The sequence below is a fragment of the Alnus glutinosa genome, chromosome 13, assembly GCF_958979055.1.
Source record: "Alnus glutinosa chromosome 13, dhAlnGlut1.1, whole genome shotgun sequence".
Classification (NCBI taxonomy): Eukaryota; Viridiplantae; Streptophyta; class Magnoliopsida; order Fagales; family Betulaceae; genus Alnus; species Alnus glutinosa.
Window position 1 is genome coordinate 3,255,221 of NC_084898.1, and position 60,948 is coordinate 3,316,168.

Genomic DNA, 60,948 nt, shown 5'->3' on the forward strand with positions numbered 1-60,948 from the left:
GTGTTGGCACCGGTAGATTATCGAATCTGAAGGTAGAGAAAGCATTGGACTCGATTATCTGCTCAATGATGCTGATGCCTTGGACACATCTCTGCAAGTCTTGGGGGTCTTGGAAGTAGTTGAAGGTCACAGATGGGTTGTCGTTGGGATTCCGGGTTCGGAGCTCCAAATGGCCTGTGGATGATGGACCCATTATTTTTTCAAGAATGAATCCACCTCTGAAGGCTGCTTGGTCAAGACTATCCATAAGTTCCACAGCTTTGGCTAGGGCTTCTGGGGTCCTTTCTTTTGGTGGCACAGTGGAAAGCTGCCCAATCTACACATGATAAACACTTTAAAAAAGTATGACAGTTTTCTTCCAATCCGGTCTGAAAAAAATTTATGTCATTTCCGTATAGTATTAAGACAGTTTTTCTTCAAACTGAGTCAAATGAAATTCTTTTAAGTTAGTCTATCAAATTGACATATGCATCATATGATTCTCATATGCATTTCGAAAAAGAGTAATGCTAGAAACTACATTTTTGTTCCACCACTATCCCGCTATGTTGATGTGTCAGTATCGATTAGTTATTGTACAAAAAAAAAAAAAAAAAAAAATCAATGGCTGATTGGCATGGTCATGTTAACAAGGTGAGATAAAAATATGGTTTCTATACTCTTTTGAAAATGCATGACTTGAGCTATTAATCCTATTAAAAATGAGTAATGATATCTACCACATTTTCATCTCATAATTATCACACAAAGTTGACGTGACAATTTTAACCAACCTTTGACTTCTTTTTATTTTTTTAACAATAACTGATTTAAGAGTTAGTTGAGACTATCACGTTAGCATTATAGAATAATTGTGAAATAAAAATGTAATTTCTAAAATTATTTACTAAAAATACATAGAATATTAATCACATGCTCTAACTTATATGTTAGTTTAATAGATTGAGTTGAAAGAAAACCTTGTCCGAAAAGCCAGTGGGAGAATATGAGCCCAGTTAGCATATGATAGTCATAGAACCAAGATTATCAAGTTCTTTCTCAGCCCAAATAGCTTTCTTGGGCCAAGTTGAAATGAGCCCACCTAATGCCTAGCCCAAAATTAATCAAATGGCAGCAACAAAGCTATACCTTAGGAGACAACATCCCATAGTCTCTTGGAGAAGTACTGCCACCGGCAAAGTTGGCGCCGCTGGCGGCTTCGATGTAGCTTCCGAAGTGGGTGATGCCGACGACTTGAATGAGGGAGACCTCAACCGGAACCGGAGATGGAATGAAAATGGCATTCATAGGATTATCTGACATGCCTCGGCCGACCCAAGGTTGGTCCAACACTAGTGTTATGTTGTGGGCCTTAAGCTGGTCTGCAGGGCCCACTCCACTTAACATTAGTAGCTGTGGGCTCCCCAGAGCACCAGATGATACAATGATCTCGCTCTTGGTCCCGTTCTTGAGATATGCTTTGTGTTTAGCCCCCGATGAGTCTCTAAATACCACTCCATGGGCCCTTGGTCTTGATACTCCTGCTTGGTTACACAATTCAATTGAGGTTAACAAGAAAAATCAAATAATCAACCCCATGAAATTCTAAAATTTTCATAAAATATATAGTCAAACCGATGGCTGATTTCCACTTCCACGCCATTCCGGTCGTAACAGTTTAATTCTCACGTGCATTTTTAATAGAGCATACAAAGTTTTTTTCTAATTTTTTCAACCCAGTCTATTAAATTGACATGTATCCAAAATACACGTGATTTTTCATAAAAAAAAAAAAAAAAAAAAAAAAAAAAAAAAAAAGGAAATAAATTAACAAAGGTACCTTTGGTTCTAAACAAAATTTTATGCACAGGGGCATGCAAAAGAACGGTAAGGGCAGAAGGGTTAGCATACTCCAGCAAGTCAGCAGCAGTATGTCTATGGCCATCCTCATCAAATATGGTCCCGCCGACCTTAGTCCCGTACATATGATCATAAGTGAATCCGTTGTTCGGCAACACCCCTACTTCCACCAGCCCGTCCCGCACAGCCGATTGCCACTGCCGCATCGGTGGCTCGAACGCCACCACCCTTTCCACCCATTGATACGACTCATTCACTAGCCGCCCATCCCACCCCACTTGCCTAACGTGCACATGAAAATTCTCATGCAAAATACCAATTAATACATTTTTATATATGTATACTTACAATACATAAATTCTATGTATAAAAGGATCATATTTTAGGGAACCGTACGTCATTAATTAATAAAGGTTTCTTTTTTTTCTTCTTTTTTTTTTTTTTTTTTTTTTCTATAAAACCACGCTTTAAAAAAATTGTTAACCAACAAATTTTGTGGGCTGAGGCCAGGTAGTGACCTGTCACCTCCCCCACTCCCTAGGTCCATCCCATATAATTGGGTTGGATGGCCACGATCATCTTATTTATATTTTGGTTGAGTTGGCATGCTTAGTCTAATATTGGTTTTTTTAAAAAAAAAATAATAAAAAAATAAAAATTAACGGTTGAAGAAACATGCCAACTAGGGAGAGATGATACGAGATAGATGTCAGAATGTAAATAAGCATTTCTCATATAGGTATGTATGTGTGTGTGTATATATATATATATATATATATATATATATATATATATATATATATATATATATATATATGAGAAATGCTTTGACAAAAACAGTTAAACTAATAAAAAGTGAAGAATATAATTAATTAATATACTTTTTCTATTTTTGGTAGAAATTATTAATTAGATATTGATGAATGAATTAAGGTATATATGATAAGTGTGAATTTATTGGATATGAGAAATGCTATACCTAACGTAGTAAGGCGCAGCACGTGAGTAAAAACCGGCATTTAAACAGCTTGCGCCTCCTAATACACGGGCTCGAGCATTGATGACACCATCTTCAGAGATGAAGCGCTGGGAGGGGGAGGTTGGGGAGAGGTCCGACAGCGCAGCGCCGAAGGCAGCTAGGTTGCTGATGTTAGGGTTGCCGTAAGGTGAGCCACCGCGTTCAAGGAGCAAAACGCTATAGTTTTGTGAGAGAGTGGCAGCCAAAGGGCAGCCGGCGGTGCCTCCACCAACAATGATGTAGTCGTAATAGGATATGGATGGAGCTGAGGTTGCATTGTGCATGAATGTGTAGTTTAGTGCTGTTAAAAAAAAATGAGAGAGATTAAAAAGAATAAATATCAATTTAATAGAAAATAAACGTGAGAATCACCACCTACAACAATTTAGGTGCAAAATAAACGGGACCCACTTATCTGAGTAGGGTGGCCAGTTGGATAGTCTAAAATTTATTTGAATATATGGGTCTCATATGGTCTTTATTATAATGTGCTGTCTAAATTACTGGAGATCCAATTTTGAGAATCACTTACATACTTTAAAGATCGAGGTCAATTTAATAAATTTGATAGTTTTGAGAAAAACTTTATATGTATTTGAACATTTGAAAAAAAAAATTGACTAAGAATATTGTTCTTTAAAGCTAGACAAATTAAGTAATTAACAAGAGGAAAGTTCAAAATGTTCAGCAAGTTCATAATCATGAAAAGCAATAATTTTCTAGCTGAATGGGGAAGAACAAGCAGGATAAATTCATGTGGGTGCAAATACATGGGGGAAGAACAAGCAGGATAAAAATATATTTGTGGTTGCTCACAGTAAATATTCATGATAATACACCTTTTTTTTTAAAAAAAAAAAAAAAAAGAAAAAAAAAAAAAAAAAAAGAAAAGAAAAGAAAAGAAAAGAAGAAGAAGAAGAAGAAAAAAGGAGGAAATATAGAGATTCAATTATTGTTTCATAATTTTAACCAAAAAATACAGCAATAAGTGAGGCAGGTGCCTATGTTTCAAGTGGACCTTGAACTTAGTTGGGATCATTTAAATATGAAAGGAACCCTTACCAGTGACCACCTCAATTTCTTACCAGTTAATAAGAAAGAGTAATGTCAATAGGGTAGACTGTCACGAGAATTGGTAAGAAAATTATAGTGCCCAAACATTTTTCTAACACGAAACTTAATTCAGTAATATTCCTAATTAATTAACCATATGCCTAGAATAATCTAGGCCGGCGAGCCTATATATAACATTCATGACTTTCATCATCAGTTTATGTGGTAATTGAATTTAAAGGAAATAGTGGAATTAAGTAATAAACACAATTATTCGGCTAGAATATATATATAGCCTACTAGGAATTTCTCACCACATCACGAAAGTGGGAAATGCCCTTATGAAATGTGTTAAATCACATAAATTCTTTAGAAAACTTTTGGAAATATGCCCGGAAGAGTGGCACTTACCACGTCAAATCACAAATTATTTAGCAGTCCATGTGTAAGTAGCCCAATGTAGATTTATAAATTGACGAGGTAATCCACGTACGTAGTACTTATCACATTAATCACATATTATTTAATAGATAATGTACGTGTAAGTAGTGTCTGTAGATTTGTAAACTGATGGGTAGTTCACGTAGTATTTATCACGTTAATTGCAATCGAATTTAATTGTTTAGGTAACCAAATTTTTTTTTACTATTTTTTGGGTGTAATTTTGTTCCCAACTCAAATCTTTTCAACCCAACTCAACTTCATTCAACCAAACTCCCAAAAAAAAAAAAAAAAAAAAAAAAAAGAGAGGGAGCAATAAATAACCTAGTGGCAATTTTTTTTTTTACAATTTTAGATTTCTTTTTTCAAATATATTCAATTTAATTCATCTTTCCAAACAACTATTTTCCAAAAAAAATTTATATTCTCTAAACTATTCAAACAAAATTTCAAAAGAAAAATTCCGATATTCACAAATTTGAATTCAATAAGGAATAATAGAAAACAATAGAAAAAAAAAAAAATCGCACACCCAAACGTACCCTTAGTGATTGACGTGATATTTAGTGTCACATCAACAGTCTCACTAGCACTCAAAACTCTTATCAAGTTATCGAGATATGATCTTTTGTCACTCCAACACACAAATTCTTGACCACGTAGATAAAGATAGTCAAAAATTATGTTTTGGTGCGGCAATGTATCACTGCTCGAAGTTATCAGACACCCCAAAAAGAAGGTCATTGGTAGCTGGCTAGCTAATAAACGTCCTGTTAACTCTTGCATGGTAAAATTGAACTAGAAATCAGGTTAATTTCTAGAACATGATTTCTGAAAATTGTAAATGTCTTACCTTAGTTATTATATCTACAGTTTACCAAAAAAAAAAAAAGTAAAAAAGTAATAATAATAATAACAAAGGAAAATAAATAAATAAACTAAGCGATAAAACAAGTGCATATATGGTGCAGCAGTTTGCAATTCTTAAAGCTCATGCTTCCATTGCAGTTGATTTTGAAACAAATGAAAAGAAGAAAGAATTGGTACCTTTTTCAGAGGCACAGAAGCCATGAAAGAAGAGAATTCCAGCAAAAGCAGCACCAAACAATCGCCACCACCCCATTGAATAAAGCTTCTTAATTATTTAGGAAATGCCTTGAATATATAAATATATATAATATATACAAAACTAAAAGCTTCTTCCTTATATATATATACTTTGAAAGAAAGACCAACGAGCTAAACGCGCGGCGTGAAGATATAGAGGTACAAAGATGTCCTTGGTCGGCCCCGTCGGCGAAACAAAGCCCACGAAGCTAAATAGTCTTGTTTTCCCAAAGATTCAAGAAAATGCAGAAGCTGTGACACCCAGAAACGCGCGCTGTGAAAGAAAGCGAGCTCGGAGATCCATGAATTTTAGCTGCTCATGCTTATTGCCTGATTCTGTTTATATACTTCTGCATCATCTGTTTCCTCAATAATTCTTGCCTGGTTTGCTCATCAATGTGTGTGTGTGTCGGTGTGTGTCCGCGTGTGAGAGAGAGAGAGAGAGAGAGAGAGACAGAGAGACATGCAGTTGGGTGTTGTTTATTGTACCTAATAACTGGAGACAGGCCTTGATTTTTGGTCTTGGGGGTCGGTAAACATCGTTGTTGAGTTTTCGTACATTTTTCATGGCTCATGTTTTCTTTTTCTTTTTCTATTTTCATTATGATTTTTTCAAATTATTTGTTCGAATTTCATAGATTTTCGACAAGGGATCGTAAGAAACCACTTATGAGACTTACTTAACCGAATAAATGATTTGACAGTCCAATTTTTATTTGGTCATATAGACTTCATAAGTGGTGTCTCACAATAAATTATTCTTTTATATCTCTCACATATCTTTTTTTTTTTAAAAATTAATTATTGGATCTGTAGGATCCATAAGGACACCCAATGATTTATTTAAAAAAGAGATGTACAAAAGTATATATATATGTAACATCTACCAGTCTCTCACAATTATCTGTTCGAATTCTTTTAAATTCAGACAAATAATTTAAGAAGATCATAATCATTTTGTTTTCATGAGAATATCGGCGTCTTCTCGTCATTTTAATTCACTGGTACAAATTTAATTTCAATTTTTTCATGAGAATAAGGGAGAAAGAAAGATTAAATTTAAAAAATCTACAAGAAATTAAATGTACGTTTTGTAGTTTTGTTTACATGCACCACATAAGCCAAAAGCAGAACAAACACAAGAAATCATACATTGGATTGGAAGCGTAAAAATATAAGGGGTCCATATATATATTGTCAACCTGCATAAATAAAAGAAAATGTTTGGATTATTACAAATTTTATTATAATTTTTTTATAAATTGATGTGACGGTCTATAATTGGTGAAATAATTAAGAGTGTACGTATAGTTGACAAATTAGCTACTAATTAACTAATTACATTGATAAATTATATTTTTTTTGTTAATTATTTTATTAATTATAGATTGTCTCGTCAGTTTGTAAATGACTTATATCGAAGGAGTTACAGCACAATCCTAACAGCACTGTAAACAAAACTGATCAATATAATGGTTGGTGGATTAGTATCAAGAGTGATGTAGGTGATCATTCTGAATTGGAAATTCAAGCAATCTTTTATTTAATGCATCAATGTATATTTAATTTCTTAAATATATGCTTCCAATTATGAGATTTATATTAACAAAAAAAAAATTGTCTCATATTATCAGTACATAAATGAACTGCAAATCTTGGCCGCTCTTTTGACTGCTCGTTTGGATGCCTCTTCAAGAGAGTGATGCTATGCTTCCCATTAACAATCCTTCCCTTTTGCTTTGCTAATTGTACTTATGATATTAACCTAGTTTTATCTTCCCTATAAGGTTAGAATGCTTTGAAAATGTCTTAATGTGTCAATTTTTGTGCACATACTTTAGGTCAATGGATCCTTTCTCATCATGTTTTTGAAAGAGTTCCTATAAAATCTTCCATTCATTTAGAAGAAAATTAAAAAATTTAAAAAAAAAAAAAAAAAAAAAAAAAAAAAAAAACCCCGAGTCGTGAATCGTATAAATCAAAGAGTAGAGTGTTTATATGAGTAGGAACTTTTTGAAATCTCCCTAGAAAAGAAGGCACAAGGCTAGGGAAAAACAATAATTAAAAAAAAAATTATTTTTGAAATTATTGTGCATTGTATATTAATTTGCATATTTGTTTTAACAAAGAAGCTTGCGACATTAAGCATGATCATAATAGGAGATTTTATTTTTATTTTTTTGAAACAAATAATATGTGCTATTATAAAATCTGCAAAGTACATCATGAGTAAAAGGACAAGACCCGTTAAACTCTAAGCCAGAAGGATCTGACTTAAAAAACAGCTGCATGCGCAGAAACATCAAACCTTACCAAAATTACATTTGAACCTCTCTTACATTAACGCTTACTCTCAAATAAAAGAGGGGCGATCTAGCATCAAGCCAACTAAAATTTCAATAAAATCTGAGTAATACACAAGCATACTGTACAGGAAGAAACAAGAGAATACACAACACAAACAGACAGAAGCCACAAAAATCAAGCTGCCCGCAGTAGAGACGGGGGCTGAAATCGCCGAAGACGGCGGCGCGTGTCCTACACGCGCCGTCACCGATGCTACCCAGCCGCAAATCAGCCATCGTAGCCCCCAGCCCCACCGTGCCCGGCCAGAAAAAAGCGGAGCGTGGCCGTCACGCGCGCCAAAGAGCAAAGAGCTCTCTGGCGCGTGCAGACCACGCGTCGGACTCTGACCACCAGCGTGACCAGTGCTTCCGGCAGAAGGAGGGGACGACGTCAGGAAACGCGGTTGAAGGGCGCGTGTCTTTAAGAAAGCAACGGGATTAAGTAGATCTGGCACCAAAAAAGTCGAAGAAAAATAGTTGAAGAAAAGGCCATAACCGCCGTTGAAAAACACGAACAGCCATCACATTTCAAGCGGGACACCTTGATTTAGCTTTCCTGCCTGAGACGAAAAGAAAAAAGAAAAGCAAAAACAAAAACACAAGAAACAAGCCACCATAGCCTCGAAAGGCTAGGGGAAAGACAGCCTCCACCGGCTCTACCGAGGGGAACAAAACCTCCACAGCCCAAATGGCTGGGAGAAGTCAAGCCTCCACTGAGAAAACTCAGGGAGGAGGGCAAAAGACCTTAGTCCACATGGACTAAGAGACACAAACGAGCCGGGGGGAGGGAGGTGGCCTCCCTCCCCCGACAACAACATATTCTTTTTGGGGGGCTCTGGGCAAAACGAGAGAGTCCTAATGAGAGAGTCCTTATAACATAGAGAATCGAGACACCACTCAATTCAAAAATTTAAGCTCATAAACTTGAGTCTTATTTTATATTAATCATTCACACTTGTACTTAAAAAAGAATAAAAGATAATTAATTAATTAATTAATTATAAACACTTATAACATCTTTAATTCCAATGTAAAATCAATATTTTTATGCTCATACGTGTTCAATCAACGGATCCATCAATGGAAGCTGTGACTATATTATATTTTATACTTTGTTTGTTTCGTCATAAAATATTTTTTGATAAGTCATTTTTCTGTGTTTGACGCGTATGAAAAATTACAAATATTTTTTATATTTTTATTCAATCATGTTAAATTATAAAATCAATTTTTATTCACAAAAAAAAAATATTAATGTAAAATAATATTAAAAAAACAACTAAAAAATTATGTTTAATTAAGATATACACATTGACTAACAATAATTATATTTTTTAAAATTATGATTATTTTAAAAAATTATTTTTAAAGTGGTCAGCCATTTGTGCCGGATTCTGGTCATTTGGCCGGAAGTTGGCTGGATCCCGACTGTTTTGGCCGGATCCTGGCCAGTTTGGTCGGAATCTGGCATAGTATTACCAGAATCCAGCGACGGTAGCCAGATGTCACCGGATTCCGGCAGAAATGTCCAAATTTCGACACTGGCAAGATTCCGACCAGTTCCGGAATCTGGCTTGTTGGAATTCAGCGATGGTTGTCGGTTTCCTGCGACGGTCGACTGCTGGAGCCTGAAGGTCGACTTCATCGTTTAAAAAAGAGTCGGCTGCGTTTGCTGTCTGAGAAAATGATTTACGCTTTTAACTATTATTTTCGCCCCTACCCATAACCGAAAAATATCGAAATCATTTTTCAGAAACTATTATAATTTATACGCCGAAAGAAACGGAAAATGAGTGGAAGATTAAATTTAATGAAATTAAATTCAACTACTTGTGAAGAAGATGTAGTTCAACTGTAATCGATGGCCGCATATAATGGAACGTCCTTATCAATTTCATTATCTGTCAGATGGATTCCGATCAAACTTCTCCGGCATCTTATTGGCCGCTGGATTTTTCCTTTTCTTTCTTTCTTTCTTTTTCTTTAATAAATAAAAGAGGTGGCAATTTTCCTTCTAGGTGAGGGGAATTAACCGTTGATGCATTATCTTTTGTTTGGGTCGGTGTTCCAAAGCTGCTTTTTCTTCCTTTTAGTTTATTTCCAAAATGGGAAAGTAATTAAAAGATGACTGTGTCACAGATATAATGCCAAAGGTTAAAACGACTGGCCATGATAATTTGCCACGTCACCGTTTCAAACTTTTGATTTGAATAGCAATAAAAAATTTGCCACGTAACTTCTACTCAAACTTTAAGAAGTTATAGTTAATTCTTCAAGCTTTTAACACATAGGGTATGTTTGGCAAGTGATTGAACATAATAGAGTAGTGAATTGTTAATTTTAAATGAGTAAAATGTGATAAATGTGATACAAAATAAAATAAAAAATTGTATAGAAAAGTGAAAAAATTTTGTATTGTAATTGATTTTTTAATTTGAATAACAATAAAAAATTATTGATGTGATATAAAAAATAGAAGAAGTTTAAATGTTTTGACATTGATTGTTATTGAAAAAAAAAAAAAAAAATACAACCACTATTATGGTCTTTTCATGGTGTTGCCAACCATAACCTTAACCCTATTATCAAAATTTTTTGTTAACTTGAACGGTAAGTGCGTGAAATGTACATTAGATCTCCGGTGAGAGATGACAACCTACGGTTACGTCTAGGTCTCCTGGCCAACGACATCATATTTTAGAAAAAAAAAAAAAAAAAAAATTAATACAAGAGTATTATTGTTATTTTGGGTCACGTGCATTTTTCATATGATTTAACAAAAAACTCTAACAATGGGGCAGTAGGTAAAAGGGTCCGATAATTTGAGAGGTCAATTGTAACTTTCTAAAATTTAAGGAGAACAATGCCTGTTAAAAGTTTGAGAGGGATAAGTGTAATTTTTCCTCAATATTCAGAAGGATTTTCAACCTTGAAGATTAAGATCCCCTGCAACGCAATAGGGTCTTGCAAGGTCGGACCATCTCTTAATTAAGATGATTGGTCACTTCCTTAAGGTTCAGCTTAGCATTGTTTTATCCTTTGGTTGGATGATCCGACTACTCCCAATAACTCTTTTTGGGTGACAAATTACCCTCTCAAAAAATAAAACGGTAATCAACCACTCATCAAAGGGGTTGCAGACCACCTGTAAAGGTAGTCCAACCACCCATTAAATTTTTAATTTAATTTTGTCTTGTTTTTTCTTTCTTTTTTTTTCTTTTTTTTTTTAAATGTTTACATGGTTTAATCCGGACTGCTCATTTTGAATGGACGACCTAAATCTATAAAATTGCTGGCTCCCACAATTCTTTGAAATTGAAAGAGACCTCAATCGGTGCTGGAATTGAAGGGGACTGTAATTATCAATTATGAGAGGCCCCCACCGGAGCCCCTGTCATCTCAATCCAACAAGGAAGACCCGAAACTGGATATGTTCTCATTTCTCAACTACCCGGCCCACCCCATAAATAGCATGAAATTACGGTTTCGCCGTCTTTTCTCAACAAAGTACAGCTTGCAGCTTATTGATAAAGCTTATTATTATTTAAACCATCTTTTCGGTGATTTTTTCTTCTAATTATTTTTTTCGGTGATTAAATAGTCTTGGAGCTCATTATAGGGTCATCGGGTCATGGAAACAATAACCAAAACTAAGTGTAATAACTAGAAAGGTAGGGTATTTTTTTAATGTATTTTAGGGAGTTTTTTTTTTTTTTTTTTTTTTTGAAAAAGTGTTTTAATATGATATAAAATGTGAAAACTATTTTTATGAGTATAGTATGTTTTGAATTGTTTGTCAATATATTTATCTTAAAAACAAAAAATAAAAACTTTAACAAACATGACCTCTTCGGACTATAGAGGAGATGAGAGATGAAGATGCAATTCAAGTGATTATCTAAGAGAAGTAGACAACGCTACTATTGTAGGGGTTAAGTTGGTATGTTCGGAGTCTACTTCATTCATCGCATGGGCTGATGGGATTAGAGCTCCATTTGAAATTCCCGTTTCCCCCCCCCCCCCCCCCCCCCCCCCCCCATTTCTCCCTGGCTTCCGTACTGTGTCTGTCTTGCGGACAGGCTTTTGGCAGGACGTTGGAAAAAAAATCAAGGTTGAGCGTGTTTTACAAGATAGCAAGGAAATTTTAACTTTCTCATTTTACCCCTAATAGGAAAAAAAATCAATGGTGCGTGTTTGGCTTGTGCACAAGGGTAAAATGATAGAGTTGAAATTCTCTTGCTATCTTGTAAAACAAGCTCAACCTTGATTTTTTTTTTCCAGCGTCCTGCCAAAAAGCCTATCGCAGGACAAGCACATTATGAAAGTCAAGGGGAAATTTTATTTTTTGGGGGGGAGAGGGGGGTTTTAAATTGGGCCCAGTACTTGTTTTCGGTCTTAAAATGAAGATGACTTATTTTATTATTCAAATTAAATTTTATAAATTTAATGGTGCATATTTTGTTACATGGTGAATATGTTGTCCAGCCCTATTCATTCGTCTTGAGCCATTGATTACTCTTTGGATGACACTTCATGGACCACAGGCCTTGATTTTAATGCTTAGTAGACGAATTAATTGTGGTAGCTAGAGGGAGGGAGGAAGGTGGGGGAGATGGGAGGTGGGCTTCGATATTATTGGAGGTGTCCCAATGAATTAAGTTGTGCATATCCAAGTTCCAACTTCTGTAAACTATTCTTTATACCTTTAGTAGTGTACTATAACCCACATGCCCACATATGCCCATTGAACTCGAGTAATGCTACACATCATCCCCTTGTTCTCCTTTTATCCTTCCAAAATTGATGTGGCTCTTAAAATCACCATTGGATCAAAATTCAATAGAGATATATTAAAAATTCAATGGTGATTTTAAAAGCCACATCAATTTTGGGGGGACAAAAGAAGGACAAGGGGATGATATGTAACATTACTCAAAATTCTTATATGTTTAAATGGACGACTTAATTTGATCCAACTCCATGGCCATCACATAATTAAAATTTCTTAAAACCTTAAAGAACACTAAACTCTAAAAACTTTCAAAAGCTCTAACAACTCAAAACCCAGCTCTAAAAGACTTCTAGAAAAATTGTAGTACCCCGAACAACACTATAAAATTTTATAATAGTCAGAGTTTGGAAGGCGTACGATATGGACAGGCAAGTTTTTACATTTTATTTGGAATTAATTTATGGCACTGGGTCTATTTAGACTTGGAAAATTGGCATTGGGCTATCCACTTCTAAATTGGCATTGGATTTTCCAATTCTCAATTCAAGATCCAATGAAATGCTAAATCAATGTTTCAAAGAAAAACTATCATATCTTTTATACCGCATGAATACAAGATGAAACTTTTCCTGTTTATATTTTCTTTTTCTTTTTGTTCTTTCTTTATGTTGTGTTGGGATGGTATGATGACTATGATCCAATGTGGTCAGTCTTCAAGCTCAATGACTTCAATTTGCTCACTTGTCAGGGATATCACTGCATCTGTTTTTTCAAGCCAAAAGATATATATATATATATATATATATATATATATTATCTTTTTCTTGATTTTGTTTTCTAGCTAAGACCTGGACAAGTTTTATTTTAAGTGATATCAATCAAACTTTCAAGTTTCAACCCAAAGAAACAAGATGTAACAGCATATTGGCAAAGCAACCATTGGTATAAATGTGAACCTTAATTTCCTTTGAAATAAAAAAAATAAAAAAAAAAAATTTAAAAAAAAAAAAATTACCTATACTGTTAGAATATTAATTAAATGATTAAATCAATCAGTTCACATAATATTAAGCTTTTTTAATAACCGATGATTTAACACGATATCAAAATTGAGGTTTCTAGTGCGCACTTGGGTAACTTTAGGGACCTCCATAAAGGAGGACTAATGATTTATTAAAAGAAAATCAATGAGCTTGTTTTCTTACAATATACAACAATGATACATGGGAGACAAAATAATGAAGAAATTGAGGATATTAATGGGGGGGACTGGGACTGCGTTGCATGGATATACCTGATTAATAGAAGTTACGAATCAATAGAGAGAGTTGTAGGTGTAGCAGGTGGCAAGAATGGAGGATATGCATATGAGGAGTGAGGGAAGAAGGGTGGCATTCAAGAGTCGACTGTTCCCCAAGTATCCAGCCAAGGTTATTGTGCCATCTGCAATCACTCGTGCAATTGTCCCAGCCTCTGTTGATAGTAGTCCACCATTATAGGTTCCACGTGAAAGCCGAGACGACATGACCCGAGAGAGGAGTGCCAAGTTAACACCTGGATCGACAATAGAGGAAAGTCATAATATATTATTGTCAGGACTGGAGCAAATTCAAATATTCACAGAGAGGAATTATACTCCAGTTCGCCCTAATTCATAAATTATAACAAGATTTTGAAGTAGTCTACAACTTCAAACAATGCAATTCACGTCAAAAGTTAATTCAAGGAAGGTAGTGGAATATCATATGGTTTTTTTTTTTACAAGCAATTTCAAATTCATCAATAAAGCGCAGAAGGGCGCAACGTTAATACACGGGAAGTATATAAAAGCGCCCCTAAAAGGGAGGAACAGGTAATAAATTTAGAAAGTCTACAAAAGTAAAAACACCTAGGTGGCAAAGATTGGACGCTAACCAAAGAAATAGCGTGTTAAGCACACGCTTCCTTAACACTACCATTACAGTCTCTACATCTTCAAAAAGCCTCGCATTCCGCTCCCACCAAATGCTCCACAAAACACAGTGAGGAACTAACCGCCAAGCTTTTTTAGCTAGGCCATGCCCAAAAGACGCACCCCAAGTAGTCAACAAATCCAGCACCGTTTGTGGCATGACCCACTCAACTCCAAATAAAGAAAACATAAAGCTCCAAAGCTCATGGGCGGTGTCGCAGTGAAGTAACAGATGATCAATAGCCTCCTCCTTCTTTTTACACATACAACACCACTCAATAACCACAATATTCCTCTTTCGCAGATTGTCATGGGTCAGTATTTTTCCTAAAGCTGCAGACCATACAAAGAACGCCACCCTTGTCGGAGCCTTAGCACACCATATATTCTTCCACGAAAATGAAGGGCCTTCTTTCCTACTAAGCACTTCATAATAGGACCTTACTTCAAATAAGCCCCTTGTAAAGGGATTCCAAACTAACCTGTCACCCTCTCCTTGTCGAATCGAAGTGGAGTACAACCACTCAAAGAAGGAAAGCACCATCTCCATCTCCCAGTCCTGGAGTTGCCGCATAAAGAGAACATTCCAATGAATATTTCCATTATGAACTGCCAAGTTATCCACCACCATTGCAGCTTTGTTCCTCACAATACTATACAGAACTAGATAACAGTGCTTCAAAGATCTCTCCACACCACCAATCATGCCAGAAACTGATGTAGCCCATCCCCTACCGCAAACCGAACAGAATTGCAAAACTTCTCCCATCCTTTCCTGATATATTTCCAAACCCCCACTCCATAGGAACCCGAGACCTCAATAGAACACCACCCACCCTTTAGGCTCCCAAATTTGGCGTCAATCACCAAACGCCATAAAGCCTCTCTCTCCCTACCATATCTCCACAACCATTTACCCAGAAGTGCTTGATTAAACTGGATGAGATTGTGAACTCCCAACCCACCTGAATGCAACGGAGTACAAATCCTGTTCCATTTCACTAAATGAAATTTGGCCTCATCCCCTATGCCACCCCATAAGAAATCCCTTTGGATTTTTTCAAGACGATTAGCCACCTTTAATGGAATAGGGAACATCGACAGAAGATCCGTGGGGAGATTGGACAACGTGCTCTTAATAAGGGTCAACCGCCCGCCCTTCGACAAATACATACGCTTCCATCCAGCCAACCTCCTTTTTGTTTTCTCAACAACCCATTTCCAAGTAGATACGGACTTGTAAGAGGCACCCAAAGGCAGACCCAAGTAAGTCATAGGCAAAAAACCAACTCAACAACCCAAAAGCTGAGCCAACCCTTCAACATCCTCCACCTCACCAATAGGAACAATTTCTGATTTTCCTAGATTGATCCTTAAGCCCGATGCTGCCTCAAAGCACAAAAAGATACACCTCAGATGTCGAATTTGTTCTTCTTGCGCCCCATAAAAAATCAACATATCATCAGCAAAAAGTAAATGATTCACTACTATTGCCTCTGACTCTCTAAGTCCCATTGCAAAACCTGTCATCGAACCCTGCTCCAACGCAACAACCAGCATCCGGCTCGAAGCCTCCATAACCACCACAAATAATAAAGGTGACAGAGGATCACCTTGTCGCAACCCGCGAGAGCTGGTAAAGAAACCCGACGGAGTCCCATTGACGAGGACGGAGAATCTCACCGTAGAGATACAAAAACGAATCCAAGCCCTCCATTTCTCCCCAAAGCCACATCGTTGCAGTAAGTAAAGCAAGAAATCTCAATTCACATGATCGTAAATGGATACTATTTTTTTTTTTTTTTTGATGAATAATAATAATAATTTTATAAAAGAAGTAAGTTTCTCGTACATGAAAAGTATACAAGAGAACTAAGAGCACCAAAACTCCAACGGCCAATATCCTGATTCGTTTAGATGGTCTTTTGTTTATTTCTTCTTTGTGGTTTAAGTTATCTGCACTTATAGTTGGCTGATATTACATACAACATGCCAATTCCAAATAGATAAGAAACAAAATGAATCTCCCTAAAAGGTATGACAATGGTGATAAACATAGAGACAAAAGCTACAAAGAAGGCCATGGTAATTATAAAGGCACCAAACTTCAAGAAGATAAGAGTTAACAAGACAGACATTCACAAAAATGGAAGTAGATATATTCTGATAATCTGTCTGAGTTAATTTGTTTCCTCATGCATAATATTCTCGCAGAATTTATAGCGGATAATTAACAAAAAAAAAAAAAATCTTGAGAAGACCACTAAATTTAATTTTAATTGGAATTTGGTGGTTTATCATGTGCAGGTTTCCTCTTCTCATACATGCTCATCGTTAGAAATGTATTATTGTAATAAAAGGGAAAAAGGAGTTTTTCTTTTTTGTAATTTTTCCCTTATATATACGAAATAGTTGAACGGGTTACAGAATATTTGAAGCTTCTCTTTTTGTGCAAACCCTAATCTTGACATGGTATCGAAGTCTTAGGGTTTAATGAAATTTGTTCTCGTTTTTCCACGCCTCTTCTCTCTCTTAAAAACAGTTTTTTTCCTCTTTTCATGCAAATCCTAATCTTGACACTTACCATAAATAACGAAGTAATTGAACTGAAAAATATCTCACCTTCAAGTACTTCGGCAGAAACAAACAATATGAGTCCTGAACAGACATACTGTGGCACAGAGTATGGAATAAATAGATTGAAGCTGAGGATTATGCCTATACACACCATAATTTCAGATGCCATTAAGATTTGCCTGCAATCAGATTGATGAAAATTAATGCATCAGCAGTTTATGAGAAACATATCCAGAACTTTAGATCAGATACTTCTTTTGTGTGTGTGTGTGGAGGCAAGGGGAATATTAACGATACTGAATGTATTACAGAAACTAGAGATCAAAAGCATGTTACTGTTAAATAATTACCTGTCTTCAAACATATTGCTAATGTAGTTTCCAACAACAATGTTTATTGGAAGAACAGTGAGGCCAAGGCAAGCAAGAAAAATCGCCACTGTGCTCGTAGACCACTGAAAGTAGTATGTGGTAATGACACTAGATTCTGAAAGTAAAATCTCCATTGCATATTTGAGCATGAAATATATCAATAACTGAACCTGATGAACCATAGAGATTCAATTATACATTGTGCAGAAGTTTGTAGAGTTTCCGCTCCAACCAAAAATAAATGGCAGAAAATATGCAATTAGAAGAAGATATAGAGACAAAAAAATTCTCAATGATTTTAGCTCAGTCCACCGGCTTGGAGTAACAAAATACATGACAGTGACCAGAAGATAATTGGGAGGATCTTGGTTGTTTAATCAACAGCAGCTCAATAGAAAATCTCTTTTATCTTGAATAAGTAAAATGCAAAGAGCAAATTCATTGATGCGGTTCTACTTCACCAAGCTTAATTAAAAACAAAAGTTTCTGATGCATGATGTGAAATCTGATCGCATAATTCATCTAAACTATTTGTTTGAGTAAAGCATATTAGCAGACCAAATTCTAATATAGAAGCAGAAGTACTTATCCAACTTCTAATTCTATTTCACGCACAACGGGAATTCTAGCTGCATTCTAAAGAATAAGTGAAGTTGCAATATTGATACTCATCTGATTAACAAGTTTATAAATCCATAGACAAATATTTTTCGGCAATGTAGTAAAATAAGAGTACACATATTGGCAGGTTATCTTTAAAATGTATTTCAATTTTTTTTAAAAGAAAAAAGGAGGAAATAAAAGAACAATATTTATCTTTTTCTCTGAAAGGCAACAAAACTCATATAAAGTTCAGAACCATTTACATACCTTTACAGAGGGTGTAAGTAGCCTATATGCTGCTCGAATTGAAGTAGCTGCTTGGTGAGAATCCTCAGAAGCTTCTTCACTTTCATCACATTCTTGCTCACCATCTTCATCTTGTTGCTTGTCTTCTGAACTAATAAGCAATGGTTGTTCAAGTCCTTTCTCAAGTGCATCATTCTCTACTGCTTCTGTCATCCAAAGTACACCATCAGAATAAACATTTCTAAGAGAGAACATTATGGTTAAAAGTGACAGTTTTTGTTACACTTCAAAAAATTATCAACAGGTAAATCACCAAACGATTTACAGATTGACTGTCTTTTGCAATTTTACTCATTTTTAAAGTTTCTACAATGTCAAAATAATTTCTAAAAGAAATTATTAGAATAGCTATGGTCACATTAAAGTGTTAACGCTTCAATCTACAGCTTATGAATGATCTAACATTGACAGAATCGGATTGTGAAAGATCTCAACCAAAAAGTAGCACCATATAAATGAACATACCAGCATTAGATTCCTGTGGTATACTATTCTCCTCAATCTCATGAGAAGGTTCTTTAAATGAGATACACAACCAAACTAAGTATATAAGCCAAGCAACAGCCATAACCCAGCCGGGCAAAGTGTCTTCATTGAATGTAAGCTTGTAGATCTTGAAATTAGTTTGAAGAAAACCACCTAGAGCAGGACCACAAGCCATTCCGAGAGCACTGGCACTTACAAAACCTGCTGATGCCTGCATGCGAAATTTCTGTGGCACGCAGTCACTAATATACCTCCGGTTAACAGCTCGGGCAGAACCCAGTCTGCAATTTGTAAAGTATGACTTTGTTAATACATATAACGAGTTTTATATAATAGAATCTCTAAATCTTACCACCTTACACTATTTCTAGCTTGAAGTTAATTTGAGTCTTATAATAATAATTTAAGATCTAGTACTGCACTCCAGTATGATAAAAATGAACTTCGAGGCTTTTCTATAACCAATAACAGAGCAGAACAAATCTTGTTGCTTGTATATTCATAGCAATATAAATCTATAACCATAGCAAAACAGGTTGGTGAAATGAAAGTTTTTCTACTTGCTATCCGATCAATTTCATGTTGCTCCCTTAATTCAGAAAAGCTATGACCTGCCATGCTTTGTTTTAATAATCCATCTCTTTATGTTGTAAAGCCGAAAATTTGGGTATACAAGTTCTGTACAGGCTCGAAGTCCTAACACCAGTTAAAATCCTCATCAAAACACATCCTCTGTGTGTATGTGTGTCTGCATATATGACCAATTTGATTTGATAATAACTGATAGAAATATATGCACGTCTCTTTGTGTGTGGGTGTGTGTGTATGATATACAAGTTAGCACAAAACACAAATTTCAAGACATTTTTTTTTAAGCATAGCTGCAAAAAAAATAAAAATATAAAACTTCTAAAATCAAAAATAGTTATAACATTAAAGTTGATTTCCCAATTCCAAAAAAAATTATGGCGATAAAAGTAAATAAGAAATGCTTAGATTTCCTAATCAGGATGTTTACATGCCTCAGATTCATAGTCTCAATAGAATGCACAAAAGCACATGCTTCAAGTTATTCCTATCAAGCAGTGACACGAAGAAGAATAAGACTGCTTACCCACAGAAAAGACGACCAATTAGGAGAACCGCTATTGAATTGACATCATAAGCCAATGCGTACAGGATGTTTCCCAAGAAAAGAACTATACTGCTAAATACAAGAGGTTTGAAGTATGATTTATTTGACCACGCACTAAAATACACTGAAGAAAAGACCTGTGCAACAGCCATTGCCCCAATCACTATACCACAAACTGTTGCTGCAGCTCCAAGGCTCATGGAGTAGTTATCTGCTGTAGGGACAACAATATATGTATTGACCATATAAAGAAATGTGTTCGCTAAGTTCAAGAGAAGAGACATAAAATGGTATTTCTTATCAACAACTTGTTCCTCAAAAGGAGTAGGTAGCTCGTCTTGCATAATGAGCGCATGTTGCGCCAAAAAGTTGAGGAAATTTGTTGAGTGGGTTAACCTGTCCACTGCTGCTCTTATTGAATCGATGACAGGATCCTGCACATTAAATAACCGTGTAAATACCATGGTAACTCACCAGCTTTATGACTGCCTCCCAGCCAAATACATGTGTGTGTGTGCGCGCAACAGGGAGTGAGAAAAAACCATGAAAATTTGTACAGGTTGCTTCGAGTATATGCAACAGAAACCTGAAGGGGAAGAACAGGCTGATCATATATTGATAAGTAGCTTCCTTGACGGTCCTGAAGTTCATGAAGATTGCGTGATATGGCTCCCACGACAGCCCCTATGCCCTGCAGGTTCCATTATCTGTCAGTAAACTTCCATAAAACCAGGGACAATAGCTTTTAGAAGTTTCAAATGGTTAAATAGAAAAGGAATGCATCCAACATCAACACAATACCACATGCTTGAACACTTGCTGCAGTTGGGAGTAAGGATGATTTGCGCGTGTTTTGACATAATAATTAGTGAATCCATAACCAAAGCGTTTATCAAACTTCTTCAGTATCTTACGCAAACCAACAGCATTTATCTCAACAAAAAAGAGAAGCTTTAAAAGATCTTGTCCCACTGCTCTATAAGCTTCTCGTAATTCATATATTTGGGATATATTGGGCTGCAGCTGAAGGGCATCATGCTGTTCATCAAGCTTAGCTAGCCTGCTTGCAAGTAGCCCTTGTTGTTCCAACAGAAAAAGGACAATCTTCTCAATCTGAAATAATTAAAGAAAGTAAGTTGAACACATTTCATAATCTTCTCACTTATCTTAAAGATTTGACAGATCTTCCATGGTTACTTTAGAAAAGGTAACATGGTTCCATCTTAAGAAGTTAATTCCATTAGAAAACCTAGAACTTGACAATAACAAATATTTGATGGATTTTTTAAATGAGCATAATTACAAAAGAAATTTAACACGCACGAGCAAAGCACAAATACACACATACATTATTTCTTGTTTAGATCTTCTTGTATATTTCCGAAAGATAAACATGCATATAACCCACCTGATTATCCAACATTCTTGAGAAATCCTTGAGTACTTGCCGGCGATCTTGTGTCCCAACTTCAATTTGTTGAGCATATTGTCTTACTTTTTTCTTCATTAACTTATAGTTAATGTAATATCTGCAAGAAATCAAATTATCAGCATCTAAGACAGGAACCTAATCACAACTAAAAAGGCAAGCAGCACCACTTGCTGCTCACTTTGAGCACCAACTTGCAGAAATTATTTGGCCCACAGCATGCCTCCCTCATGCCAAGGCCTTGCGGCTGCATGGGTGTAAGGTGCCACCCAAGCCACCACAGAGGCTTACAAGGTTTAACCCAACGTTGTGCAATGCAATATTCAGTAACAGTTTTCAAAAACTCCAAAATTTATATTAGCATGTGTCTCAAATTTGTATTAGCATGTGTTTCTATGTCTGCCAACGATAAGTTGGGGAAAACGTAAATATCATGTCACTGCAAAGTCTGTGATTCGGTTGCCCTTTAAACAAGAGGTTTAATAATAATCTTTAGAGAAGTCAAGTAGAAGCTACCAAAAATTAACAAAACAAGGTTTATTTTTTAAAATATTATAAGAAGTTTGAGAGGGATGGGAATCCAACAAACTTTTAGTTTTGAAGTGTAATCATTTCAGTAGGTTTCATGTGTTTTGTGGACAGCTACTTAAATTTGGATATATCACTTTTGTGCACTAAATTACAAATGGAGTAAGACAATGGGGGCTAGACAAAGCTGTGTTCTGCAGGTTCAGATCAGGGGCTGGTTAAATATTAAGGATAGATTGCTGCCACCAGCCACTTTCAGAGGGAATGCATGGATCAGGACATTGTTTCAGCTGCTGTATATATCAACTTTGGAGGGAACAGAATGGTAGAAAGATTAGCGATGAATAAAGACATATGCGCTCTTTTGGAAAAAGTATTTAAGTAGTTGCCAAGCATAAGTCAGTGGAGATGGGCCATGGGCATGCTGTGGACATGCAGGTCTATTATGTGTGACCTTGGCTTTGCATCTTGGTTGAAACTGTTCTATTCATGCTTTTCTTCTCTTTTTGGTATCAGTAGGTATGCCAACCACAACAATCTATGAGATTTAATATGCTCGATTGACAACAAATCAAATCTTTTGAGTAACAAGTTCCACTAGACGAGATGACCTATCTACTATATTACCACCACGACTTATACATAATTAGATACCATAATGATGTATCAAAACTCACTTGACACCATTCCATAGCTTCACTAAGAAACCATGGTAATACAAACATACAACGCTTGTTACCAACCAATAATCAGCAAATATTTAAGCTTTTCTCTTTTCTCATTTTTCCAAGTAAACTTTGAGGAAGCAATCAAAATGATTAAATTCTTAGCAATGCAAAATAGAATGTATAATCATATGTCAAACATACCCTTGCCATTCTTGGATTTGTCTTTCCTTCAACTTTTTCCCGAAGGCAACCATCTTTCACTACAAATAAAATTACAAAAACTTATGTGAGAAAGAAAACAAGAAGATCACAGAAACATATGCAGCAACAATCTCTGTGAACTTTGACATCAGGAGCTTTTCCAGCATAAGAGGATAATGAGAAAAAGAAAATGACAACAGTTATACTTTGTGCATTATCTTTCCATTAAGCTTCTCATAGAACCACCATGTTTTTCCTGCCTAAATCCACCTCCACAGGAATAAAATTAATCAGTATATATGACAACTTCAATGCTGATTTAGACTTCTTACCATGTCAGAGCATACAAAATATAATGCGAGACAGTTATACACAAAATCTGACAAATTTATTCGAAAAACATAGTGTGATCAAGGGCAAAGTGTGGTCTCCTTGTTGTACAGGTTAAACAGGGAAACATTTATTTTTATTTATTTTTTAATGAACAGTAAAATAATATATTTTATATTTATAAAAAATAAATAAATAAATAAAGCAAAATCAATTAATACATACATGTATGCTGTTTTACATGGAGACCTTAAAATGAAGTGAATCTACCAGACAACATGAAATGGATTTGGCCTGCTTACCACACTTTGAGGCACGTACCTAAAAGGAATGCCTAACAAATAAAGATATGCATGCCTACTTCGTTTACTAAAATCCCCAAATTAAACTGTTTTGACATCACACAAATAATTCATATTGCACAAAGCATTCATCTTGGTCGAGCTGAATGATCTAGAAACTTCAATTACCTCATGAAACAGAAGACAATAACTTGTGGATTCTATAGACAAACAAAGTCGCAATGTCCTAATAATTGGAGACCCAGACATACACCAAACCCCAGACATCTGTACCTCAATTTCATGTAACATAGCATTTCAGAAAGATTGAACAACTGCAACTCCACTTTCCTATAGAGCCAGATATGCACAACTGCCACACGTCTACAGACCCTACTACAATTTACAACAGTGAACACCATATGTAAACCTATTTACATATAATCTAGTAAAGAATACCTAAAGAACGGGCTATTTGTTAATAGAAAATAATCACATTCTTCCCGTCACGAACATAAAGACAAATTATGGGGATTACTTTGTATCTTGGGTGTTGGATGGGGGGTTCTATTGGGTTTTATTTTATTATGGGGTTACTTTGTATCTTGGGTGTTTGTTGGAGGGTTTCTATTGTATCTTGGGTTTCATGTGGGTTTTGGGTGTTGTGGGTATGTAATTTCTTATGGGTTTTTCATGTGGGCTAGCTGAGTTATTCCTGTGTATACTTCCTGTGTGCTTAGGGGCGCCTTACGCTTTTTTAATGAAATTTTCTTACTTATCAAAAAAAAAAAAAAAAAATGTCCATGACAAGGCAGTCTTTCAGAATCAATCAATAAACTAGGTGCTCATTACACATAAATAAATGCACAGTGCTTGACATGTTGACTCCCACTCTAAACTGACACAAGACCCATCACTTTGCTGCATCATATGAATACCCAACACCAATCATTAAGCCATAAATTACTAAGAGTCAAAGTAAATCCAGCTGAAAACGAAAGAATTCTCTTGAAAACAGTTCTTTTTTTTTTGCGTATCGGCTTATCAGTCAACTTATGCGTTTCACAAGGTTTGTGTAAGCCACCAATACATAATTTAGAATAAACCATCCATCATCAGAGCAGTGATTTCTAATAATATTCACATTGACCGGTCAACTTAGTTTAATTCCATCAACATGTTCACCATTATCTCATAAACCTCCCAATTTGACCAAGTCCGCACGAAACAATTCACAAACTACAATCATATTAAAACAGAGCAATTAAAAGAATTAATCAATTAAAAAACAAGAAAACCAAGACTTTCACCGCTTTGATTATTCAAGATTTATACAACCGCCAGTACCACATGCAGCACAACCATTAAGCCTACCAGTATGCAAAAAAAATTGAAGATTTCATAATTTTTATCAAACAGCCATAACAACACAGTTTTAGAAGCCTCCGTATCATGCTCTGTTTGGTTTCCGAGAAAAGGTTCTGGAAAAGAAAACCGAAAACTACTTCCAACCGGTAAATACAGGCTCTCGAAACTCGTTTTCTTTTCTAAGCTGCCAAACAGAGCGTGAATAAACAGAAAACGAACACAAAAAAATGCATTACCAACGTGAGTTTGTGAAACCGCGGTTCTACGAGTCTCTGCTCACGGAAGGAGAGTTTTCTTTAGATGACAATCAACGGACAAGAAAGTGCTTTCACGGAAAAAAAGAGATTTTGGATTCAGAGAAAGTGATTGTCGGAAAAAGCTTGAGAGAGAGGAAGGGAGGGAAGGAGACGCTAGCTCTCCGGTTCTCAGAGAAAGCGGATCGTTTTGAAGTGATAAGCCGTAAAGCGAGAGGAGTCTTATGGGGACGGAATTGGAATTTTGGAGAATTAGTGTGGCAATTAGAGCAATTTAGAGCAAAAGATCCAGTGGCCCCGATAGTGTACCCCGCCGATTATGAGCCGTCCAAATCTACTTAGGAATCACTTTCTTTACGGTGCAATTATAAGAGAGATAGAGAGATTGAGGTTTTGTTCGGATTCTAATTGATGTTTCTCCTTTTTATAGGAGCAGGAATGGCCTTTTGGGTTAGACTGTCAATTTTGTCTGTCGCCGGTCTTATATTCATGTTTCAATATGATTTTTATACGAAATACAAGAGTCGGTAATTTTTTCTACGACCTTTGAATTGACACGAACTCAATACAAAAAATAAATAGATTATGATTGATGGATCTTACTTTAATTAAATTGGATTACGAATAATTTATATAATCTTGTGCGTATGCTTCGACATGGCTCGAACCAAACAACTAAATTTTTAGGGAGGGCTGCTATCCAATTTACAGAATTATTATGATTAGATTTAATTGAGTTGAATTATTCAATGATTAGGGATCACATGACTCATGGTTTTTATCTCTTATTTATGCCCATAAATGAGATTGAGATATGATGGCACTTTTCATGTTTTATATAATAGATGAATAAAATATCATAGTAAGTGATTCTATATTTTGCTAACCCCTTTGACTCAAATTGGTTAGCCAATGAATTTCATAAATTCTACAATTGGATATTTATTATAAATTAACGTGACAGTCTACGTAAGTAAATAATGATACTTATCACATGGGATAACAAAATTATGGCAAACAAGTGGCACTTTATATTTGTTGTTCTATATAAATTAAGCCCACTAGTTGAAAGTTACAGCAAAATTATTTTCTATTAACCATTACTGTCATTCACAACATCATTACAATTGCTAGGCCTACCCACCATCACCATTATTTGGTGCAAAACTCACCTGATTTGCCTAATTTTAAAGTTAATTGATAAAATGTTGTACAAATTGTGGTTGTTTGGAGACAAGTTGCTTTCACTTTCACAAACAAAGAAAAAAAAAAATAGAGAAACAATTTGCAGTCCATTTGTACAAGCATTTCCCCCAATCACCATCATATCTCTAAGTTAAAATACCTCAAGATTCGATTATATGGCATCTTTAAGTTATGACGAGCTGATTATAAAATTTAATTTTGTACATATATTCCATCGAGTAATATTTCTTACACAATTTCTGTATAACTTTTGTATAACTCTAACAACTTTTTTTAAAATAAACTATTAGATATTTAGGGTTGCGATCATCGGCTCGACTGTTCGAGCGCTCATTTGTCTTCAATCCAATAAATCTATGTGGGAAAACAGATTTAATAGTTAATTAAAAAAAATATTAAAATTATACAACAATCCTTTTTGTATTTCATCAAATTGAATTTTGATGAACTTTGATATGATGGAACCAAACTCACATGACATCTCAGTCCATTGACTCCATTGTAGGAGACAAGACTTGCTGGCCACATGGGCAATGCCACGTGTGCTGCAGTTGAAGAAGGCAAAAATTCTAAGATACCATATATAAATAAATAAAATTCAAGTAAGATCTATGATCTAGCAAAAAGAGTCCAAAAACTCCCATCATTTAACATTAAAAAAAAAAAAAAAAAAGTTGGCATACCCATAACAGCCAAATAATTTGTTGACAGTACTTAACAATGATAGCATAGTTATTGTAAAATGGTAAAGTACAAGCTCAATGAGCCTTTTGCTTTTGAATTTGGGGTAACACCTCCTGTCCTCCTTTATAGTTAGGTTTGATTTTATTTTATTTTTTTAGCAAGTCAAAGGGAAGCAACATGATTTAGGATTGTTTCCTTTTGGAAAAAAAATTATTTCGCTGAAACTGTTTTTTTAGCTCGGCTCGTACGAAAAATTAGCGACGACAAAGGCAATAATAGGTGACCTTCGACATCGGAGGAAAATGAAAGGCGAGAGAGTGTGTGTAAAAAAGAAAAGCTCAAACTTGAAAATGATTAACGAAAAAAAAAAAAAAAACATTTTTCATAAGAAGTTTTTACATCGAAACAAACGAAGTCTTTGAGGGATTTGGTTTGGTTCTAGTTATTTAATCATTGGAAATTTTTTGTACTTCAAATAAACGGTGAAGATTGTAAGACAAATCTGAAATCTTAGTCTTTTATCATTGTTAGTGAGTTTTCCCTCAATCTTTACCGTTTATTTGAAGCACATGAGATCTAAAGTAATTAAATAATTGAGAAAAATAAAGTCTTTAGGTTTTGTCCAAGTTTTAAATTGATCATTCTATTACTTTACGGTTAAAGTTAATAATTTTTTATTTGTTACATGTGTTTTATTTTTGACACTCTAAGGTTCATGGTAGCACCCAATACAATGTCAATGTCCATGCCAGCATTAAAGTTAACAATTTTTCATCTAACGTTACAAATCTAGGAGATTAGGATGACGAAGAAGGTGATTACAAATCTAATGTATCTCTCAACCATGTTCTTGAAATTAAAAATTCAATGGCTAAATTCAAATAAGATAAAAATTTAAGGACTAAATATGATTTTTCTCTAAATAATTAGGGCCAAGCCAAATCCGATAGAGTTAATTTTGCTCTCTAATGTCACACACCAAACAACAAATAAGATGATGAATTTTTAAAAATCCAAGAGTCTAAAAGTAGTTTAAGGCATTGTTTTTTAAAATTATAAATTTTATCAAACATTTAACTACAATTTTAAAAACTATAATTTTATTAAATATATTTTTAAATCGTTATTTTTTAAAAAGCACGTTTTAAAACAACCAACACTCATCCTACTTCAAACCTACATACTTGGAGGGCTGGTAGTTGGACAAGTATAGTGCCATGACACGTGGGTATGAAGGTGTGAGGTCCACCTAGTCAAGTTGTGGGTACTCCTTTATTGGCATATATCCTTGTGGACCTATTGACAATCCAAAGTTTGCACTTTGAAAGAAGATCGTGAATGTCTGCCACAATATTAAAGATTGATTAATGCTTAAATTACACTTATTCCATCGCTATCACATTTTATTGACATTACATTACCAATTACATATCGTTTGATTTGCGCAATAAGTATTTAATTATAAAATAAAATAATTATTATCAAAAAAAAAAAAAAAAAGTGAAATAGAATGACTATTCATACTCTTTAGTTTGATAAAAATTCATATATTTTAATTGGAATCCAATCGAAATTACTAAAAAAATAAAAAATACTAGTGGGTGGCTGACCCGATCCTCATCGGGGGTGGCCTGACACCAAATGCTCCGAGGATAGTCGCACTACCCTCATAACGCTTCGGAGGTCCACCACGAGGTGTTTTGGAAGTGGTGCGATCACCATCGGCTCCATACGTGGCTGGCAGACCACCCATTCAGCCACTATGTAAATGGGTTTTTTTTTTTTTTTTTTTTTTAAATAAAAAAAAATTGAGAGGAAACATAAAATAATGAGTTTTTTTTTTTTGAAAAATGTAGTCTCTTCTTTTAGGAATACCTATTCATCTCATTTTTTAGAGGAATATGCATTCATTTTCATAAAAGAATAATTAATTCAATGGAAATAACTATTTCAATATATATATATATATATATATATATATATATATATATATATATATTTATTTATTTTAACAATGTTTTGTGTTTAGATTTTTGTTAGAAAATAAACAAAGCCCACACTTTGAAAGTATGATTTGATAATGATTTATATATCGGGGGATTATAAATATCTTGATTAAAATAATCAATACATTCAAATGGTTGTATGTTAGTAATCGGACCTACTGGTAAACCCGCGTTTGTTTATTTATTTATATTTTGGTATTTTATTTCCTCCTAAAACTATTATTATATGAATCTGAAGTGAGCTTAATTACTATAAATTAAAGAAACTTAGCAGTGGATTCATCTCTTCAGCCCAAATTAATATATAACCCCAAAACAAATCATATATATATATAATAGAGGAATCACTCAAAACATTGCATAATATTGTGACAAGTGGCCTTTTAAAATGCAGCCAAGTATATATATTTTTGTGTAAAACCAGTTTTTTTTTCCTAGAAAATAATTTGTATCCTATTTTTGTGTAAAAACAGTTTTTTTTTATCCTAAAAAATAACTGTATGATAACTGGCATTTGTGAACCAAATATCTTAATTAAATCATTTAAGGAGAGCCTAAAATCGTTGAACCCACTTTCATGCCTCCATACAAAAAAAAAAAAAAAAAAAAAAAAAAAAAAAAAAAAAAATTCCATACAAGGATCCAAAGATTCTTTAGGGCGAGAAAAGACCATAGGCGTCTAATATTAATACATACTTAAAGCACTGCAAATAACAAACAAAAATTCAATCACAAAATCAAACACATTTTATATCCCCCAGTGTTCTCTGCTTCGTCACGACAGGGATAAGAAAAAAAGAAACGTTTGATTAAAAGTGTTGAAAGGAAACTATTTTCTTTAAAGTACATAAATTAAAGTGTTATATAATTATACTTTATAGTAATGGTAAAAATATGATGTTAAAAATAAATATTTATTATATTATAGGAGTATTTTTTCCAGTTTCTATTTATTGTCCGTTTTCATATTTTGTCATTATTTTCTGTTCTAATTTATATATTATTTTTATTTATGTTATTGTAATTGGAGAAAATATACAATAAAAGAAAAATAAAATTATTTTTATACTATACGAGTATTTTCATTTTTTTTTTTGTTTGTCATCTGTCTTTATAATGTAGCTTCTTTTACATTATACATGCAATATATATATATATATATATATATATATATATATATATATATATATATAGAAAGTTGTATGAGTTACACTTCATTTCATATTACCGTCAAATTTAAAGGTAATAAAAAAACAATATTTATAAAAATGACAATATAATATTTGGCTTTGTGTATGATGGTTTATAAATTATTAATTATTCATTATTTTATTATGGTGAGAGTGCGATTTTCTTTAGTTTAAATATGTTAATTGTTAACAAAAAAATTTTTAGGGTTTCTTTTGTAAATATTAAATACAAGTTATAGCAATAATGTGAGTACACTATTTTGTTATTTGTTTTTGTGAATTCCTATATTATGTAAAATGTCTCTTAAATTAACGTATATAAAAATTGAATAATATGATTACTTATAAAAAAATAAAAAATTAATACATGTGATTTATTTTGATTCCTTACAAGATAATTTATAATATACATTTACGTATTTTTAATCTTATCCTTAAATTTTTATTTTGTTTCTTAAATTAAATGTAACGTTCTAATTTGTTATGCAATTTTAAATATTAAAAACCCGCGCCATTACATGCCAGTTAATATATAAACAAACAAAATAAGCTATGAAGAGAGAGAGAGAGATGGAGAGAGGATCGATTCCTTTTGCCAAAGGACAAAGGCTTCGGGTTTCTTTTTCATAATCTTGCTGTTGACGGCTGACCGTAGACGCGGCCACCTGGCGGGGTCCACGCTGGGCCGCATAGCAGCCCCTGCCGGCTGCCACATGTGGAAACGGTGGTCCCTATAAGGTGGTCCTTATCTTATAACGTGCGCTAATCCTATAAAGTGTATTAAAATTGCAAGTGAGTATTAAAATTGGATGCAATAATATATCTTTGTCGGTTTAATAGAATAGATTACGGCTATAAATGAATTTGAATTAGTTGCGTTAGTGGATTACAATATAAATGATGTTTAGAGGTTATTTTATTATTTATATGACGTGGTAAATTAACAGATTCTGTTAACTTGATGGACGGAAAATGGGTTCAGAGAATGATTTGTAATTTAAACCAATCTCAAATACCAGTAGTACAATTATCCCTTTAAAATATTTTAATTTTTTTCACTTTTTATATCATATCAATAATTTTTTATTACTATTCAAATAAAAAAAATACACTATAATACAAAACATTTTCACTTTTGAGTAATGATTCACTACCACCTAAATATAAAACTTTTCACCACCTTGTCTATGTGGCAAGGTGGTCCCTCACCTTAATTTATTTTTAAAAAATAAAAAAACTAAAAAAGTAGTAGGGGACCACCTTGCCAATGTGGCAAGGTGGTGAAAAGTTGTATATTTGAGTGGCATTGAATCATTATTCTTCACTTTTTCATACAAATCATTTCGAGAGGGGTGTTAGGTGCACAACTTGTGCACAACAATCCATATGGTTAATGATATGAAAAATGTTAAATTTACAACACCAACACAACAACCACACAACAATCCCTCACATGAGAGTGGACCCCACATATTGGAGCCCACTCTCATTATACTGGAGCCCACCCTCATGTGAAGGGTTGTTGTGTGGTTGTTGTGATGGTGTTGTGTGGTTGTTGTGATGGTGTTGTGTATGAATCAAATCCCTAATGATATTTCAGCATTACATCCAAACACTTTTTTTTAAAAGTTGGTTCCAACTTAATATGTCACAATCTCATCAGATCTATTATTTTGGAAAGTGTGCTACAATCTCATAAGATTGTGACATATCAGGTTGGAACCAAATTCTGAAAAAAAGTGTTGAAATGTCTAGTATTTCTTTCTTTTTTTTTTAAGGGAAAAGCTTATTGCACAACATTCATCTCTCTTTTTTTAATCATTAACCATATGCATTGAACTTATTACACAATTCTTTCTACTTTATATCGCACAATTAATTCTTATTGCTACTTTTAAAAAAATTAAATTAAATTAAATTGTGATTTTATTAACAAAAAGACAAATGAAAAAAATTAATAGGTCTCTTTCAAATCTTCCAGGTAAGATTTTATGTAAGGTGCAAGTTGGTTGGAGTCACATCTTGTAGGTAGAATTATAGAATTGCACACGTTTTAAAGTAGGTATGAATATTGTAGGAGAAGGGAAAGGCTAGGCAAATTTGTAGACTACTATGGTTGAAAGAAAGAAAAATAGAAAAATAATGGCTGTAATAGTTCTGAATTCTGATTGTCACTGGCAGTCATCTTCTGCAGAAAGGACCAGTTTCTGTAGACTTTGACTGTACGTCTTATGGATTTACTATTGAGAGAATTATGATTTTTGTTTTTGGTAAATGAAATTTCATTAATAAAAGAAAGAAAAAATTACATTATTGTCCTTAAAGTTGACTTAAATTACAAATTACTCCATGTGGTATAAAAAATTATTGTAAGGTCTTTGTGGTAAAATAAAATTACGAATCACTTCCTAAAGTCATTTTCCATCAACAAAGTTAAAAAGAATCCGTTAATTTGCCATGTCAGCGTCAATAAGATGGTGACACGTGTCAATCTGAATAAAAAAAATTTAAATCTATTAAAAATTTAAATAAATTAAACTTTAATTTTTTTATTTTTTATTTTTAAAATGAAAATAGAAAAAAAAAAAAAAAAAAGGCAACCAACCCCAGGGCTGAGGTGGCGTACGGCCACCCTGAAATGGATCTAGGGATGGCCCGAAGGTCATCCACAGGGGCTAGAGGTAGCCACCTAGCCACCCTTTTTCTATTTTCATTTTTTTTTTTAATTTAAGTTCTATTTTTTTTATATTTTTTTATTCAGATTAACACGTGTCCCCATCTTATTGGTGCAAACGTGGAGCCTAACGAAATCTATCAAATTTTTTAACGGAATTTGACTCCAAGAAGCGATTTGTAAACTAAGCCAACTACAAGTATCTCTAAATTAATTTTGATACTATAGAGAGTGATTTGTAATTTAGGCCAACTACATTAATTAATGGTACAATTATCCCTAAAAGAAATAAAAATATATATATATATATAAAAGAAAAAAAAAAAAAAAAAAAAAAAAAAGAAGAGGGAGTGAGAGACTATAACAAAAATTCAAGTATAAACATATATCACAATGCAAAATAAAACCTAACAACATTTGAGAATTGGCCAAATAAATGATCCAGTCCAATAATTTCTTAGCACATAGTCAAAGAAAGGAACAGTAAGAAACAATAATTTTTTAGGTAGTCTGGTGGATGAACTGTATGGAGAAACACTTACTACACGACTGCAATGATCACAACATGGAAGATGGTATTATCAATGGCATTGATAATGAATGGACCACAACATGGAAGATCGCACCATATGATTTAATACAGAACGTGATTTTGCAGCAATCCACAAGTGACATGATTTCATAACAAATTTGTAAAGAAATCTAAAATGCAATGAAAAAATAAATATAAAACGGAATAAATAGAGAATACATAGACAAGGACTTTACGGATAGCTCAGTGTTAGACATCCACGTTCACTATGGTAGAGTCCGAATGACTATATCACTTACAATATCAAATCAGATTTGATTGTATTTAAATTTAATTACCTAAAAGGAATGAGATAATTGAAATCAATTACAATCAGATTTAAGTGTATTTGCTTATATATTCTGACAATTTGAAGATAACGATAAAAAAAGATGTGATGCTTCACATGTGGTGGTAGAACAGTAGCTGGAAAATGGGATTAAGTAATGACCTACCTCCATTGAACCTGCAAGTCAACCTTCCATTATTAAACAACCAAATCCCTGTAGACGCTGAGCAAGCTGGCGGCCTCAGCGACAGGGACGAATGTGGGTTTGATCCATTGATTTGATAGCCGACAATGTGTTATCAATCAGGATTCAGGACATGGCAAATATTGTCCTTGGCATTATGATAAACAAAGAAGACAATGCAGATAGGCATGTTGTGGACCAGATGTGTCTAAATTTCATAATTCCCCAGACAAAAAAAAAAAAGGAGGAGGAAGAGCCCGGATCTAAAGAGAAATAGAAGAATTAGGTTTAGTTTTGACAAGCAACAAATCACTACATTATTATATTCTAAGCCTTCAGACAAATAGTATGACATTAATTTCAGTCCATGCACATGTACGAACGTGTGCACTAGTAATGGTGGCAAAGTAAAAGACGAGTATCAAGATTGGCTGCAATCCCTTGCCCGGATTGTAAGAAGCTATCAATGAAACCCACATGCTTGAGACTGCAATCGGGGCAGGCAATTGCAAAAGAAGACATGTTCATGCTCAAGAGTTGAGTTCCATTCATGTCTTTTTCTTGAAATGTTTATTTTCAAACTATTAAAACCAGAATATAGATACATGTATCATCTGATATGAATAGCAGAGGTATAAAACAAGAAGTCACACAAACACCTGCTAAGTAAGTGTACAACTGGATGCAATTTGACCCAATGCAATTCTTAAAATGACTTGTTTTGGTCTTTTATAATCCTTCTACCTCATTTAGACCTCTTTCTAGCATCATGAATCATTAGCCAGACTATCAGACTAGTTCTGCAGCCATGGCCATAAGAATGTAATAACCTTCCTGATGAACGACATGAGAGACACCAAGTAAGATATAAAGGAATTCGGATTAGCAGAAACAAATATGACACAAAGTTTCATCAAGATGATTTCCACATACCAATCATGTTAGACTGTTAAGAGTAAACTACCATTGAAAACTCAAATTCCACACAGCCAGATGTACAATTACTTGGGGTTCAGTTATATGAATCAACAAAATCAAATTTGGATAAATCTAAAACCATAACTTCTTGGAAATGAAATGTAGCAAACTAACCAGATCGCCATATTGGCGAAATGGTCTATGAGAATAGTACTTTGGGAATGTTTCCATCGTACATATGACTAGATACATCATGAAATTGGAATTGACCTTTACAAGCTTCTCGTTGCTGCTTCCACTAGATCTTCTTTGCCTGAAGTGATGGAAGGCAAAGAAGTTATAGTGGAAGTAGCAAAAAGAAGCTGAGTAAGGGACTGCACTATATTGACTTTTTAAGTACAAAAAGTATAATGCTGACTACAAAAGCAAAGAGCTTACTGTTCTACTAGCCCTCTTCCTCTGCACAATATTCTGTTTTTTGGAAATGAACAGATTTGAAAAGGTACAAAAGCTTAAAAACTATCATTCTGAGATGATCCACCGCCATTGTTAGAGAAACACGAATTGGGTTTAGGCAACTTAATGGGTCAGCTGCCCAATAAGCCACCATTTCTTGCAATTGCCTAGGATAACAAAGCAGGCTTCAAGTGATCAACATCATTCCAAGGTAAGTCAAATGACTGAGGGTTCGTTTGACAATGCCTTGTAGAAGGAGTTTTTTGTTTTTTGATTGTGATATGACATAAAGGTAAAAAAAGTTTTGAATGTTTTGTGTTTTGAGTTGTTTGTTAATGCTTTTGTTTTTTTGCTAAAAACAAAAAGCAACCTTAAAAGGCGTTGCCAAACGAGCCCTGAATGTTTAACTGCCAGATGTGAAGACATGTTATCCTCCAATCTGATGACAACCACTTTACATGCTTGGACTACTGAAATCCGTACATGCATATATGATTGGGTTATGCAGTACTGCGTTGTAGCCATTTTGATTTGTAGCTTTTGGCCCTTCGGGGATCAACGACCTCAAGAGCAGCAAGGCAACCCTTGTGATATGAAAAATCTTCAACTGTCCCGTCCATCCGTACCACTTCAAAGCAGCGCGTATTCTGATACTTACGGTGGCACCCAATCTGTAAAAGATGGGGGAAAGAATTATCACCAAACAGTCCAAGGAAAATATCCAATATAATCAAATCAAAAATGTCATGAACATTAATAGTGACCACTTTATAAGCAGGGACTTTGGGCACAAATTCCCATCTTTTCAATCTTTAAATGACTTGCAGGCAAGCTGCAAACTTGAGCTGTATTCATTTCTTCATGAAATTATAGTCTAGTAAGAAATTAAGGTTTTTGAGTCTACAAGCACTTCATAAGCAACAGGTTCAGGCGTTCTATTGATCCTTTTTTTTCCCTCTTAAACACTACTTCAGGTTCTATGCTTCTGTGCAAACATATGAAAGTTTTTTTTTTTTTTTTTTTCATGGGTAATTAACACACGCAAACGCACCCGGGAAGCTTGAACCTACGACCTCACCCTCCACCTCTCTACAAAGGGAGGAAGTACCATTTTGATAAGGAAAAAAAAAGAAAAAAAGAAAAAGAAAAAAGAGGAGAGATTTCTGGATAGAATACAACCATGTATAGTATTAAAAAAAATATCACATCAATGACAAAGCAATATGTACCAATTACAAAAGTACTGTTCATGCAACTAAAACCCTTGAAAAAAGCAACTTGTATTAATTTCCATTATTACAATGGTCTCCTATTCCACTGATCAAACTCCAAATATTTGTACACCAAGACAAGTCCTCATTTAAATCGTTTATGGAATAACTTATTATCGAAACCATAATAAGATATGCATGATAATGTACTTGTCAAAAATTGAAGTATGATAATGTGTTCAAAAAATAATTGCCAAATTTTCATATCTACACGTGAAAGAATGAAATAAAAAGTTTGATAAAGAAATGTCCTTCACAAGGAAAGTATTTAAGCACAAGTTTCTAGCAGAGCACTGCCTTCAATTATTTTACACAAAACAATAAATCATCACCAACAATGTTTGCTTTATGTGTAAACATCATTTAAAATATATTGTACTATACCAAGCTGCCAACAGCTAATATAAAGTTGAAGACCCAGCACTGCTGAAAAATCTTAAATGTTTAGCCGTAGTAATTTTTTATACCAACATATAAAGAAGCAGAGCTCTCTTTTTCACCCCTTATAGGAATACAGTAATGAGTAAACACACACAGGAACCCATGCCTAATTCTCCTCTCCCTTATTTATGGAAGGAAGAGATGTCATTTCGTCAAAGGACTAGTTGCTAAAAGAAGCAGAAATTCATCAAGGTTTGACCAACTTAATTATATCCTTTTTCACAACTTTGTATACCTTTATGTCCTGAACTCCACTTCCAAGCTTTTCTTCCCCTCGAGGATGAAGATATAAAGCCACCATCACAGTTCTCTTGTCATGTTCACCTAAACTGTGACTGATGGGATACCTACAACCAAAACAGGTATGGCTCTATAACGTAATCCACCCTCATAATTGGAAAAAGAAAGAAATAAAAAAATCATACACATACACAGAAATTAAGTCGAGGCCAGGGGGAACAAAAAAAGAAGGGTTAAATGTCACATCATTCGCAGAAGTATCATATTAATGTTGAAAAGAAAAGCACCAAAAATAACACTCGTTGCTATTAATATCAGGTATGACCTTTGTGCATGCATACTAAAAAAACTATACATGCATATCAACATAGAAATTCCCACTACAGATTCAGATAATAACACCAATAGATAAAGATAATCAGTCAAAATTCAAATAGAGAACTTCTTGGGAGTACAGCTTTTTTTTTATTATTATTATTATTATTTTATTGGTAAGTTACACATGCACTAATGAGCCTTGAACCCATGAACTCATCTTCTATCTTGTTCTAAGTGGAAGGTGCTATTTGAGCTAAAACTTAGTGGACTAACAGCATATTCTTAGTAACTCAAAGGTAATCATAAACCAGTTAAATTGTGCTACAGAGGAAAGTCGTTCAGCTTGCATGTTGGCAAGAAAAGTTTCATCGTCATGAGTGTATAAAGATTTGGAATTCACTTCCCTTGTGTTTAGTAAAACAATTTGGAAAGATTGGAAGAATAGGACATTTGATGGCGTTGAGCTTCCTCAACATTTATCAAATCTTTATTTTTGAGACCATTTTATGATTGGCTGACAGACTTAGGCAGTTTCCGTTCCAGGTGTCTTTTTGAATTTGGAGACCCATTCCCCAAACCCCATCTCTCATTAGTGAAAGCTACCTACCTTGTTTTTGCTGAAGCTCTGCCAATATGGACTGTGCTTCTTTTTAGTGTCTCTATATTTGCTGAATACTTCCCAACCCTAGACACTCTAAGATCCTCTTTCAAATCAAACCTACCCCCATTTCGAGCCAAAAGATGGATATATAAACACATCCCATTGCACTGATCAGAAGTGTTCGGAGTGATGGGGGTAAGATCTTCTGAACTTCAGATTGTAATTCTTTAGGTGCAGTTCTAACAAATACAGTCCCTGTGTACTTGAGCTTTCTCCTCTTCCTGACAAATTTAATCTTATAAAAAAAATAATCAAAGATATTAAGACATTACTGACCTCTTTCCTGGACAACACCAAAGAGGGCACATCTCAAGGAAAACCCATGGCATTATCATTGGACTTATTAATCATGTATTATTTTCATCCTGTCTCACTTATCAAAAATAAAAATAAAAAAATTCATCCTGTCTTGGTTAAACTGAACTCCCACCTCCAGATCAAATAAAATTTTTATAACACGCTATACTTTTACTGATGGTAATAACTCTCTAAGATGTCAGTGACTTGAATTTATGTATAAAAATCAATACAGATTTTTTTTTTTTTAACTATTAACTATTTTTCAATATGCAAGTCTTACAAGGTGATGCCATGAAAGTTGAAAAACACAAACATTGTTTTAGCTTAGAGTCCCATAGAGCTAGGAAGATGGATAATGACGAGTAAAAAAATATAGACAAAAAAATGATGACTCAGATATTATTAAGGAGCCACTTTTCTTTTCTTTTTTTTATAAGAAAGAAATATTTATTAAAAAGGCGTAAAGCGCCTCTAAGTGCACATGTAGTATGCACAGGAACAACCAAAGCCAACCCACAAAGAAGAAACAAACAAAACCCACAAAGACCTAAACCCTAAACCCCAAGAAGAGAACCCCAAAAAAAAAACACCACAAAAAGAACCCAACAAAGCCCACAAGAAACTAAACCCTAAAACCCGAACAAACGTACCCTGAACCCTCAAGCCCCACGAAAGCACACATCATGTATATCGTGTAGCAATGAGAGAATGCAACACAATATACAAGGCTAAAAAAGAGGAGAATCATTGGAGATATTAACTTACTTGTGTAATATAATCCTCGATGCATGGGACAGCTTCAGAATATCATTTGCTGTAAAAAGCTTTATTAAGAGTGCTTTTGATATTGCCGACTTTTTAAGTCCTTTCGGTACAGGATCGTCATGCTTGTAGACAAACTGAGCATCACATTTGTCAGACATACTTTTATGTATAACAGGTGTTTTGATCTGTATATTCTGTTCATCAGAAATAATTTTGCTGCCCCACAGGTTATAAACATCTACAGGCTTCAAAACCTCATGTTCCTGATTAATGGGACTGAAAGTATTAGATCATTGGTAGACAAAATGCAATGGCAATATAGGCATGATTAAAAGTATGAAAATCCTAGCAAAATACAGTCCATAGAGTTAGTTGAGTTTCACTTTGTATATTTGTATACTGAAGAAGATTGACCAGTTTTAAGAACAGGGATGCAAGAGCAAAAAGCCTTAAGAGGGAATAACGCAACTTGATTTTAATAATATTCCTTGAATAAGAATCAACATGCCACAAGTTCTCAAATTTATCTCAAATAAGCTTACTAAAGCACTGGTTCCATCAGAACTCGAGTTAAACATGCTTCAGCAAGAATTTACTAGGATATATAACCTACTGGGAAGTCCTTGTCTAGCATCCTAGTAAAGCACAAAAGAAAAAAGAAGAAGAACAACACATTATCTACCTTCCCGGAATATAAAATATCAAAGTGGCCACCAGTCCCTGTAGGAGCAACCTTTCCCCATGCCAATGCATCAAGGTTACCCTTAAGATCATCCACAATACCAGACTTAGCAGCTTTAATAAAGCACGCACCTGGGCTCTGCACAAGTAACAGAACACAACACATAATGTCTTTAATTTGAAAAGTAATAGCAATACCAAATTAAAGTCAAACGTATATGAGAACTAACAGAGAAACACGCTTGCATAAAGGGTGACGAGACAGATGCATGTTCTCTATGCTGTGCAATGCCTTTTGCATTCAAGCCAACAAACTCTCCTGTAGCTGATAGACTATCGGCAACAAGCAGCAAATGCTGAGGAAGTATAGACTTCCCAGTATCAGATATTGCAGATTCCAGCCTCTGCATGAAAAGGCATAGCAGTAGTTAAAAATAAGAAACAGTTGCCATGAACTTTGAATGCAACTCCATCGCCCCCAATGCAACTCCATCGCCCCCCATCCCCTGGGGGGGGCTATCCAGAAGAAACAAAATTTAGTGGAGAGAACGCACTTTGAGAAAATATTTCCATCCAGCATCGATTCCATATGCCATACAGAAATCATGAACATTATCTGGATGACTACGTGACCAATCGATCATATCCATTATTTGTAGACAGTCATTCTTAAGCAAACTCCAGAGATTTGTTCTATAAGAGTCTCCTGACATAGAAACTCTCAAGTATAGTTCACCACAAGAACTATGATGACGACTTGATAGATTAGGCCCATCACGCCACAAAATATCCACCTTCTTGATCTCAGTGTAACCTACAGATCATTTTAGGAAATTCAGTAATTAGAATAAATAAGTTATATCAAGCATAGATGACACATTCAGCAAACAATAGATAGATAAAAAAAAAATAAAAAATATAATAAGTAGTCTAATCTATAGAAATGGAAACACTGAAGTAGGACTAAAGAGATGCCCTAATGCACTACCTACCTTTAACAACACCTCCAAGAAGGAAAGGTATGACCGAGTGTTGAACTGTATCCAATTGTAAAGAAGAATTCTTGGAGATCTCAGCTAATGTGACATTGATGCAAAATGTATCATTATTTTCCTTCGGTGTTTCAGCTACAGAACAACACCTGCCATTTAATCTCCCAAGTCAAAAAGGGTAGTAGTGCACGTGCTCAAAGTGAAATATTTGCCTCAGATGTGTGAGAAATCGTACGTGTGGAACATGCTAAAACTGCCTGTAGCCAATGTCTCCTATGATTTTTTTTTTAATCATTATTTATAATTTTATATATTCAAATTTTAAGTTTATGTCGTTTAAGCCTAACAAAAATAAATACTTAATAAAGATTATGCAATGTAATAATAATATTTAAGGATCAAACAAACGTTTGGACATGAAGAAAATAAGCAAATGATAAATAGTAAGTACCAATATATTTTACTGGTTTTGACTTTAATAAAGTAACAATAAAAATTTGAATTGTAACCAACTATTTTCAATCCTCATTTTTACAAAATGTAGACTCGGATAAGATATTTATGTACAGACATAAATTTCCTACAAACCGGTTTGTAGAAAATTTCATACAACCCACATATAAGATTGACATGTGTCCCTTGACATGTGAGAAGCACATGTTTTAATAGCATGTGCTTCTCACATGCTTTTTTAATAGCATTAAAAAAAAAAAATGTGTTTCTCACTTGTTTAAATGACACATGTCACTCTTATATGTGGGTTGTATGAAATTTTTGTCCTTTATGTATAGTGTATGAATTTGATTGAATAATGTGTGACCAAGAACAATTATTTGCATGATTGTTATCTGTATATTTTCAAGATATATAAGTTAGCATAGTCTTTTGTCAATTTTTTTTGGGACTTTTGTAGCATTGCCTGTTTTAAGGATGCTGCTGGGGCGGACCATTTGGAGCTTTCTAGTGCCTCTCATAAGTGGAATTTAAACTTTCCTAGAGCGACACATGATTGGGAGATGGATCACTTTACCTCATTCTTCACTTTGTTGTATTCCGTTAGAGTGAGATGGGGCGGCCTGAATAAACTCTGTTGGATTCCTTCCAAGAGTGGGTTTTTTTATGTTAGATCTTACTATAAGGTTTTTGTTCCCCATGATATCACCCCTTTTCCCTTGGAGTATTTGGCAGAACAAGGCTCCCTTGAGAGTGGCTTTTTTTGCATGGTTGGCCGCCTTAGAGAAAATCCTCACCATGGACAACCTAAGGAAACGACATATTATTGTTTTTTAGTGGTGTTGCATGTGTAAGAAGAATCGGGAGTCAGTATACCATCTTCTACTCCAATGTGAGATCGCAAGTACTCTTTGGAATTCTATTTTCAGCAATGTAAGGCTGGTTTGGGTTATGCCTAGAAGGGCGGTAGATCTCTTTTCCTGTTGGAGAGTGCCAGGGGGTAGGTTTCAGCTTGATGCAGATTGGAAGATAATTCTGCTTTGCCTAATGAGGTGTCTATGGAGGGAAAGAAACGGTCGTTGCTTTGAGGACCATGAGAGGACCCTAGTGTAATTAACGGGTTTATTCTTTAAGACTCTTTCTTTGGACTACTGCCTCAAATTGTTATCTTTCAAATTTTCACACTTTTTAAGATCTTCTCTGCTACTTGCTAGGCTTCTCTCTTCTCTCTTGTATACTTCATGAGTACATGGGTTGCGCATTTGCGCTTTTTAATGAATTTGCGATTCCTTTAAAAAAAAAAAAATGTTTTAAGTAATCAAAATATCATTGCAAAGCGAAAGTGCAACAAGGTAAACAAGAAATATACAAGAGAAAATACCTAACTAGAAGGAGAAAAAAGAACAAGAAAATAGTGAAAACTGATCACATTAGGGAAAAAAAAAAAAAAAAAATCCGCTGTCCAAAGATAAAGGATATTGAAAAATAAAGAGTAAGCTCCACCAGTCTTATATCAAAGTTATGATAAGATTGTGTTAATCTAAATTCGTTGAAACCCATAGGTAGGCATAAAGGATGGTTGTAAGCTCTCAAGCTTATAGCATTTGTTAATCCTGATTAGAACAAAAAAAGTATAAGATTATAAAAATAAATAATAAAAAATAAAAAAGATGACATGCTATTAAGATATATAACTAATTAGTTATGTCTAACTTCAAGACCATACTTTTGTAAACCATAGTCATATTTCGTACGAAAACATAAAGTTTAAAAAATGGAAACAGAGTTAAAAAGTCTTCCTCCGCAAGAAATTGAAAAATATATAACTTACATTGCAAGAGAGAGAGAGAAAGGGGGGGGGGGGGGGGAATGTGGAATCTTTGGGACATGTTAAATCACTGATTATCTCAAAAGGTAATTTTGATAGAAAATGGTAAATTTTATTAATTTATTAATACTTTAACACTCCTCATCACGTGTGGTCTCGAATTTTCCCTTAATAAGTAAGACATAATACGTGGAATATTTAATTGAAATTAGGGTAAACTATAGAGTCAATGATCGAACTCAAGACCAATGTTCTAATAACATGTTAAATCATCAATTATCCAAAAAAACTTAAGCCGATAGAAAATGATAAATTTAATCTTTTTATTTTTATTTTTTATAGGTAAGTAGAAATTTTTTATAAAAAAACGTAAAGACTCCCCTAAGTATACAGGAGTACACCAAAACAGAAAAAGAAAGAAGAACGAAACAAAACATAACCCACAAAACCCAAAAATGGGAGGAAACCAAGCATCCTAATTGGAACCAGCCCACAAACCCAGAGAACAATACATGACAACAAAGGCCCTCTTGCCTTGATCCAGCTAGAACCAAAACCTCTAACATCATAATTAATCGAGCACTCTAAGTTCTTCACCTTTCTACTTTAATTAAAGTTCTTTACCCTAAAGTATTAATCGTTTAATTAATACTTTACTAGGATAAAACAAAATGATTGGAGAGACTCTTTGTTTCAAAATCTGTTCGAAGATACAATGAATGAGATTAATTAATGAGAACATTAGTTGATTTGGAATTTAAGAATCGTTGGGGAAAAAAGGAAAAAGAAAGAGACACATGGTGCAACAAGTTGCAACCACAATTTAGAGACCCAACTGATATGCATAGATACATGTATGTGTGTTTATTTTATCGATATCTCAACAAATTAGAGCATGGTGCTGACAGCATGGGCTTTCACAAGTATATATTATGAATAAAATTAACCTTGAAGCACCGGCGCAAAACGTATCTTGAAAAAGCAAAGGATCAAAAGTTTCACTTCAAGACATCTAAAGCAACCTAACGAATAGAATTATTCAAAGCGAGTGCTGCAGCTAAATTCCATGACCTAGCACTAAAATTCAGATGCATGACTCACTTCAGTTAAAAAGGCCTTCCTCTAGGCATTTTGTTCAATGATGCTTTCTCCTGGGATCCATAGTTGAGGTGCGGATGTTATTCAGCTCAGTTATTATCATATGCTTTACATGTAACACAGCTATGCAGCATTTTCTTCTAAATAAATTCTTGTTCTAGTCTGTTCAAATTCATAATTTAATTATTTGTATATATCCAGATAAAAAATAATCACTGGATTAGAATAACAAATTTAAACAATCTCAGGCATGTTAATACCATATTCACTAGTTCTAAGAAATTATCGATATTGAATACCATTTAATACGTAAACCCAATTATCTTCAACAGTCAGGAAATTTAGGCACTACTAAAATAGTAATAAGTAGCACCTATGCTTGCCATTTATTTAAGATATTAATTGGTCCGTGTTAACATGTGACATATTCCTGTTTCAAACTAAAAATTCAATGAATATACTGTAAATCCCTCCTTATAACTGTTAACTAAATTCTTTAGTCACACAAAAGAATCAGCTTACTTGCTTGTTATTTGCACATGGGAAAGATTCAATTTTGACTCTGTTCTGGAAGTGTTACACCTAATGTAGAGGGAATTGATGATTGAATGCACTTTTAATCCTCTTCTCCGCACACTTTCCTGAAAGTACACATATTTATACCAGATATACAGGACTTGCATTAATGTAGAAAAGATATGAATTTCCAAATTGTACTACCTTGCATATATGAAAATGGCAAACCCAAGGACTGAAATGCATCTTGCTACAAGTCTGTGGGGAAAAGCTAACACCCACAGAACAGATAAATTAATATCAAAGGAAAACATGAAAAATGGACCCATTGTTAAAGTAAAACATGAAACAGGAGTTAAGCAGATAAGAGAGAATTGAAAACTAACATTATCATGACAGTAGACACAATATCTGAAAACATTAGTCTCTCCAAATGATTCTTAACTTCTAAGGCTCCATACTCAAACCCATGTCTCCGTCTTCCAAGTTTCTTGGACAAAAACACTGACATAGTTCTGTCAGCATTACGCTTTCTCGAACCAGACTCCAAAACATTCTGTACCATTAAATCAGAACATAAAAGTTTAGTCAAGAATTCTCAAAAGGCGCAATATTTAATGCATTTAATCAGCAAAAACATCACGTACCACTCCTTGAGGATTCAATTAACCTATATATGCATACAAGATAGCACATAACCAACGTAATGGAAGTCCATGGACATGTCATGTCCTACTTCCACAGAAAATTAAAAACAATGATCTACTAGACCAGTGACAAAGTTACATAAATTTTGGGCAACTATAACAAGGCATGAAACATGAAAAGGAACATGGTATCCAAATTTTGTAGAGCAGTTAGACTACTTGATAAAATGAGATAAGCTGATTTTGAGCGACTTATTTTTTAAAAATTGGACAAAAAATAGTTGCAGCAAATCATTCTAATTTCTTGATTACCTTTGAATGTCTTAATTACATCAACGAACTCAAAAGGTTACGTTACACATGTAAGGGCATAAAATCACGTAGTTTCAATTTTATTTTCATTCATCTCTTGAGATTTGATGGCCTCTTCTATTAAAGCATGTGTCTTCCCAGCGGAAAAACACCTTGCCTTTCCTATTTACCATGGACCACTCAAATACATCAGGTTCTAATTCGGGAAGTTTGGTGCTTTTCTTTAGATAGAATAAGACGCTAATTTCGAGCCTCAAAATTTAACATTCAACAACAGCCACGAATACCTGACTGTATACTCCTTACCTCAAAATTTATCAATCTGGAAATTGGATTGAAAAAGCACTATGCTTGGAAGAAAAAGTAATAATTGGGGTTCCCTTCTGATAGTCTGATACTGTCTGGAAGTCTGCCTATGAACTCTTGTTTCTAAATCATTCTAAAGGGCTTCTATTAGTAAAGCAAAACCCTAAGGTACTTCCATAGAACTTGTTAGCTCATTTTCAATTGTGTCTATTGGTAATGTGAGATGCCTTACAGGATTTAGTGAGTGGAACACTCAGACTAGGGGGGAAAATAAGAGTAGGTCATTGTAGAGATAACTGTATGCAACCACAATTTGAGTAACCAACCCAGTCCACATACTCAATCTTTCAGCTTTGAACGAATTTTGGCACCCTACTACATGTTAGATTCAAATAATTGTACTAACAAAACTATACAACCAAACATAATCATGTGCGAGTGTCATGCCTCTTTTGCCACACATTTACAGGCAAGAAAACTTAAATCTTAAAAAATATGTAAGACACATGGAAACTAAACAAAGGCACAAAGAATGAAAAATAAGTCATGTTAGTACATGGGAGTGTTAACATAACACAACTTTTTTTTATAAGAAACCGAAATATCATTAAAAGCAAAGGGTGTAACAAGGATACATAGAAAGAATACAAGAGAAGTGTTAACAAAACAAAACTCCACATACAATATGTCCTAATTAGCTCTCTCTCTCTCACAAAGTAGATTCAGTGAAGTGCATTGGTTGAAGTGTAATTTTACAGAATTCAATAAACATGATTAAGCCAAATCGTCTCTCTCTCTCTCTCTCACAAAGTAGATTCAGTGAAGTGCATTGGTTGAAGTGTAATTTTACAGAATTCAATAAACATGATTAAGCCAAATCGACAATTGACTTGCACAAATTTAGTTAATGCTATTGCAGGTTATCTCAGATATTTCCCCAGAACAAGATGACAGAAAAACCATACTTGAACTGTTGCACAAGGGGAGAGAGTGAGAGAGAGCACCTTCAGATTCAGCAGTGGAGAAGTTTCAAGTAGGCTAATTGGTTGATCCAAAGCACTGTATGCGGCTTCTGAAATGGCAGATGCAGAAAATGAACCAACAGGCTGCCCACCAATCCCATCATGAGCATCAACACTCCCACCGAACAAGTCGTGAGTGCTGCTGTTTGGAGTAGATGCATCCTTCTTACTATCATAAGAGAACTGAATAAGTTGATTACCATATGCATTTCTCACTGTTCCATCATATGCAGTGTACAAATCACGCATTAAGAACATAAGCCTTCGGTTCAAAGTCCCAGGTAGATCTGCATTGTCACTGAAAGAACTATCTCGACTTGTGACTGAATGAACAAAACATTCTAAAGGATTCAAGCCCGTTAGAAAAGAATTCTCAACAACAGCATATGGGATGTACGGCCGAGTATGTTCAGGAGTATCATCAACCTTCTGGACTGAACCAAGTGCCTTCTGATTATTCCAAGCAGCACATGAGAGCTGGTGAGGAATTCTGAATGATAGTCGAACCAGTGAATGTTGCAAGCCAAGACACATGCTATGCTGGACCAATTTCAGCAAATTACCCTTGCTTCCAGCCTTAAACATGGTCAACAAGGAGTTGTCCTTACCTGCATACTTGTAGACTAAATTTTGAATATCCCGAAACACTTGCTTGAAAGCATCAACAGAAGCTTGACTGAGTGCAGCAGATTTTTGCTTCTCAAAGCACAAACGCTCCACATCAAGAACCACGGCATTCTCTTCACCACCTTCAATGAGAAAATCACGACAAGAATCCACCATCAACTGTTTAAAATTACATGTCTGGTCTGCTTCTTGTAACCCACAAAGGATTTCATCCGTCATGTTTTTCCACGAGCATGAGTTAGAGGAGAGGTATAAGTCTGAAAGTGAAACGCTCAAGCCCCTCATTGACAACCACTCACAGAGAACTTCCTGAGCAGTATACAAAAAGTCAAGTACCTTACCCTGGCAATGTTTGACAAGACTCTGAAAAAGGTTGCTATTGTTGTCACGCAGCCAAAAAGATCCTTCAGAAGATAAAAGCTCTCCATTACTAATGTAAACACCATTTGAAGGAAAAGCATAATCAAACCCTTGAGGCAGAAGCATGCTGAATAGTTGCTTGCCAGTCCAAACAAAACTATTAAGTGAGGGAACTTTGACAATTGCTGGAGACATAAGTTGATGCGGGCAAAACATTTGCAGCTGCTGCATTTGGAAAAGGTTCAAGAGAACCCCATCCTCCATGACCAAATGAGCAGCAGTTAAACTATCATGACTAAGTGAAAGCAGGTTCCTACCACTCTGCCCATTAATTAATTGCTTATCTAAAGCAACAAGCTCACTAAGTTCAACTCTGGCATCAATTGATTGAGGAATATAGCCATGAAGGCAATCACCATCAAAATCCCCACGAAATGGGGAACAACAAAGTGGGTTTATAGAAAGAACTGAAGTTATTGGTAGGATCTTAACATTTAGAGCTATAAGGGAGTGTTTATGTATAGAAGGAGGTCTGTTTATCAACACAATATCTCCATCATTCAGAGGCCTATATATAGTGTCCCCAATTTGGAGTTCAGCAATACGACGCACACGAACCAGAATACCTTTTCTACGCACATAAACCTCTCCCTTCTCAATGAAACATAGTCTACAGCAATCACTCAACTTATCAAAGTTCCACCTGTTCAAACGCTCAGAAATTTGCAACCTCTCTGCAACATGACACGGTATACCAATTTCACTGAGCTTGATACGTGGATCACCAACAACAACCATGCGGAAACAATGATCACTTCGCTTCCCAAGAACAACATCTTTCATCCATCTCAACCCAGAAGAGTGTGAAGGATCTGCCCCTTTTGGTTGCTGGGCAAATACCAAATCTTTATTTGATGATACATCTGAGCTTAACTGCATATTAAAAGTTTATAATAAGCAAAATGAATAATTATCCACAAAAAACTGACTCGAACGCTGGAAGAAATCAAGGCTGTGCAGCTTGCCTTTGAAATTTTTAGGCAGTCCAGAGCACGAGAACCCAACTCATTAGCTATCCCCCTAAAATCAACCAGCTTCTTGTAGGCCCTGGTCCGTTCATCCTGCAATGCTTAATCAGGTAGAATCAGCACAAGAAGAAAACCAGAAATTATGCAAGATAATGTGAGAGTGGCCATCCATATCAAGACAAGGAGAGCAGTGAAAGAGAGAATTCTTACAAAGATCAATCGCTGTCCATTAGAAAATGCATGTGTAATTTCAGTCACACGATGACAATTCGGTGTAACAGGAAAACAGTTGAGAAAAAGTGAATCTGTCCTCAAAACAAACTTGTTGATCAACTTTGGATCGATATCATCCAACAAATAATGGACCTGAAAACCAAAAATAAGGCATCATAATAGAGGCAGAAGAACTAGAAGAATGACTGACTGTGACAACCATTAGAACAAAGCCAAACAAACAGCTCAGTAATTCTGAACAAAATTGGTGAACTGAATAAAGCATGGTCTGTTAAAAAATTGAAGATTAGAAAAGATGGTAAAAGTGTGGTAGCAAATATGGTTTGATGTGATACTCTTCATTGGTGTTGTTTTGGCCAAATCCCCACTGGAATAAAAATCTTTAGTTGGATTGCTACCATGTGGGGGGGTTCGATACAATACAAAACACCCGTGTTATTTGCTGTAGGGTTCATCTTTTTGTTCACCATAGGACATATATTAACTACTTTTCTCCTATCAACCACTTGCCAGATGAATAAAGATATTAATTGTTAGATAGATTCCACCTCTAGAAGTTTGGTTGATTAAATTTGAATGGACCCAGAAAAAATATCAAGTATGTGGCCATGTTGTACTATTGTTAAGACATAGTAACAGAACCCAAATCAGAAGAAACTATTTGGATGCCAGAGGATCTAGTTACACTTCTAGAAGCTACAGCACTGAGGAATGGTCTCTTGGTAGGAAAAAAAAAAAAGAATTATAGGAATTGCATATTGAAAGAGACACTTTATGGATGTATCATGAGAAAGTAAAACATCCCTCGGAAAATAAATAGCCTTCTCTTACATTGTTTTTGTCTAGAAGAAATTTGGAGATAATAGTCTCTCATTTCCATAGAGAATATTTTGGGGGAGGGGAAGGAAAGGAAGAAGAAGAAGAAGAAACAATTGTCTGGAAGAGAATAACAGAGAAGGCAGAAACCTACAATACTTGATTTGGATTCCATGGCCCCTTCACAAAAAGCTTTAGAAGCCATACTACTTTCAATATGTTAAAAATTGAAAAAGTAATTAATTGTCACTAATAATAAACTTCATTCCTTCTGGATTTCCACAAAGAAAATACAAAAATAACCATTGATTCCCTGCATTTAGTTTTCAACTCTGAATGTCAACATAAAGTTCATAATCATATTATTTTTCTTGATAAGTAATTTCATTATCATTAATTAAGTGTAAAAGGGGCACCCTAGGTCCCTAGTACACAGAATATTATAGTTTGTGTAAGTGATAGAAATAGATAGGGTTAGTAGAGGAGAAGGCTAGGGAAGGGAGAAGTCAGCACAGGAACCCTGGATTTCCACTTTTACCGTCCTCTCTATTTAACATTATGAATATCATACTCTGCCTCAACATAGATTCTTTTTTTCTTTAATAACTCAGTTTTAAAATGGGAAATTTTACAACGTGCACGTCCAGAGAACCATGCGTGTGTTTGAATATGCATGTATATGATAGCGTTTCTTAATTTGATAAAAGGTCAAATGAAAATGGTTTCCAAATATAACTATTCTGGAATGCAATTTTAAAACAACATATGATCGTGCACTAATCACATTAATTCAAATGACCAAATAAGGTTGCAGAATTGAGATATCTATATTGGAAGGCCACATTACCTGGGCATGTGATAGAACTCTTCTGTTTGGTTTCAAACAACTTTCTTCTTGCTGTTCATCTTTTGGAACAAAATCCCAAAAATCAGCAGGCAAACCCCTAAAACTTTTCTTCTGAAACTTCTTTGGCAACTTTTCATTTACCTCTGCTATAATCGCACTATTTCTAAAGAGTTCCTTAGAGGAAACTTTAAATTTCACTGTTGGATACCACTCTACTGACTTTCCCTGTTTATTAAGTAAGAGTGATTTTAAAATCACAAAGGCTCGAAAAGAAAGAAGATTAATAAGAGCATAGCAAACTTACAATACAATATTTGCAACTCTTAGGTTGAGGATGGCTAGATACTGGATCCCCACCCTGCCACATGCATAATAAGGCGAACATAAAACACCATCAACAGCTAGCAGATGACTAGGAAACATGCATTTATCTAAAACTTAAAGTAGCTCACGTTACAATCCACAAAGAAGAGGTGTATGCGTAATGATAACTTCTAACCAAGAACTTCATCATCCACTATAGATCTACACAAATACAAGAATTTTAGACACTGAAGATGATGTATAATATTAGAAACTTTACTGAGCTTAGAGCATTCACAGCAGCTTTCCTATAAGGGTTCTGTTCCCTAAATTTTAGGAAAATTTTTAAGAAAGTCACAAAAATCCACCCACAGCAGCTTCCCTATAATTTTTTGTTCCCTGTGAAAGCTACAGTGCTTCCCAATGCACCAATCAATATTATAATCATAAAAATAAAAAATAAAATCCTTTCTCCTCTCACGTCTTTCCACGCAGCCTGATCTCCTTCTTCTTCTTCGTCTATTCTTCTTCAAGGTTAGCTACACCTCGTCAAGCCTCAACTCTGCCTCAGTCTCCACCTTTTCCTTCTTCATCCTCCGAAAAATGAACCCCTCGTCCCTTCCCACAGCATTTTCCGGCCATATAGTCTCAACAACAATGACCAGATGAACAACAATGGTCAACTTTCACTTGCAAATCCTTACTAGAAAAGAAAACCAGTAAACAAAACCAGAACAAAAAGACCCAATAAGGGACAAACGGGTAATTGACTACTTGTAGGACAAAAATGGCAAATGCTGAAATTGTACATGTTAGAATACCGTAAGAGTTTCAGAGATCCCGACCAAAGAAAACCAAGCAGTAAACAAGAAGAAGAACTAGAGTAACTTATAGATCAACACTCTGTTCATAGGCCTCTTTCACGGTGATCAGAGCGCTGGTGGCCGCCATGGTGTCTTAGATCGACCGCACGGTATTAACGGCTCAGATCTGTGGCTGTGATCGAATACCGGCTGCGAGGCAGAGAAATGGAAGCTGTGATTTTGGGAAAAATTAATGGAAGAAGAATCAGAGATCGCACAGAGACGAGAGTGACGGGTGAGAGAGGAAGAAGATAGGTGGTAAAAGAGAGTGAAAAAAAAATAGTTTATGGAATAAAGTAAAAAAACAATATATTATTTTAATGATTTAAGGAAATGTAAAGGGAAACTGTTGTGGATAATTTTTTGATAGAGAAGCAAAAAGTAAAAATGGTTGGGAAGCTGCTGGGAATGCTCTTACCCTCAATAAGCTAAAGTATGTTCCTGAATTGCTTTTCAGTGGATGAATGCGATGGAGGTTCAAAGATTTCCTCTCAATCAAATTCTTCTAACATTTTGAATTTCAAATTGTGAGTTATTAGGGGCCCTTCGCGATATTTTTTATGTACTTGAGTTGTACACTTTTTTTACTTTCTTTCATAATAAACATATTATCAGGGCGAAAAAAGGATTTTTTTTATAGACAATAGAAACAATTCCATACTTAAGATAGGCAGATGCAGTTTGCACAAAGGTCAACACCAGGTTTACACAAAATCTTCTGGAAGAGATGCTCTCATGTTGACATCAATGCTGATACAGCTAATTTCAACCCAATTAACGCTAGTTACTACGAGTGCTCACAAAACAAGTTCAGAATAGAAAAGAAATCAATAAGAAACTTGATAGCAAATTTAACGCATTCCATGCTCTATCATATAAATAAATCTAGCCACATTCTGGTACAATGGAAATTTTTTTGACTTGCACAACAAAACAACAGTTCTATTGTTCAGCACAAGGAGTGAGGTACCTGACCTTGACCTTTACTTCTTGCCTGACAGATTTACATCCAGGGCAAATTCTGTTCAAAATCTTTACAACTTCCGACAAATAATAAGGATGGAGTATGGTGAATGGAAATTTGATAACCCCAAAATGACCTTAAAAATCAATAATAGTAGTTTAGTACATTTTCCAGTAAAAGTACACAGAAGAGGAATCAATCATGTAACATATATTTAATATCACATGCCCATCATACCTTCGCAGTATTTTAAATCTCGGGCACCACATGTGGAGCATTGTGAAGAGGGATTTGGGAGTCCCAACTTAGGATCGGTGACCTCACCAACTGCATCAATCGCTATAACAGATAGCTTCTCCTGTTACAGTATGACAATGTTAAAAAGGTTCATTGATTTTGGAAAAGCATTTCTCAACACTCTAAATAATTTTTTTTTTTTATAAGTAATAAAGATTTATAAAAAAAACGTAAAGCGTCTCTAAGTATACAAGAAGTATACACAGGAACAACCAAAGCAATCCACAAGAAGAAAAAAAACAACCCAACAAAACCCTCAAAAACCCAAGCCCTTAATCCCGAATCCTCTGGGAACCCTCAACGCTACAACACATTAGCCTTGCCTTTCCTAAGCCAGGAGGACGCGCTAGTATCACCATAGTTGATGGAGCTTACCAAATTCAACACCTCCCTCCTACCTTTGGTCTTTAGACGCGTAGCCTTAACTCCATGATGGAAGTCCTCTTCATAGCTGGACTGATTAGTTATTTCAATTCCATGTGCTAATAAGACTGAAATATTGTTAAATCACCACTTTTTTCATAAAACCTTAAGCTTATAGAAATAGGCAAATTTATTCATTTAATCAATACTTTAACCCTCCTCACGTGTAGGTTCAAACTTCCTTTTATTAGATGATACCTAACACGTGAAATATTTTATTGAAATGGGGGGTAAATTGATGGAGTCAGGGTTCGAACTTATGACCCTTACTTTGATACCATGTTAAATCACCACTTTTCCTAAAAGCTTATAGGAAGAGGTAAATTTATTCATTTAATCAATATATATATATATAACTTTAACAAATACGTTCTTAAAAGCATCATTTTTAAGAAGTTTTCATATATATGTAGAAAACAATTGACAGTGACAGAACATGAGTTAAAGAGCCTAAAAATTACAATATATATGTAGAAAAATTACACAAAGTAAAAGCATGTACTAATTACTAATGATATCATGAGTGTAGCAGACACAAGTTAATGCGTAGTTGGTTTTCTCTTATTTCTTTAAATATAATTTGAAGAAATAGCATCCAAAATTTAAAGGGAGGCATGTAAAAACAAACTCATATAGCTAGAGATATGGGGAGAAGCTCCCCCCCACCCCCGCTCCCTCCGTGCGTGAGAGTTTTCCACCTCTAAATGAGAGGCCGCCCCTTCCCTTGTGTGCCCAGGGAGTAGGGAAGAGCTCCGCCTTCTCCCTCCTCCCCTCAATCCCCGCCCCTTGCTTCCCCCCCCCCCCCCCCCCCCCCTCACATCCGCCACCTCCTTCATCTACAGGCCACCCCACCACCTCCACCGGCCTCGGCATGACTTCCAGCTTCCCTCCTTCTCCACGTGTAACCCACGCTGGCCGAAGTACACATGGGCTACCATGCACTGCCCTCCTTTTATGCCACAAGTAGCAAATTCTCAGCTCTCCTATACGTCGCCCTCCTCCGCCTCCTCTGCCATAGTCAATGCCCCATTGATGCCTATGGAAACTACCAAATCTAGATCCGATGTCTCCTAAGCGTCAACCACTGGACATCGGAGTAGGATTCGCCTTCAGTGGCTTCAATCCAGTAATTTTTGGTGCAATCTTCCCTGTTGTGGCTTCCAAGTTTTCTTGCCACTAATGCAGATGTCTCTCCAAACAGCCCATCCTTAGGACTGCTACATATATCACCCTTTTTCTTGGCCTACGATTCAAGAAGCTACTGAACCGGGTCAATTCTTTGGCCCATTCCCAATTTTTTTTTATTGTTTTTTAGGGCATTGTTTCAATTGTACTAGGGCAATTGTTGGCACCAACTGTGTATCTCTTTGTTTGTATTATGAAATCTATCTTTCTTCGGAATATATACGTATATAGACATGGAGAGGAGAGAGAGGGGGAGCGGAGGAAAAACAACATTATCTAGAATACTTTTTTTTTTTTAATCAATAAAATTATCTAGATTACTACTCCTAGTAAAAGTCATTCAATGATCTTTACTTATCAAAAAAAAGTCATTCAATGATCTTTCATGGAAAAGCCACCATAACACTGAATGGATCATCAACAGACAGAAGACAGCATTATTGACTCGAAGAATGCTTGAATAGGAAAATAAATAGAATTTTAGGCATTGGTTTACAAGGACAAGAACTTACCAACAAACACATGCCACAATTTGGCATATTCGAGTATGATAAACCACAACTATGTGATTCAAAAACTAAAAACTAAAAGAAAAAACTAAAAAAAAAAAAAAAAAACAAGAAGAAGAAGAAGAAGGGATTGCAACCAGCCAGTTATGAAGAGAGTAAAACTCAACCCACTGAATGCAGCAACCCACTGAGGAACCCAATTCACGTTTCAAAATTCCATCACAAACCCGCATCATAAGAACAATGTAAAGATTGACCCACAAGTCCAATTAAATGAGTCTATTTTGAAACGATAGTACCATTTTTTTGATAAATAAATTTATTAAAGACACCAAGGGACACAACATATTGGCATTTTCTGATACAAAAAATAAAGTTATTAACAACACCACAGAACATAAAGGAAGTTAAGCATTAGTATACTATCTAATACGAGATGCTATATGCAAGACTTCTACCTCCGTCTTATCTCCCAAATAAATGACTTTTAAAATCACCATTGAATCAAAATCTAATAGTGATTCATCTCAAATTCAATGGTGATTTTAAAAGCCATGTAACATTTGGGGGGATAAGAGGGGGATAGTTGTCTAGCATATAGCATTACTCTATCTAATACACCCACGTCAACTGAAAGCTAAAACACAAAAAGATAAAAAGTTATTAAAGACACCAAGGGACACAAATGAAGTTCGTTATTAGTATTTAAGATAATACAGCCAGATCAAAGAACCATCAAAATACAAAAGCTTCTACAGCAAGTCACTAGCCTCTGTCTTCAACACCCACATTATAGGAAACATAAGAAAGTGACTTTTCATTTTACTCATTAAAAAGAAAAATTACAACAAGAATGTGCCCTAATTTACAGAAATCTAAATTCCTCACCCTTGAAATGCCATTTATTTCATTCCCAACCAAAGGCACCAAAATAAAAATATATCTGCCGGAGGATATCAAAATTGTATTAAGTGACATCAAGCTAATAAATTTCTCCAAAACCTGAACCCGTACTCGTGTCTGATTCTTCAAACACAACCTCACCCCAAAATTAGCTCAAACCCCAATCTTTACCCATAAACAAGAGTTGAGCAAGTAAACTAATTAACACAACCCACTGCCATCTCTAAATGAAAATATTCACCATTTTTTATTTATTTAGTATTGGCAGCTACTGGTTCGCAAGGCATTCAATTCACATTGATAAGTGAAGCATCAAAACCGCACACTACAAGAATGAATCGGTATCAATGTAATTAATAAGTTCCTAAAACAAAGTTATCCAAACCACACTCTTAATGTGAAGCATTTGGAGAGAAAGGAATCGATGGCTCTTTGAGGATAGCAAGACCAATGTGCTTCTCCTTAAATCCTCCTTTCTGGGATCTCTTCTGGATTGGGCTATTGTATATGTTCCTAATTTTACCTTAAGGAATTTGGTAGACCTGATTTGTTTTCTAGATTGTAGTAGCAAATAGAGCCCTGGTTCTCTTGTATACTCTTCGTGTACGAGGGCTTTGCCTTTTTCTATAAAATTATTATTATTCACAATATATATATATATATTGTAATTAATTAAGTTCATTAAAATGAAAATGGTACATATAGGAATACCAGAAGATTTCCATGAGTTACAATAAAAAATTAAGGAGATCAACTAAGAAAAAAATAAACCTAGCTCTAGCACACCACCAAATAAACAACCAATATACCATTAACCAATTAAAAGTACTTACTATATCTGTCTGAGTAGTAAAATTAAAACTTATGCCAGTGAGCACACCAGGTGGCACTTGTTGCTCTTCATGCAAGTCATAGTCCATGGGACTCGTATGGCAACAAATCAAACAGCCTACATAGGAAACCAAAAGCATTAAAATAAGAAAGTCTGAACAACCTTCAAAATTTTCCAGGCGCAGAAATTAACATGATAGCGTGACAGTCTGAACAAAACTTGATATCTGTCATGAAAAGCATGCTAAGGTGTAAAATGAAAGGCATAAAAAGAAACACCCAAATGCCTCTCTTTGACCAACAAAATTTACTAGCATGGCATGCCCAAGTACATGTGCCCAAATTAAATTAAAACACTTGACTTGGATTCCTTGGGAAAATACTAAGATTAAACTGGAAAATTTATAGGAGGCATAAAGTAACTTCTGACATATTAGTCTAGACATATGAAAGCGAAATTCAATCAAAACCTGTCACATATGCTTATCAAAAATGACTTCTATCTTAACTGGTAAAGTCTTTGTAGGCAACACTACAGGCCTGATATCAAGTCTTCCAAGAGCTCGTACAACTACTTCACTAACTTGACTGCCAAAAAGGTTTAGGGCAAAGGAATAAAACATGCTTATAAGTGAACATATGGATAAGTTATAAAGGATCTAAAAAAGCAATGAGATGAATGACAATGGTAAACGAAGTAAAACGCTTCTCAAAATATTGCAGAATTTACCAATTTTTTTGTTCGCAAGAAACTTAGATTATTTTACCCCTAATTAAGGTCTTCTCTATTTATTGGAATCATTCCATAGCGCCCTAACTTTGGTTGTGAATCACACAGCTTACATCTCTCACCCCTCAGCAAGAAAATGCTCAAACATATTGTCTAAGGTCCTCTGTTAATATGAGATCATACAGAAAGTGAATGAATAGCTTAAAAATCCCTCCTAACATATGATAAACATAAGCTAAGGAATTAATTCAATAAACTATATGATGCACTTTGAGTAAATTCAACTACAGCTAAAATTTATATTGTATCCTAAATTCAAGGACGGGAAAAAAGCATGTCTAACATATGATATTAGCTACCGCACCAAGGACCTAAAAACTCCAAGTAATAAAAAATTAGAAACTTGTTAGTTTTCCTTTCCAGGTATCAAGTGTGCTGTGAACCACATAAAAAATGAGTGATATGGTCCTGGACCTCAATGTAGAAAATTAAATTAATATTACCATGCACAATGACTAAGGTAAATACAAAAAAGAGTTTCACATAAATATTCACTTCAAGAAATCAAGCACAAAAAGCCTCTACTACAGCATCAAAAGAAAAAGGAAATAGGCATAGGTCAAAAAAAAAACTTAGTCCATGGTAAATGGTCACTATACAATGAATGTGGTACTGATGTCATGTCATGACACATAGGGTGTAAGGCTCCATGCTTTCGGGGCGGTAGAATTGAATTACACTATACTAATTTTGTCGTCTTCACTATATGATCTTACAACCAATGTAAAGATAATAACAAAACAACAGAGTAGCACCATGCTGGAAAATCTAAATCATGGACAAACCCGAATCTAGGATCTGAACACGTGTTGATTCAAACTCATCCATTCGAATTTGCACAGAGATCAGAGTAATGAAGTTCATGATAACAACGACCATTACTAACCACAACCGACAAACAAGTTCCATTCTTAATTGATAAACAAATCAAAGATACCGGACTTGTAGATTGGTCAATTATGTGGAACAGATTATACCCTACTTCTCAGATATTGAAACGTGCGAGAAAAAAAAAATTGAAAATTTTAAACTCTAGATATTAGTAACACAGGAAAAACTGTCATCACCAACAGGTAGCAGAACACATCCCCCGCCTTCAATCAATCAAAATATCAAACATAAACCACCAGTATCACTCATTGATCAATCAGGTATACGCATTAGTTCATAAATTCATGTAGCAAACAGAACCTGATTCGCTCAAAAGTTCACATCTCAGACAAAAATACTGATCATAGCAGTGACAACAGATAACGCACCCGGAACCGATTTGCCCGACAAATTTACCCGCAGCAGTAATCAAACTGATCAGTAAACACAAAATTTCAATGCACATTGTTTACAGATCAATTCTTTACCCCTTAAAAACACATGATCAACATTACATGCAACACGCTGAACACAAACCCGCCATGCACATTGCACAAAACCTTTCAATTTCACAACCCCTTATAAACCCAGAAGCCATTCTCGCATGCAAACAAAGAAAAATACCATAATCACCAAAAAGAGGAAAGGAAAAACAAACCCCACATTCAGCAATCAAATAAAGAACAAATTCCCACCAAACAAAACATAGAATGCAAGGTTAATCACGGAAAAACCAAACAAGAAAAAATAAATAAAAGGAATAGCAAAAAGAAAACTTTACTCACTTTCTCTAAGAAATATGTGACCTCTGTAAACACGGGCTCTCTCTGTAGGACCACTTTTGTGATAAAGAGGAGATAGTGCAAGGCCAAAACAAATACCTTAAGGGGGATTTGCTCCGACTCTGACACAGTAAGACTGATACACAGAGACAGAGTAACCAACCAGGGTAGAGTTGTGAATAGAGAGGGTAATTTCAGAGACCTCCTGGGTTCTGTATGAAGAAGAAGAAAAGAGATAGAAAGAAAGGTGAAAGGATTTTTAGCAACGCCGCCGGTCTGTTTCGCCTTAACCAAAAGACAAACGTTGAGTCCAAGAACAACTGTGAGAGACCTGAGACCGAGATAAAAGCTTATGGGGGGGGTCTGTCAGACAATATAAACCCAACTTTTGTCAGCAAGAAAAAAAAAACCCAACTTTTTTTGTTGTAGAATCTAGTATGATTCTGACCTTGAAAAATTATCAAGAATTTTGGAACCAAAAATAGAATTTCAAATACATTAATAAATAATTCAAAACAAAAAACAATCCTCAAAATAAATAAATAAATAACAGTTTTATCATGTATATACATCATACCATTTTTTTCAACTAAAGATAAAAAAAAAATATACCCCAAAACAAATTAATAAACATACCCAATTGTGTTTTGCTCTAATAATTTTTGGATGATTTTCACCTTACCTATTTTCTATATTTGTGTTTATATTTTTTTTATTAAGTATTTACTATAAATGTTTGTCTATAATTAATTTATTTTCTAGCTTAAGCCTTTAAGATAAATGATGAGCGCTTGAAACTATGTTAAAAAGCTTGAAAAAATACTTTAATATATAAAAAGATGTGACAAGCAAAAATTGATCTGTTTGGCAATGGTTTTTGTCTTTTGGGTTTGGTGGGTTGGGTTACTTGGGGAGACAGAAACGCCACCCTATGTATGCCCTAAGTTTTTTAGAATATTGTTGCTTTCCAAATACAATGGTACATATATTTTAATCACCCTTATTATACAATATAATTTAGCTAAAACACAACCCTACTAACTTTTAAAGGAAAACTAACATCTCATAATTACATTTAGAGCACATAGCTTCAAGTTAATACAAGGGGAATTTAATCAAATAATCAGAAGGCTTTGACCTTTATCAATTGCCCTCATACTCCTCATAATAGTGTGAAACTGACAAAATCTTGTCTTACTTTTATTAGACATAATTTTCCTTTAAATTAGGTTTTAAGCATTTCCTTCCATTTAGTTTATTAAAT

General features: G+C 34.8%; 3 protein-coding genes across 5 annotated transcripts in view; all 3 read right to left on the reverse strand.

Moving 5' to 3' along the window:
* LOC133854469 (protein HOTHEAD-like) overlaps positions 1 to 5,906 on the reverse strand; it is a 7,369-nt gene extending 1,463 nt beyond the window's left edge. Inside the window, exons 1-5 of the mRNA XM_062290695.1 lie at positions 5,399 to 5,906; positions 2,819 to 3,158; positions 1,820 to 2,121; positions 1,129 to 1,520; positions 1 to 316 (exon numbers count right to left, since the gene is read on the reverse strand). The exon at positions 1 to 316 is cut by the window's left edge and continues 250 nt beyond it. Of these exons, the coding sequence (XP_062146679.1) occupies positions 1 to 316; positions 1,129 to 1,520; positions 1,820 to 2,121; positions 2,819 to 3,158; positions 5,399 to 5,474 (1,426 nt within the window). The 5' untranslated portion in view covers positions 5,475 to 5,906. The remainder of the gene's footprint in view (positions 317 to 1,128; positions 1,521 to 1,819; positions 2,122 to 2,818; positions 3,159 to 5,398) is intronic.
* Positions 5,907 to 13,673: 7,767 nt separating this feature from the next.
* On the reverse strand, positions 13,674 to 25,374 carry LOC133854080 (SPX domain-containing membrane protein At4g22990-like). Its single transcript, XM_062290106.1, has 11 exons — positions 25,006 to 25,374; positions 22,791 to 22,849; positions 21,373 to 21,493; positions 20,766 to 21,077; positions 20,551 to 20,655; positions 19,944 to 20,398; positions 18,809 to 19,110; positions 18,305 to 18,489; positions 17,414 to 17,604; positions 17,109 to 17,242; positions 13,674 to 14,089 (listed from the first exon to the last, which is right to left on the reverse strand). The coding sequence occupies exons 2-11, from the start codon at positions 22,841 to 22,843 to the stop codon at positions 13,851 to 13,853; spliced, it is 2,097 nt and encodes a 698-aa protein (XP_062146090.1). The 5' UTR covers positions 22,844 to 22,849; positions 25,006 to 25,374; the 3' UTR covers positions 13,674 to 13,850.
* A 9,533-nt stretch (positions 25,375 to 34,907) lies between these two features.
* LOC133854126 (DNA-directed RNA polymerase IV subunit 1) lies at positions 34,908 to 60,039 on the reverse strand. Of its 3 annotated transcripts, XR_009896778.1 has the most exons (20): positions 59,688 to 60,038; positions 57,245 to 57,360; positions 53,332 to 53,452; positions 53,106 to 53,230; positions 51,269 to 51,322; positions 50,965 to 51,189; positions 49,278 to 49,433; positions 49,065 to 49,160; positions 47,035 to 48,972; positions 45,152 to 45,321; positions 44,970 to 45,036; positions 44,772 to 44,890; positions 40,871 to 41,019; positions 40,433 to 40,692; positions 40,109 to 40,282; positions 39,880 to 40,017; positions 39,198 to 39,460; positions 37,149 to 37,260; positions 35,184 to 35,872; positions 34,908 to 35,058 (listed from the first exon to the last, which is right to left on the reverse strand). XR_009896778.1 is itself a non-coding variant. In XM_062290172.1 (19 exons), exons 2-19 carry the CDS (start codon positions 57,329 to 57,331, stop codon positions 35,702 to 35,704), a joined length of 4,425 nt encoding a protein of 1,474 aa, XP_062146156.1. In that variant the 5' UTR covers positions 57,332 to 57,360; positions 59,688 to 60,038; the 3' UTR covers positions 34,908 to 35,701. The 3 variants fall into 3 exon arrangements, 2 of the variants coding, with proteins under 2 accessions (XP_062146156.1, XP_062146157.1); XM_062290172.1 differs by having other exon boundaries at positions 34,908 to 35,872; XM_062290173.1 differs by lacking the exon at positions 37,149 to 37,260 and having other exon boundaries at positions 34,908 to 35,872; positions 59,688 to 60,039.
* Positions 60,040 to 60,948: the final 909 nt, after the last annotated feature.

Excerpts from the sequence above, each read along its gene's own strand:
- LOC133854126 (XM_062290172.1), bottom strand. The coding sequence starts at position 57,331 with ATGGACTATGACTTGCATGAAGAGCAACAAGTGCCACCTGGTGTGCTC. Across the intron at positions 51,323-53,105 it reads GGCAAGAAGTAAAGGTCAAG|GGTGGGGATCCAGTATCTAG; the intron begins GTCAGGTACCTC and ends TGCATGTGGCAG. Across the intron at positions 39,461-39,879 it reads ATATTTTATATTCCGGGAAG|GAACATGAGGTTTTGAAGCC; the intron begins GTAGATAATGTG and ends CCCATTAATCAG.
- LOC133854080 (XM_062290106.1), bottom strand. The coding sequence starts at position 22,843 with ATGGTTGCCTTCGGGAAAAAGTTGAAGGAAAGACAAATCCAAGAATGG. Across the intron at positions 21,078-21,372 it reads CAAGAATGTTGGATAATCAG|ATTGAGAAGATTGTCCTTTT; the intron begins GTGGGTTATATG and ends TAATTATTTCAG. Across the intron at positions 19,111-19,943 it reads ATTGGTCGTCTTTTCTGTGG|ACTGGGTTCTGCCCGAGCTG; the intron begins GTAAGCAGTCTT and ends TACAAATTGCAG.